Source organism: Cibotium barometz, chromosome 44 (genome assembly GCF_041138505.1).
Source record: "Cibotium barometz isolate CiBa-2024 chromosome 44, ASM4113850v1, whole genome shotgun sequence".
Lineage (NCBI taxonomy): Eukaryota > Viridiplantae > Streptophyta > Polypodiopsida > Cyatheales > Cibotiaceae > Cibotium > Cibotium barometz.
In genome coordinates, this window is record NC_141089.1 from 5,476,508 (window position 1) to 5,548,596 (window position 72,089).

General features: G+C 40.6%; 1 protein-coding gene across 1 annotated transcript; it reads right to left on the reverse strand.

Annotated features, from left to right (window-relative positions):
- Positions 1-27,106: 27,106 nt before the first annotated feature.
- On the reverse strand, positions 27,107-58,632 carry LOC147612890 (uncharacterized). The gene is made up of 7 exons (XM_086782162.1): positions 57,993-58,632; positions 50,928-50,982; positions 50,716-50,790; positions 50,474-50,565; positions 50,194-50,275; positions 27,499-27,582; positions 27,107-27,363 (listed from the first exon to the last, which is right to left on the reverse strand). The coding sequence occupies exons 1-7, from the start codon at positions 58,376-58,378 to the stop codon at positions 27,229-27,231; spliced, it is 909 nt and encodes a 302-aa protein (XP_086638288.1). The 5' UTR covers positions 58,379-58,632; the 3' UTR covers positions 27,107-27,228.
- Between the last annotated feature and the right edge of the window lie 13,457 nt (positions 58,633-72,089).

Sequence of the window (72,089 nt, forward strand, 5' to 3'; positions counted from 1 at the left end):
GCCAACTCTGATAAAACATCTACTCCTTTAACTCCATCCTCACCAACAAAGTTCATTGCCAAAACCTTGCAATCAGCAACTATTCTTGAAAACCTTTCCCATGTGCAACCATCTATCTCCAACAAGGAACTTAAAGGAAAAGCCCCGGAGCCAACACCTCTTGACAAACCTCACCAAGGGAGATGGCGATATGCTCAAAATCCTCATCATCGAATGCCACTCTACAAAGGACTCAAGCTTCATCAATAAACAACACCAATGAGTCTTAAACCCGTAACCTTAGTGCAAACCAATGTGATGGAGGGTCCCAAACCTTCCACTTCAATTAAGAAGAAAAATCCACCAAGGCAACTAAAATCCAAGTATCTTAATGGTATCAAAATGTGGGTGGAGAAGCATCTACTTTTAGCCCAAGGCTACTACGAAGGCACTAATCCGACTTGGGTGCCTCGATCATCAAAGCCTCTTCCTCAACGCAGCACTCAGAGGCCACGAAAAAAGAAAAGTACCCACAATACCATCCACAAAAGCCTATGTAAGTTCCTTAACGAACTCCAATGTATCAACAAGTGTGGGTACCCCAAAAGATTACTGCAAGCACAAGGTTACTACCAAGGAAATACCAAAGCTTGGATTCCCAAGCACATCAAAAAGTCCCCTAAGCTTGCACAAAGAAAGAAACCTCAGCACCAAGTGAATACAACCTCACCACCGACTTTAACCCCAACAACTTCACCTAAAGTTTGACAGGAATGGAAACCCAAGCAACACCAAGCAAGCCATTCAATAAATAAACAAGAGCTTGCGTGTTCATTCAAACCCGATGGCAACCAACCAAAAATTGTACCTACCGCCTAGACAACACTTGTACCAAAAGTTGAAGATTCAATTCCCATGTCTACAACGGAGACTTATGAGCGCATCAAACACAAACTCACAATGCTCTTTTCACTCCTTTGGATGTGAAGCATAAGTGCAGAAGCTCTGCCGTCGCGGCAGACATAAGCATCTATTCTCTAAAATAGGGAATAGACACGAGAACCGTTGATTGCAAGGTGGTAGCCAAAAAAAAAGAGAGAAAAAAAGAGAGAGAAAAGAAAAAAAACACAAACACAAGGGAGTCACACATATGGTCTACCTACAAGTGGTAGACTATCACAAACAACTCCCAAGGATCTTAAATAGCCATTTCATTTTTGTTAAGCTTATAGCTTACTATTCTTTTGGCTGAGTTAATGTAGTAGCTGTTGTACATATCCATACTCATACACTGGAGAACATTTGTACCAACAAAGCCTTACCATCAACAACTTTCTAAGTACATCTCTGGATTGGGGGGCCATGGTGGGCAAAAGCCTGGTCAAAATGGTATAACCCATCACCTAGAACTTTCTTTCAAATTCCAAACCTCTCCAAACAAAAATCTTCACAACACAATGATCTCTAATCCTTAGTGAAAATATCTTAGCCTTGCAAGTCGACATAATTCCTTCAAGTTTCACCAAATAAGTGGCTATTTCAACAAAAAGCAGCAACTTAATAAGAGTTTATTTGACTCAATTCTTGTATTTCATATATATTTGCTTCATTAGAGCACTTATATATACATAAAAGCTTAAAAAGCACATGGGAAGAAGCATGCAGGAATGGGTCCTACTCAACAACATTTGACAAGAATCCTGCCTCAAAAAGGGACTTTATCAAAGGTATATTCAAATGATAAATGTCTCTTTAATGAATTAAATGAGGAATTGAGAAACACAATCTCGTTCTGATGATTATGTCTACGTTCCTCTGGATCCTTCCTTCTCTCCTCCCCCATTATTAACATATCTTAGCTTCTCCACACTAATACAAATCACATGTAACCTTGCTTATGATTGCCAAAACAAAGTGAGCCAAAAAAAACCATACTCATAAAAATACAGTCATTCGTAAAAAGCTCCACCCCCCAAGCCTATTAGGAATTCCCAATAAACTCCTAACCTTTTCATTTACTAACTCACCCTTCTTATTCTTTCTAGAGGAACAATGACCATTGAACGTCACACTCCACATCAAAACCATCTACAAGCTTGTCAACTCTCCCTAGATAAAGGTCTTCAACATGATCAGGAGGATACGATCGACATTAGAAAGGGGGGAATGTTAACCCATTTTTAGGGTTCACAAGAGAGCTACCTCCATTATCTTACATTAAGGAGTCAAGGTAGATACACCAAACGGTCATACATTCAAGATATGAAACAATGGTGTCCAAATCTACAACTTGGACAGGCGTCCATAATGGTCCAATGGAAGATCTATGGTGATTCCCGCTTCAAGAGTGTGTGGTAGCAAGTTAGGATGAAGTCCCAAGTCATGTACTTCATGGATTGTAAGAGTAGTCATTGTAATAGCATTAGACCTTTTATGAGCCTAAAGTGCCCGGCTGGCAACAGTTTAAGTGAGTGTAAACACTTATGGCCATGTATATAAGTGAATATCTCTCATAATGCAAGGATACTCTCCCATTGTTCAATAAAGTCTTGCTCTTGCTAATCTCTCTCCCTAATGCATGCTAGTGAGTGTGTGTGTGAGTGAAGTGAGATGAGAGGAGGAACGAGTACCTGTAGTGCAACGCGACGGTGTGGCAACACTCGTGAGAGGCACGGTGGAATTGCTTCTCAAGGAGTTGTAGAGCTTGGAGACCTCAAGGGTTACAAGCTTGGCCATTGAAAAGATCCTCACAAAATATGCGGTTCACCAAAGTAATCTTTTGTTGGATGTGTTTCAAGAAGGGGGATTATAGTGAGCCATAACACTGTAGAGTTTGAAAGGCATTATATTGATTGAAACAGGTCCCTCAACCATGGTACTAGCTGATAGATGTTTTTTTGTAAGTATTATCTTTCTAAATGCTTGTCACATGCAAATTTATATATTCTCACTCATCAATGCAATCACATGATCATTGTCCTATACATGGATGATCTCATTAACGAGGAACCATGAATGGAGATTCAATGTTGAGTTTAGTGTTAATATGACAAACCTTGGGCTTATACATTTTTGTTTAGGGATAGAGTTCAAGTAAGAGTCAAATCGAATCTTCATCTCGACAAAAGTATTAAAAAAATTTTGAAAACATTTAGCATGGCTGTTGGTGGGGGAATTAACTGCTCATTCTCCCAAGAAACCTGTTCAAAGTCTCTGGTTATGCGCATAACATACACCAAGCAGATATACGAACCCAACATAAAACGGACACAATCCATAGGCTACGGTGATCATCTAATGAAAGGGGGGTACAAAGACACGATGACTTAACAGATAACCCTACTAAACAATATATATGAACGAAAATGAATATACAGAGACATAATCAGGAAGACGTATATATAGAAAGAGAAAATAGAAGATTAGTCTTGCTTTATTTCAAAGAGAAAATATGATACAATCGGTAGCAGCTAGCCTTGCAAAGTTTAGGATCCATCCTTTTATACTACTTGCTTACAGTATCCGTTTGGTACTATGATTCCCGGTTATAAGGTACACCAACTAGGTGTTAAGGAAGTGTTGTTCTTGTAATAAGTACTCTAGCTAACATTCGGTTGGCCTTGACAATTGGTGGTGCTGACATGCGGCTCTATAGCAAGGCGGTTGCTCGGCTACTACTGTTGTTGCGGCTCTAGCTCGACAAGCACAAGATGGCCTACGGCCAACACTTGGCACACTCGATGGGTCTGATTCCCAATCCGACAATTCAAACCTAAAAATTTACAGCCTTTGAGATGCTCCTTAGCATTTTGTCGATGGTAATAACCCAGAGATGGGCATCATGTTAGATGCTCCTTAGGCTCTAGGTGAGTTTTGAGCATAGCTTAGCAGAGGATTTACTGATGACCCCTGCTTCAGAAACTGTAGTGCCCAGACCTATGACCCCAGTGGCAAGAACATCTTGGCCCTTGATGCAGAAGAACAGATCTAGAAGGCAGAAGCTGAAGCATGCCTTCTAGGAGATGAAGCATGCCTTCTGCAAGATGAAGCATGCCTTCTGCGAGATGTCTGGGGATTGATTTTTAGAAGATGAAGCATGCCTTCTGCGAGATGTCTGGGGATTGATTTTCAGAAGCAGACTTCTGAAAGAAAAAATACAAGGTATGATTGGGTTCTTCTAAGCGAGCTTACCTGGAATTCCTTGATGTGAGCAAGGATCTCGTCCTTAATTTTCTTGTCACTCTGCTGCTACTCTTCGTAGGACATCATCATGTTGATTAACTGATACAGCAACAACTAGTCATAGTTCTTCTGGAGAGCCATGGCATAATCCTTCAGTAGAGCCAATAGTTAAAGATTTGCATGTCGATAGTTGCCTCTGGGTTTGGTTCGGCCTCTTGGGATCAGCCAAAACAGACCTTGATGTTGTAGGCATTGTCGTTTCTCCTGCTTCTACTGCTTTTCTAAATTCACTAGTTACTTCATAAGGCAAGATGATACTCTCTTTGGACTGAGGTGAGGATGGATTTGCCCTCTTCTAGTGATATACCCGCTATAGTTGGTAGTAGCACCACCAACAGGGGAGATAAGGGAGCTACCCCCATGATCCTTTAACATGAGCCCAAGTGTCTGGTTAATCCTCTGCAGTACTACCACCACTGCTAGTAGCTTCATAACCATGCTGGCCTCTTGGAGCTGGCCTTTTGCCTCCATAGCTACTGGCTCACCATCTTTTAGACTACTAGCTTCTTTGCCCTCTCCCTCCAAGGTAACCTCCCTTGTAATTAGAGCCATGACTACCAAGTGAGTGGTAGGTTACCATAGGTAGAAGCAAGCCTTTGGAACCCACCCTTCGATCTCCAGTCTTGCGAAGAAGGCAATGCTCTTCCTAGCCCACCTCGTCCTTTCCCTTTGTTGTAAAGGTCTCTATCGCTGCCACTAGATGACAGGTCTTCATTGTAGAAACCCCCGCGGAGGCTTTGGAAGCCACTGTAGGTGACGCTTTCCTCTTCAAGGTAATGGTAACTTTGGCCTTTGTACCCAGAACTAGAACTCAGCGTTGTTGGACTTTTGGAGTGTGTTGTACCTTATGGAGTTGGGGCGTACAGACGGGCGGTACTTTGGTTTCGGCAGTTAGGCTTTCTTGAGTTAGCAGTTGGCCCATCTTCTAATGTGTGTTTCTCTTCTACAAGCCGTTGGTGTTTTGGGTACCCAGCGACGACTCTTACCCATCGGCGATGTTAGTGATGATGCTAGAGAAAGGTGCGAAGGTCACCATGGCTGGGTGTAGAGCAAGTGGTTTGTGAGAGAGAATGTAGACGGTAGTTGTAGGCAAAGGGTTGAGGCTTTGAGCACGAAAAGGTGTTGCATGCAAATAGATAGATACACAAAATTAGCTGGAGTTTGTGGTGATTTAAAAAGAGTTACCGTGCATGATTGGCATTCAGCGTAGTTGAAAATTCTTGATGGGGCTGCATCACATAGCTCGATACTCAAGACAAATCTTTCATGATCGTTCGGAGAGGGGTGATGTCATCAAGGTGATGGATACCTAGGTATAGTGGATTAGTGGAGCTACCGTCGTTCGCGATGAAGGGATTCAGTGGCATTGGTGCATTCTAGGGTCACAGGCGGTAGCCACTTCTGGAATCATTCTCCGTTGAGCATGTCGAGTAGAAAGGTGCCATTGTAGAATTTTTCCACTATCCAGAATGGTCCTGTCCACCAGAGCTTCAGTTTTTCAAGATGTGAACCCATGCGAGACTGAAATAACAAGACCGGATCTTCTTCCTTGAACATACAAAACCTGGAGTGGCAGTCGACCCACTTCTTCCTTTATTTCTGGTGGATGATTGTGTGGTGAAGAAGCTTTTGAAGCGTTCTTCATCTAGCTCGAGGAGCTAGTCTAGGTGGTGCAGGGACTCTTTCGGGCTTAACTTCTCTGCAATGGCAATTCGGAGGCTCTGCACTAAGAATTCCATTGCTAGTTTGAATGGGTTCATTCCGGTCGAGACCTTGTATGCTATGCAGAATGCCCATAATGCTGAATACAGCTTTTCATCCTAGTCAGTGCGATTTTGATTGACCAACTTTGTGAGCATCTACTTGAGGATATCGTTGGTTGACTTTGCTTGACCGTTGGCTTGACCATTGGCTTGACTTTGCTTGACCGTTGGCTTGCGGCAGGATAATACATTGTGGAGCGTTTATGGATGATGAGATGTTGGGTGACCAGTTCCTAGATGATATCATTTACAAAGTGCTTGCCTTGGTCACTAATTAGCTCGATCGGGCATCCAAAATGAGTGATTATCATCTCATAAAGGAATCTGGCAGTTGAATTTGTTGTGTTATCCCAGAGAGAACGGGCTTCTACCCACTTGATGCTATAATCTGTGGCCACCACTAGGATATACTTGTGACCTGTAAAGCGGGCTAGCGGCTTAAACGGGCCTACGAAGTCAAGGCCCCATTTCTAGAATGGTTCCAAGGGAAGGATCGGGTTGTGTAGAATCCTCTCTCTATCCATTAGCTAGCTAAGACGTTGGTATACATCACATTGCTTGGCCCATCTGTAGGCATCACCGAGTATAGTCGACCACCAAAGACCTGCTTGGAGGATTTTCCTTCCGATTACTTCTCCAGTGAAGTGTCCTCCACTAATTCCTTAATGAGATTCTTTGAGGACAGCTTCATGTTCATGTGGTGGAATGCACTGCCAGAGGATCTAATCACTCCCCTTCTTGTATAACTAGTCAGCTATGACTTGGATGTGCCGGTTTGCATACTACAATCCACTTCCGCATATCTCTAGAAAGATTATCCTCCATTAGACCTGTGGCAACAAATATTAGCATTTCATCATACCAGATCTGGGGAGTTGGGATGACTGTGCAGCTACTATGAATAACTCGACATTAGCAGGTCATCTGCTACTCCGCTTGGGGCTTCTCCAGACTCCAGCACCGAGATAGATAATCTGCTACTGTGTGATTTGCGCCCAAGGTGTGCACTATTGTGAACTCAAACTCTTGGAGTATTAGCATCCACCTTGCCAGTTTGCCTGCTAAACACTGCTTATCCACAAATACAGCAAGGCAGAGTGATCCGCATGGAAGGTAAACTTATTACCCCCAGTAAGTAGTGTCAAAACTTGGTGACTGATTAGATCATGCCAAGGGCTTCCCTATGTGTGGTTGAGTAGTTCCACTCAGCATCAGAGAGCCTTCTACTAACATAGTAGACTAGCCGGAACCATTTCTTCTTGACCTCCTGCATCAGAACACTGCTAATTGCCACATCAGAGGCATCCACCACGAAGACGTGAAAGGGCAATTCCCGGCTCGGGGCTTAAACGATAGGTACTTCAGACTACATGAGCTTGGAGATGCTAAAATGCAATGTTGCATTCTCCGATCCAGTCGAAATTGGCCTACCGTAGAGTTACTGAGTCAAAGGCGCTTTGATCTGCGTCATTTGTTGGTTTAAGGGTACTACTACGTGAGCTAGATACTGGAGCATGTGGCTATGCCATCCTACTTGCCCCAAAAACCTTCTGAGCTCTTTCACATTTGTCGGAATTGGAGCTTTCCAGATTACATCTACCTTGGTTGGATCGATTGCAATTCCTTCCTTCGAGACAATGTGGCCCAGAAGCATACCGCTTTGGACAGCAAAGGCACACTTAGCCAGATTCAGGCTTAATCTAGAAACTTGGCACTTGGCCAAGCACAACTAAAGGTGCATCAAATGTTGAGATGATTTCCCGAAAACACTGAAATCATCAATGAATACCCGCATGAAAGTTGTTTTAAAAAATCGACAAAATTTTCATGGACCATGCACTGAAATGTGGCAAGAGCATTCTTGAGGCCAAAGGTCATGATGTTGGATGCAAAGGCTCCCCATTCCTTGATAAAAGCTATTTTTTGCCGATCTTCCGGGGCCATTTGAACATGATTGTATACACTAAGTCCATCCAGGAAGGAGTACATATCATGAGACCGGCCACAACCTTGAGCAAGAAATCTGTGAACAGTAGGGGAAAAGGATCTGAGATGGTTGCGGCATTTAGTTTCAGGTAATCCACACATACCCGCAACTTCTGGTTTTTCTTTGGAACAATCATGATTGGGGACAACCAGGTTTCTTGATCAATTAGATATATGAATCCGAGTTGAAACATTTTGTCTAGTTCCTCTTTCACCCTTTTGGCATAGTTTGGATTCAATCGTTTGGATTCAATCGGTACCTCTGTTTGCCAAATAGGGATAGCATCCTCCTTCAGATTGATCCAATGTTGGTAAAACTTTGAATCAATCTCTTTCATCTCAATGTACCTCCATGCAAACACATCCTTGAAGGATGTGAGAAACACCTGGAATTCTTCCTGGAACTCAACATCCAACCTTGCACTGACCCAAACCATCTTTGGGTCATCATGAGCGTCGAGATTTGTCTCCATCAACTCATCTTCCTTGACCCGCTTGGAGTGATTCAAGTCTCTATCAAAATATTTTTTTGTTGCAATGATCTATTATAGGCTCGAGGTACTACCATCATCAGCCAGAGTCTCATAAAAATCTTCAACTACATCTAGACTTTGCCATATGCTTTGCGGATCAGACTGATCCTTGGTGTCTTCCTCCTTATGTGGAGGGCTTGGTCCATATCTGTCCATTATTTGGACTATGTCAACCTCGAACAGGGTGATAAGGTTTGCATTTTGCTGGAGATACTCTTCCTCCTCATCAAGGTCTAATCCTTCCTCCTCATCAAGGTCTAATCCTTCCAACATGTTGACTCCTCCCTTGGTGACTTTTGGCTTGGATGGTATCTCCACCTTCTGCTGACTAGCGATAGAGATCCTTACATTCTTCTTTCCATGCTGGATGGTATCTCCACCTTCTGTTGACTAGCGATAGAGATCCTTACATTCTTCTTTCCATGCTGGATAGGGATCATATCCGCATCCCAATCCTGTGTGATCCGCACTTCCCGAAGCTAGGGTCTGCAGAAGAAGCATCGACGAGTAAGCACCTTTGATATCCTCCATCCAGAGCACCACTACTACAATCTGGAAACTAAATCCAGATACTTCAAGTGTGAGCTCGTGGATTAATCCAAGTGGCTGCACTCACCACTAATCTGCCATTTTGACAACAAATGGAGCGGGCTCCCATCGCATGTTGCATCCAATAGGATGTTGACTCTGAAACCGCCATCCCCAACAGAACTTTTGCTATATCCACTCTAGCCAACTTGACCTAGATCATTTAGATGGCTTCATCACATAGACAGGGGCTTCCCTTGGTGGGGTGTTTGCCTTCTCAAAATTCAAGGTTTCCAGCGATTGTCGGGGTGGCATCTTCTCTTCCTGAGGTTTCAAGGGACCCATCAGCTACTCCTTGAAACTTGGCATGCACCAATGTGAGGAGTTGTTCCACCGACATGTGAATCGACTGTTGTTTTAGATCTTCCCATAGATCGTACGGATGGTGTTCGGCTTTTGTGAGAGCCTACTAGGGTAATTCACCCCCTTCTGTGCTTTTGCACATCCTTCCAGCCATGGTGTCTCCACACCTTGCATTGGCCATTGCATCACTAGCGAGGACACTTCGTCTTCCTCTTCTGGGTTCATCTTTGGGAAACTAAATTGTGATTTCGCTGATAGATCGGCCTGAACTTTTTCGACTCCTTTTTCGTAGTGCCTCTTTGGGCTTCCACCCAATCAAACACTTTCGTTTGGATTTTGTGTTGTTTCTACCAGATAACCACATTCTACTTCCCCTTCGAGGTCGGTTTCTTTGCTGCCTCTGGAGTCTCGGGTTACATGGATCTAGTCACCGCCATGGCTGATGATTATGCCGCTTGTGTGGTCAGCTGGGCTATTGCTTTCTCATCCAAATCTTAGATTTTGACCGCATTTAGATGCGAAAGCCTAGGCTACCTCTACTTTTGCCCTATGTTTCCTCTGGATTTCACAGTCTGACTTCCAGTGGCGTTGTCCATGTTATGGCAATAAAAGCATGTGAATGCAGTCCCTGGAGCATCGGCCATGTCCTTGGGAGGAAAGTTCTTGAGTGGGCAGAAATGGGATCTTTGGTATGGGTCCAACAGAGCCATTGGTGGCTGGGTGAGTTAAACTGCGACCACAACGGGGCCTTGGATCACCAGTTTGCGAAGGGGCTCTCCTGCCATTGTAGAGACAAGATTTAGTGGTATGGGTAGCCATTCTGCAAATGGCAAACCAAAGTTCATTCAAGCCACACTCTTCGGCTCCGTGTCCATGATTACAACACTGCGCACACAATGTGCCTGCCCGAATGGTTGGAGTGGACTTCACACGGCTGCATCCAACTCTTTAGCTATCTTTACTACACCTTCTTACTCTTCAACTGTTCCTTTTGTGATCTTACTCCTCCACCTCCACTGGCTGTGGAATAATCGAAATCATCCTCCTCGTCCAAAGATCCGGATGAGGACTTCTTGGACTTCCTTTTACTCTTGGACTTGCCTTTGCCTTTGACGGAGCCTACCAGCACATGCTCGGCTCTAAGAACGAAGTCAACAAGATGCTCCATAGTTATGGTAGTTAGGTTGGCACCAGTGAAGCATTTGACTTGCTTACTGAGACCCTTCATGAAATAAGAATTGAGGATTTCTTCCACAAGCCGATTGGCTGCATTCAGCCGGCGGAGAAGCTTCTTAAATTTTGTAGCATAATCCTCCACTAACAGGTTCTTCTAGTTCATCTTGCGCACAGCTTATCCAACACATGCATGGATGTCTTGTCTTCCTTGAACCATTGAAGGAAGGCATCACATATGGCATCATAAGTGGGGAAATGGTTGTACTCATACTGAGCAACCTAGAGAGCAGCACTCTTTTGGAGTGTCGAAACAAACACAGCTTTTTTGAGGTGCTGGTCCACCGAGCCAGGTACATTCACACGCCAAGCACTATCAAACAACAGGATGTGAGCATCCGCATCCTCCAAGGATTTCTGGAAGAACTTGGGATACTTCATGGTGACAGAAGCTGGTTGCTACAGCATGTTGTAGTTGAGGGGATGGGGCTGTGGGGGGTGGTGGTGGTGGTGGTGGTATGAATAGTGGTGGGGGTGGGGTAGTAGGGGTGACTGGTTCTTCTAATTGGGAGTTGGGTTGTTTTGGTTTGGGTGCAGTGAGTTGCTCTTCAGGCCTAGCGAAAAGGAATTCTCGAGCTTAGTCACACACCAAGTAGCACCTATCACGTGGTGCTGACATGAAGGACGGGTTTGAAAACAAGGAGAATAGATTCAAACACAACAACAATCAGGCAACAAGGGAAATGGCACCAACACAAAGCAACAAAAAGCATCGTGGTCACCAAAGTGTTGGTGGAAAAATTGACTACTTATTCCCCTGAGCAACCTACTGAGAGTCTTTGGTTATGCGCGCAGCATACACCGGGCGAATATGAACCCAACACAAAATGGACACATTTCACAAGCTACGGTGAGGATCACCTAATGAAAGTGGGGGTACAAAGACACGATGACTTAACTCATAACCCTACTAAACAATATATATGAATGGAAATGAATGTACAGAGACACAATCAGGAAGACACATATATAGAAAGAGAAAATAAAAGAGAAGTCTTGCTTTATTTCAAAGAGAAAATATGATACAATTGGCAACCAACCTTGCAAAGTTAAGGATCCATCCTTTTATACTATTTACTTGCAGTATCCGTGTTGATACTATGATTCCCGGGTGGTAAGGTGTGCCGATTGGGTGTTAATGAAGTGCTATTCATGTAATAAAGTACTCTAGCTAACATTCGACTGCCCTAACAATTGGTGGTGCTAACATGCGGCTCTATGTGGCAAAGCGGTTGTTGTTGTTTGTGGTTCTGGCCCGTGGCATAGGCCGGCCTATGGCCAACAATGGCTAAGTGAAAGTCAGTGGTTACACCCATAGAGGTTGATGTGGAGCCTTTTAAGAATATGGTGGGGAGTTTGATCTTTTGTTAATATGAAGGAGTATAGGAAGATGGTGGGGAGTTTGATCTTTATGTGCAATACATGATCTGACATCAACTTTGCAATTAGTGTCCTCAAAAATAGGTTCTCGAATCAGTCCCAAGAGAACCATTAAATGTCAAGGATGTGGGTGTTAATCCAATTCTAGGATTAACAAGAGCTAGTGCCATTATCTTACATCAAGGAGTCATGGTAAATACACCAAAGGGTCATACATTCAAGATATAAAGCAATAGTGTCCAAAGCTATAACTTGGACGAGCGCCCGTAATGGTGTGATGGAGTATTTATGATGATTCTTGCTTCAAGAGCATGTGGTATCAAGTTAGGATGAAGTCCTAAGTGATGTACTTCATGGATATATTATGAGAGTAGTCATTGTAATAGCATTAGGCCTCTTATGAGCCTAAAGCGCCCGGTAAGCGAGTGTAAACACTTATGACCATGTATATAAGTGAATTTCTCTCATAATACAACATACTATCCCATTGTGCAATTGAGTCTTGCTCTTGCTAATCCTCTTGCTAATCTCTCTCCCTAATGCATGCTAGTGAGTGTGTGTGTGAAGTGAGGTGAGAAGAGGGACAAGGACCCATAGTGCAACGCAGCAGTGTGACAACGCTTGCAACAGGAGAGACGCAGTGGAATTGCTTCTCAAGGAGTTGTAGAGCTTGGATACCTCAAGGGTTACGAGCTCAGCCATTGGAAAGATCCTCACGACAGTTGCGGTTCACCAGGTAATCTCTTTTTGGATGTGTTTCAAGGAGGGTTAGGGTGAGTCATAACATTTTTGGCGCCGCTACTATTAGGGAGCCATCCCTTGGCTTTTTCCATTGTTTTGTCTCTAATCTATGCATAACCCATTGCCATTATCTTGATTAGTGGTTTCCTATGAAAAAGATATGGATTTGATGATGATTTGTGTGAGATTTGGTGTAGAATAGCTCTCTTTTTTTGTTTTTGAAAATAATGTTTTTTGCTTAACTTTTAGATTAATTTATTATTTTTGTTGTTGTTGTTTTTGTGGTTTTTCATGTTCTTAGGGCTTGCACATAGTTGTATTAGGCTTAGTTTGCATCCATTGCATCAAACAATGCAAGAGAATGCAATTCTTAGTGAATGTTAGCTCTCTTTAGTTTAAGCATAGATCTAAGATCATTAATTTGAGTTTAATTGTGTGTTTTTTATTGAAATTGTTTGGATTAGAGTGTTAGCAAGCATTAGGAGTAGCTTAATCTTTTAAAAAAAATCTTAAAACGATAAAAAAAACCCTTGAATTTGACTAATTTCTCTTAATGGACTGGTTTTTATCATTAAGGGTGATTAATCTTATTCAAGAGGCTAAAAATTTAGAAAATGTGTTAATTAGGGTGTAAATGGATCATATGAGTAGTTGAAATTGGGATTTTTGAGTGTTTGAGAGCATCTAGATGCATCAAAATACCTAATCACATCAATTTTTTTATCAATTGGAGAAATTTGACTCTCTTTGCTTAATTTTATCTTAAAGAGAAAATTATAATTAAGAGTCTAATTAATCTCCTAATTTAGATTAATATACACAATTGTTGATACGCACAAATTAATTTTTCCTTGCTCTATCCAATGATGTGCTCAATTGTGTGAATTAATTAAGGATTCATGGTTAATTAGAGTCCTTGATTGGTGTAAAAGAGAAAAAGATTAGTGAAAGGATTAATCTTGGATTAATACTTAATCACTTTTTTACATAACTCATTAAGGCTAATGAGCATTCAATGAGAATATTCTCATGAGTTGTCAAGTTGTCCGTTTTAGGGGTCATTTATAAAGGGTGTAAGGGGTGTCATTAAAAGGTTGACTTTTTTATTCCACTTACCTTTTATGGGAAAATGCCCATGTCCCTTTCAATTTAAATTCAAAAAATATTCCCCCCAAAAAGGAAAATTCATATTTCCCACTAGACTCCCAAAAAAAAAGTGAAATTTAATTTTCACGTGAAGTCCGGTTCATGGCGTGAAACACCAGTTCATGTAGTAAAATTAAAAAATTAAAATTTAATTTCCACATCACGGCATGAAACACCAGAGTTTCACGCGGTAAAAAAATAAATTTAAAAAATCAAAATTTGATTTCCAGGTGAATTCCAATTCACGACGTGAGATTGTTTCACGGCATGAAACACCAATTTCATGTGGCCAAAAAAAAAAAGACTCTAGAAAACACCCCTGTTTGGAGGCCCATGTCTCCTAAACCATATATCCGATGAAAGCGCTCTAGGGCTCATCGAAAAGCTGACATCAATCTTGTAAGATTCCTCCCTCCAAGTTTTGAGCTGTATAGGTGTAAGAACCTCCCCTTCTAATCTTGTAATTATTCCCCTCTCTGAAATAGAAGAAAGATCCTGTTTTGGCTTGGAGAGAGAAAATGTCTAAAGGGAGGTAGTCCAGAATTGAGATATTTTTGGATATAAAAATCCTCCTAGTGTCTAAAATGGTTTTCCCTCCAACAAAAATTCAAAAAGAACTTTCCAATATGCAATTGAAATTAATTTAAAATGTGTATAAAGGACCTTAGCCTAAGGGTCTAGATTTTCAAAAAAAATTAGATTATGGTCCAATTAAGGTTCCTATGGGAGCCAATAGGATCAATCCAAGTGTGGGGAGGAGATAAATCCAATGAATAAAAGAAAGTACCCAAAAATGAGTAAATGCCCACATAAGATGAAGAGTTGACTAAGTACAAGGTTTATTAGTTAAAAACTATGAGATATTACTAAAAAAATGAGATATTTTGGTATAATGATACATTTTTGACACCTTGGTAAGGAGAAGGGGGGACTTCAAGGAGGTGCCTATTTCACACATGTGGTGGAGTTTTTAACTCAAAAAAGTTGTGATATTTTTCTCTCTCCTCTCTCTTGGAACAAACCAAATCAAAAGGGAGTCAAACTAGGTCCAAATCTTGTCCAAATTCAACCAAACTGAACCTATAAAATTCTAGAACCTAGTTGGACTTGGTTAGAGGCCTCCCTCACCTATAAATAGATCCTTAGTCTTTTGTAAAAAAATCTGTGAACCATACCACACCAGTATTATACTAAAATAATGATATTTTTATGATCCCTTAAAAATCCTCTACTTTCGGAGAGAGTGGAGCCTCTCTCTCTCTCTTCAACCATCCTTGGAGCTTTCCTTTCAACACACAAGCCAATTGATTGGTTGGGGGCTTCTTCTATGATAGAGAAGCAAGCAAAAACAAGAGGTAAAGTGTAATTTTATAGTTTTTCTCTACTATTCTCAATGTTTCTCACTTCTCAACCCCTCTCAAGCTTGAGAAGTTTTTAATTAAGTGGTTATAATGCAAATCAAGCTTTTCTTAAGAGTTGTAATGAATAATAAAGAAAATTTTACATTTATGCTTAATTTAGGATGCTTTTTATGTTTATCTCTCTCTCCCCCAAAGAATGGTCATTCCTATGACCAATTCTCTATTCAATTGATGCTTCTCACGGAGAAATTCTCAATTCACAAATCAAACTCTAGGCTTGTGAAGCCACAGGTTAAGAAAATGGTTTTTTATACTTATATGCTAGTAAATTATGGTAATCTTATGAGTTAAATCCATAAATTGGATTTAAGGTTAAAAGATAGTTATACTATCATAATTACATTACTAAGTGTTATTCTTTTCAAAAATATTAAAAATTATCAGTAATAGCAGCGAAAAATCCTAGGCTAAAAGAATGATTTTCATCACATAAGGGAAAACTAATTTTTAAGGTTTATGCATAATTAAATAATTAAGAGAAGAGTATATTGAGATAATTTTATTTAAATGATAAAAGAGGAATTCCCATGACATTGGAATTCAATCGTTTAAATGGGAAAAGTGGAATTCTTGGTATATTGGAATTAATGGATATTTTATCTAAATTTAAAAGAGAAATTTTAGATAAATTTATTTTATGTATGAGAAATATTTAAATGATAAAAGAGGAATTCCCATGACATTGGAATTCAATCGTTTAAATGGGAAAAGTGGAATTCTTGGTATATTGAAATTAATGGATATTTTATCTAAATTTAAAAGAGAAATTTTAGATAAATTTATTTTATGTATGAGAAATATTTAAATGATAAAAGAGGAATTCCCATGACATTGGAATTCAATCATTTAAATGGGAAAAGTGGAATTCTTGGTATATTGGAATTAATGGATATTTTATCTAAATTTAAAAGAGAAAATTTAGATAAATTTATTTTATGATAAAAAAGAAATTCCCATGACATTGGAATGTAATTAATTAAATGCAAAAAGAGAAATCCCCATGATATTTGAGATCCAAGAAATTAAATGAAAAAAAGAGAAATTTTTAGTATAATTCAATTTATGAATATTTATCAAAAGTGAAAATATGGGTAGAATTGGTTTTAGTAAATCCCATGAATTATTTTATTCAAAAGAGGAATATTGAATATAATTCATTTGAGAAATTGAGAAAGAACATGGAAATAGTCGTTGAGAAAAAGAACCTTTATCTAGGCCAAACAATTAGTAGAACTTTAGAAAAAGTCCCATTATCGTTATCGAAGTAGAAAAAGCTACTAAATGGGAATAAGATGTGAATGGATGTGATAAGATGTGAATGGGATGAGATAGGATGTGAATGGATGTGATAAGATATAAATGGGATGTGATAGGATGTGGATGGATGTGACAAGATGTGAATGGGATGGGATAGCATGTGAATGGATGAGATAAGATATAAATGGGATGCGATAGGATGTGGATGGATGTGATAAGATGTGAGGTAACTCCCAATCTGGTGGTTGGAGAATAGGAGATACTACCAACATCTTCTTCATGATCTAGAATAGGAGATACTACCAACATCTTCTTCATGATCTAGAATGCTTTTTCCTGAGCCTCACTCCATACAAACTCCACATCTTTCTTTGTCAAATGACTCAATGGAGCACTAACATCTGCCAAATACCTCAAATATCAATTATGCCATTTAATGTGACCCATAAACCTTGAAATTGCCTTCAAGTTGTGAGGTGCTACTGCTTTCTAAATTGCACTGATCTTATCAGCATCAATCGACATACCTTCTTCCGAGATGATATGCACCAACAATTTCCCTCTTTGAATGTGAATGGGGTGTGATTGGATGTAAATGGATGTGATAAGATGTGAATCGGATGTGATAAGATGTGAATGGGATGTGATAGGATGTGGTGTGATGTAAATGAATGTGGATGAGATGTGATGTAAATGAATGTGGATGAGATGTGAAGTAAATGGATGTGGATGTGAATGATGAGATGAGAATGAGATGTGAAGTTATGTGAAAGGATGAGATGTAAAGTAAATGTATGTGTGGATGAGATGTGAACTTGCGCCATGGGTCTTTGGATCCTTTCATGTTCAATGACTATATATATATACAATCGCAGGTACCCTGTAATCGTTCCTCATCTCTTGTGGGCCGGATATGGATTGAACATTCCCTTCCCAAAACTAACACCATACGCTTGGCCTAGTGATGTGGATGTGGATGAGATGTGATGTGCTGAAAAGAGATGTGGATGTGAATGTGATGTGGATGTGGATATGCAATGTGATGTAAGGGGATGTGGATGTGAATAAGATGTGGATGTGGATGAGATGTGATGTAATGTAAAGAGATGTGGATGTGAATGTGAGGTGGAGTGGATGAGATGTGATGTGAAGTAAAGAGATGTGGATGCAATGTAATGTGATGTGAATATATGTGGATGTGAAGTGATAGATGTGAATGTATGGGGATAGATGTGGATAGTCGTGCATATGAATTATTGGATGGATGTGGATGGATGTGGATGAATGAGATGGGATGTGTATGAATGAGATATGATGTGGATGTAGTGTAAAGTGGAATGAGATATGATGTGGATAGATGTGGACATGATGTAACGTGAATAGAATGTTACTGATGGAATGGAGATACAATGAATGTGATGAATATGAATGGATGTAATGTGATGTGAATCGGGATAGATGTGAATGAAGGAGATGTGATGTGAATGAATGAGATGTGATGTGAAATGGATGTGATGTGATATGATGTAAATTAGGATAGATGTGAATGGATGATATGTGATGTGAATGGATGTGATGTGATGTGATGTGAATCAGGATAGATATGAATGAATGAGATGTGATGTGAATGGATGAGATGTGATGTGAATGAATGAGATGTGATGTGAATGGATGAGATGTGATGGGATGTGAATCGGGGTAGATGTGAGGTGAAATGGGGTAGATGTGAATGAATGAGATGTGAGGTGAAATGGATATGATGTGATGTGGATCATGGTAGATATGAATGGATGAGATGTGAATGAATGTGATGTGATGAGATGTGGATATGGGTAGATACGAGTGGATGAGATGTGATGAGATGAAAAATAAATGTGATTGGATGAGAATGGATAATAAAGGACGATGGGAATACATATGATTGGACTTGGATTAAGTAATGTGGATTGATGTAGAACAATGTGAAAAGACGAGAGTTCGTTTATAGAAACTGTATTTATGACCTATTTTTAAATGACTGTTTTATGTCAAGAATGCTGGGAAGCATTTTGACTATCTTGTGAATTAGGTCATGGAGACCTAAATGATAAAGTTGCAACAGCTGACGAAGAGTCAACGGAGGACGTCTCACGTAGCACGGTCGGCCGAGGACTTGACCAGCCTCGGTTTGATTTAAATGGTGAGCTTCTACTACGGTGGATGAGGGACTAAGGAAGCGGCCTATGAGTGAAGCGCTAGGTGACCTGCGAAGGATTCTAGAGGGTGCTGACCATACGGTGCTCGGGCTCTGTGTCGCCGAAGATACCCACGCGTGCGTCGAGGAAGATATTGGAACAAGGAGTAAGAGTTGTTTTTTGAATTCGGGCGTGGATCTGGTTGATTGACCTTGCTGGTCCTCAACGGATAAGAAGATACCCACGCGTGCGTCAAGGAAGATATTGGAACAAGGAGTAAGAGTTGTTTTCTGAATTCGGGCGTGGATCTAGTTGATTGACCTTGCTGGTCCTCAACGGATGAGTCCATGGCTCTTTTATATGGATCTATTGGTTGGTCTTGTTGATCTTCAACGGAGAGTCCATCTGGATTTTTATAAGTGAATATATTTTCGGGTACTATGAGCTAGGAACTATTGAAAAGGCCCCTGAGTGGGCAGGTGGTGAGCGTTCTGGTTGCCAATGATGCCATAGGTACACTGATGAAGGAATGATTAGAAACTAGAAATCAACCGGATATTTTGGGGGATTATGATCAATGATACTATGATTTCATTAAAAGAATCAGTGAAAAAGGCATTTTCATATTGGGTGTGTAAGTGGTGTGACAAGCTTGGAGTTTGCATGAAGATCCGGCTAGGGGGCCTGGGAACTCTTTTCCCTCGTACTCAAGATAAAATCTAACCAAATTCCTAGATGGATCCCATCACTACAGTGGTTGGGCGGTTGGCTAACCCATGGGATAGGCTGGACTGATGGATCCCTGAAATGAGACTCAATTCTGTTATGGTACGATAGATGAAGTAAATCCCGGATAGTCCTTGTTCTATGGAAAAGAATCAACGGCTGTGCCTCTCGATGAGGAAAAAAGCGTTGGTCTCTATGATCCAAGTGCAAGTCTTTTCCTTGATCCAGCCATGTGACTTACGGGTTCAATCGGATTAGATTGGTTAGTGATGACCTTGACTACGTTAGAATAAAAATATCTTGGAGGAATCGCCCGTCCTTTCTGGGTGAGGGAAGTGTTTTCGGATTTGGTTTTGGAAGAACCGAGGGATTAGTCTCTTGTCCGGATATCCGTGGGCGAGGCCTCGTGCAAGAAGTGCTACTTTCGCTACTAGCACCCCCGAATTCGTTGCGCGAAGGGGGCAGGGATCTTTCAGCTGTGGTATCAGAGCGAATTGGCTAAAGTGGATCAATCGAGAAGCCAGAAATGTCAAAAATTTATGAAGTAGCAACAGTAAAAGGTTGTAATTGTGTGTTGATATTCATGCAAATTGATATTCAGAATGAAGATTCATAAATTTGTAATTGGGTCTTCAGATGGAAGTACCGCAATTGTGTGGAATCCCTCACTTGCTTGAGGCCTAGACATGATGGTATTTACCTTATAATTCCAAGGACCGTATACCCGTATATACCGAGGGTATAACTGTAGCTCTTTACTGACACTATATACAAGTAAATTTAAGACCTTGAAATTATAAGCAAAAATGTCATCCAGATGATGAATTCGAATGCTGGTTGATATGATTTTAGAATTCTGGTTGAGAATTGATGAGTTGATCTGGATTCTGATTGAAAGATAATGATTCCTGAATTCTAGTTGAAAGAAGATAAGTTTAACAAAGCCACAATGAGGATGAATGGGACGAATCCCAGTGATGATGATAATACTGAAATGATGATTGTGACTTCAGCAAATCACTATGAGATTAGTGGATTGTGCTGACAGATTGCTACTGTTAACACTTGACCCAGTGGATCAAGTTAAGGGATGACAAATAAAAAACCTGCATAATTGAAATTTCCATGGAGAAATGTTCAGATGGAATTTTCGGTCTAATGGACCATTATTGTGTTAAGGATATGAATGATATGTTCTAATTGAATTATTATCTAACAATGACTTCTATATGAAGAGATCTTTATCCCAGGATTCTGTTGGGTTGACCAGACTATAAGGAACCCAAGAATCAGTTGGATCTTAAGGGAAAGAGTTGTCCTTCACTGCGAGAGATGAGTACATCTCGCGTTTTTTAAGTGGGGTAGGATGTAAGATTCCTCCCTCCAGCTTTTGAGGTGTATAGGTGTAAGAACCTCCCCTTTTGATCTTGTAATTATTTCCCTCTCTAAAATAGAATAAAGATCCTGTTTTATCATGTTTTGACTTGGAGAGAGAAAATATATAGAGAGAGGTAGTCCAGAATTGAGATATTTATTGATATAAAAATTCTTCTAGTGTCTAAAATGGTTTCCCCTGAAACAGAAATTCAAAAAGAACTTTCCAATGTGCAATTAGATTTAATTGAAAATGTGTATAAAGGACCTTAGCCTAAGGGTCTAGATTTTCAAAAAAATTTAGATTATGGTCCAATTAAGGTTCCTATGGGCCAATAGGATCAATCTAAGTGTGGGGAGGAGATAAATCCAATGAATAAAAGAAAATACCAAAAAATGAATAAATGCCCACATAAGATGAAGAGTTGACTGAGTACAAGGTTTATTAGTTAAAAACTATGAGATATTATTAAAAAAATGAGATATTTTGCTATAATGACACATTTTTGACACCTTGGTAAGGAGAAGGGGGGACCTCAAGGAGGCGCCTATTTCACACATGTGGTGGAGTTTTTGACTCAAAAAAGTTGTGATATTTTTATCTCTCCTCTCTCTTGGAACAAACCAAATCAAAAGAGAGTCAAACTAGGTCTAAATCTTGTTCAAATTCAGCCAAACTAAACCTGAAAAATTCTAGAACCTTTCCATGCTAGTATTATACTAAAATAATGATATTTTTTATTATCCCTTTAAAATCCTCTACTTTTGGAGAGAGTGGAGCCTCTCTCTCTCTTCAACCATCCTTGGAGCTTTCCTTTCAACACACAAACCAATTCATTGTTTGGGGGCTTCTTCTATGATAGAGAAGCAAGCAAAAACAAGACGTAAAGTGTAATTTTATGGTTTTTCTCTACTATTCTCAATGTTTCTCACTTCTCAATCCCTCTCAAGCTTGAGAAATTTTTAATTAAGTGGTTATAATGCAAATCAAGCTTTTCTTAAGAGTTGTAATGAATAATAAAGAAAAGTTTACATTTATGCTTCATTTAGGATGCTTTTTATGTTTATCTCTCTCTCCTCCAAAGAATGGTCATTCCTATAACCTATTCTCTATTCAATTGATGCTTCTCATGGAGAAATTCTCAATTCACAAATCAAACTCTAGGCTTGTGAAGCTAGGGGTTAAGAAAATGGTTTTTCATACTTATATGCTAGTAAATTATGGTAATCTTATGAGTTAAATCCATAAATTGTATTTAAGGTTAAAAGATAGTTATACTATCATAATTACCTTACTAAGTCTTATTCTTTTCAAAAATATTGAAAATTATCAGTAATAGCAGCAGCGGAGCTATGGCAAAAATTTTAAGAAATCGATACATAATTCAATCTTATGCATAACGTGAAGAGAGCACTTCCTACCATATTCTAGGATTGAATATCCTAGGCTAAAAGAATGATTTTCATCACATTCAATGAAAAACTAATTTTTAAGGATTATGCATAATTAAATAATTAAGAAAAGAGAATATTGAGGTAATTTTATTTAAATGATAAAAGAGGAATTCCCATGACATTGAGATTCAAACATTTAAATGGAAAAAGTGAAATTCTTGGTATATTGGAATTAATGGATATTTTATCTAAATTTAAAAGATGAATTTTAGATAAATTTATTTTATGTATGAGAAATATTTAAATGATAAAAGAAGAATTCCCATGACATTGGAATTCAATCATTTAAATGGGAAAAGTGGAATTCTTGGTATATTGGAATTAATGGATATTTTATCTAAATTTAAAAGAGGAATTTTTGATAAATTTATTTTATGTATGAGAAATATTTAAATGATAAAAGAGGAATTCCCATGACATTGGAATTCAATCGTTTAAATGGGAAAAGTGGAATTCTCGGCATATTGGAATTAATGGATATTTTATCTAAATTTAAAAGAGAAAATTTAGATAAATTTTTTTGATTATAAAAGAGGAATTTCCATGACATTGGAATGTAATTAATTAAATGCAAAAAGAGAAATTCCCATGATATTTGAGATCCAAGAAATTAAATGGAAAAAAGAGAAATTTTTAGTATAATTTAATTTATGAATATTTATCAAAAGTGAAAATATGGGTAGAATTGATTTTTGTAAATCCCATGAATTCTTTTATTCAAAAGAGGAATATTGAATATAATTCATTTGAGAAATTGAGAAATAATATGGAAATAGTTGTCGAGAAAAAGAACCTTTATCTAGGCCAAGCAATTGGCAGAACTTTAGAAAAAGCCCCATTATCGTTATTAAAGTAGAAAAAGCTACTAAATGGAAATAAGATGTGAATAGATGTGATAAGATGTGAATGGGATGGGATAGGATGTGAATGGATGTGATGAGATGTGAATGGATGTGATAAGATGTGAATGGGATGGGATAGGATGTGAATGGATGTGATAAGATGTAAAAGGGATGCGATAGGATGTGGTGGATGGATGTGACAAGATGTGAATGGGATGGGATAGGATGTGAATGGATGTGATAAGATATAAATGGGATGCGATAGGATGTGGATGGATGTGATAAGATGTGAATGGGGTGTGATAGGATGTAAATAGATGTGATAAGATGTGAATGGGATGTGATAGGATGTAAATGGATGTGATAAGATGTGAATGGGATGTGATAGGATGTGAATGGGATGTGATAGGATGTGGTGTGATGTAAATGAATGTGGATGAGATGTGAAGTAAATGGATGTGGATGTGAATGATGAGATGAGAATGAGATGTGAAGTTATGTGAAAGGATGAGATGTAAAGTAAATGTATGTGGATGCGATGTGAAGTTATGGGTGGTGAAAGGATGAGATGTAAAAGTAAATGTATGTGGATGAGATGTAAAGTAAATGGATGTGGACGTGAATGATGAGATGAGAATGAGATGTGAGGTTATGTGAAAGGATGAGATATAAAGTAAATGAATGTGGATGTATATGTGAAAGAATGTGATGTAAATGAATGTGGATGTGAATGATGAGATGAGAATGAGATGTGATGTGCTGAAAAGAGATGTGGATGTGAATGATGAGATGAGAATGAGATGTGATGTGCTGAAAAGAGATGTGGATGTGAATGTGATGTGGATGTGTATGTGAATGAATTTGATGTAAATGGATGTGGATGTGTATGTGAAAGAATGTAATATAAAGGGATGTGGATGTGTATGTGTATGTGAAAGAATGTGATGTAAATGGATGTGGATGTGTATGTAAAAGAATGTAATGTAAAGGGATGTGGATGTGAAAGTGATGTGGATGTGGATGAGATGTGATGTGCTGAAAAGAGATGTGGATGTGAATGTGATGTGGATGTGCATATGTGATGTGATGTAAGGGGATGTGGATGTGGATGTGGATGTGGATGTGGATGTGATGTGATGTAATGTAAAGAGATATGGATGTGAATGTGATGTGGATGTGGATGAGATGTGATGTGAAGTAAAGAGATGTGGATGCAATGTAATGTGATGTGAATATATGTGGATGTTAATTACTCACATGCTCTCATATATCTCCATAACTATGATAGTGCCACCATCTCAAATTCTCAAAGTATAGGGATTTTCCCAAAGTTCGTAATATGGTCTTTAATTGTGATTTTTGTGCTAGTGTGAGTCGCTATACACACATAGTTTTACTTGAGGCAATATTGTCGTGTACATAAGTGTTCTACACTTAACAATAGCCCCAAGATTATGGGAGAAAATAATAGAGAATGTTATACAAGACAAATTGATGTATGCTAACATGAAAGTTAGTGTTCTTAAAGTGTGAGGTTAGTTGTGTCAAGCCGGGATCGGGAAGAAATTGATCACTCCAACTTAGGAGGGTCTTGTATGCATCTAGTGGTATGTGACACTAGGATCTACTACATGTAGGGTTTCTCTTGATACATCTATATTCCTATTTGGTGGATGTCTGAACTAATAGGAAGCAGAAGTTGGTTTGAGAAATCAATTACATCTATATTCCTATTTGGTTTGAATGTCTGGACTAAGAGGAAGCAGATGATAAGAGAGTATTTTCTTGTTGCTTTTGAAACTAAATTTTGAGTAAAGCGGTTATGCTTTGTCAAATGCTAGGTGAATCTTCTTTACTTCACAGAGATAGTTCTAAGGATGTTCACGTGTACACACATATTTAGAGATCTAGATTAAGAGTAAATTTTATTGATATTGATATTAGCAGGCTTCTCAGATAGATTTATTCCTCTGAGAAGATTCAATTTGTATGTCGGAAGAGATTGTTAGCAATGTTTGGTAATTTTTTGAAAGACTGCAAGCTAAGGAGTGATGGATTTGTAAGCATAGTGGGATATATTATGGTGGTATGGTGTAAGGTTCTCCTCTTTCAAAATAGGAAAAACACTTAAGATAGTTTTCTAAGTCTTAGCTTGGAGAAAATTTCCTACTCGTCGACACCTTGACCATGTAAAGATTCAAGGATACGATTTGTAGGTAAGACCTAGTCCTATCCCGCAAGAGAAACGTGGTCTTCTAAAAGTCAAATTATCCATAGGATAATTGATCATAATTTGGACAACTACTAATCTTGATTCCTAGACTTATCTCTTAATAGAACTATTCTTGTCTTCTTATTTCTTTTAGGATTTTTTAAGCTAATATTTTTATTCTAACACTTTCCTAATGTTTCTAGTCTTATTGTCTCACTCTTCTCTAAGTGCACTCTCTTTTCCTTCTTGAAATCTATATTAAAAGAAACACATACATGGCTTGGGAACGACCTTACAATACTTATCTCTTAATAAAACTATTCTTGTCTTCTTATTTCTTTTAAGATTTTTGGAGCTAATATTTTTATTCTAACACTTTCCTAATATTTCTAGCCCTATTGTCTCACTCTTCTCTAAGTGCACTCTCTCTCTTTCTTGAAATCTATAGTAAAAGAGACACATACATGGCTTGGGAAGGACCTTACATATGGACACTAAGACCTATCGCATGAGAGGGTTTATAAGATTCTGTCAAGGCGAATATTTTAGCCTCTAGCGAGATAGTTATCTAGAACTCAAGATGGTTGAATGTCTAGTTCATGGGGTGAATCTACTAGCCTCTAACATGGTAGATGTCTAGTCTTACAACCTATTACTATGGCTGTTATCGGAAGTTGTGTAGCAAGGTATAGACTGGTGGGATTATATTTGTTCAGCTTGTGAGAGTTTTGATGCTGTCAAATTTTTGCTTTGCATCTTGTTACCTTGGCACAATGGTTGTATATGAAACTTGAAGTTTTTGGATACTTCTAGCAAATTTTAACTGAGATAGGTTCCTAGTCATGATGATTGTCCTCAATCTATCAAGCAATAAAGAGGATGCATCAAGTCTTGGTGAAATTTTATATGCATTTGGACACCAAGAGACTATTTGGTTGGTTGTAATCACATACGATTATGTTGAGCATATGACTCAAGGCCACAACTAGGTCATGTTTCCGGATGCCTGAGTTTCCCTGAGAGTTTAGAACTTACAGGTATGACTCTAGGAGCAATCATGATTGGTAAAGGGCTAATGATTTTTTGTATAGTCGTTGCATGGATGTACGTTGACAAATATTGTCTTGGACCCCAGGGTTTTATTAGTAGTGTTTTGGTTTGAACACAAGATTGAAATGTTTTTAAGAGGTGTTCTGTTTTGAACATGGTTCTGACCAATGCATTCTCTGAATTACTCATGATGAGAGTGCTGAGATATAATAGGGAAGATATTTGTTGGTTATCCTTAGTCTGATAGACAAATAGAAGGTGAATCACGTGTTGGAGGATATACTTCGTGCATTTGTCTCCAAGCAATCATTTGTTTGGGAGAGGTACATCCGAATGGCCAAGTTTGAATAATAAACCTGATAACGATAGGACTTCAAGGTATTCAAATTTATACAGTTAGAGATTTCTTGATGAATATGCAAGAGATGCTGGTCACTGTAGGATCCCATCATGGTGCTTAGGATAGACCATAGTTTTACACTAAAAGGAAGTGCATACTGAGGAAATTTTCCGAGAAAATGCTAGCATATTAAGAGTATCCTAAAGTTCAAAGGCATCACGGGAAAGGATGAATCTTAGGTACGAGAACACGAATGCCCATCCCTGATAACGGTAGGACTTCAAGGTATTCAGATTTATGCAGTTAGAGATTTCTTGAACTGTACAAATACACATAGGAAACAAACAAAGAGCCTCAACACTACTATACAAACTTGTCAAGCATTAAGGCATATGATACAAAGTTTACAGATCCTGTACCAGCCACTTGAAGGGCTTTGAATAATTGAACACCAAAACTAGAACAATTTGCAGTAAGATCTGCTCAAAAGCTGTCGGAGGGCTGGAATCGCTTTGGCAGGTAATGGATCCACTCACTGGGCATTCCATTTGAGTTGTGAAGGGTCCTGAATGCTGCATAATTAGAAGGCAAGTCTCTGCCATCTAGTACATTCGGTTCCTGATAGTTTTGTTCAACATAAACAGAAAACATAATTAGAGGACCCTTCTAAATCTCATGCCCAAGAGAAGCTTATCATTGACAGTTATCAGTGACTTCACTTCCCACATCTTCTTCTTCCAATGCAAGACTTACTTTTGGCATTTTAATCAACTGCATATTAGATTCTTCCAAAGTTTTGTTGCTTTTCCTGGCATTGCACTTAGAGCATGCTGTCACCTAATCCATCATACAAATTCTATATTAAAGGGAGATCCTGGATAATATCCTGAAGACATTCAACTCTATTTAAGAAAAATGGTCACTACATTAATAACAACTGCATATAACTGCTAACTTTTGTATGCAAAAGCCACGAAAGAGACAACTATCCTCTACATGGCATTCCTGTTAATGAGAGTACCAAGGTCTCCATCATACATACAGAATGTGCCTTTCGCCCAGGCAGCAATGATCCTAACAGTTTGCAAGCAATAGCTATGTATGAAATTATTTCAAGACATTAAGAAGGCCTTCCTAAGCTTTATCCATGTTCCCCTTGTTTCTGCAATGCCTTTGTTAGTGTGTGTTTCAATATATGTAGCTTCTTCCCCAAAAAAACAACTATAAGGCATGGTTTAAATTTTCCTTTAGCTTTATATCTTTGCCATGAGATAGCCATATAATAAGCTGTAAGCTTCACCAGGAAATCGGCAGAAGATAGCCAGTGTTTAGGAATAGCAGGAATAGCAGCACCTTCCACCAACTTGGGCTTCCTCTATCTAAGCATTGAACTCTTGTAACTTCCACACAATCAGTGTAATTCTTCATGTTGTATACTTGGGCTTGGGTACTCTTGAGACTTGGGAACATCCCCAGCCAGGGACACCATGCGAACTGTAACACACCTTCAACCCTGGGTTCAGGGTCCAAAGCAGGGTGCCTAGGGCCAGGCTTGGCCAGGCAGCGCTGAGGGTCGGTTTGGGCACACCCAGCAATACAGGCCTAGCTATGGAGGAACATGGCTATGGCATGTTTAGCAGAAAGAGAAAGTAAGAGATAAAACAACACGACTGAAAATAGTAGACAAAATGATAGAAATGCTTGCTTGATTTTTCATTGAAGTGAGTGTCTTTAAATAGGCTCATACAAGATGCTAATACAACTTGATTAAAGCTAATAATATCAAATTAGTTGCCCTAGATTCACTCCACCTCCTCCTCGATTGTAGGTATCCCTAAATCAGCTCCCTGATTCTAGCAGAGGTAGATACCTTGTTGACTTTTGCCTAGTGGTTACTTTATGGAGTTTATCTGGTCCCTTTTACAAGAGTGTGTTCACATGCCTTATGTCTTTTGTACTTGGATGTAACATGTGGAAGCTTCAAGGGAGATCACTAACTTCAATGCTCAAAAATCAGCAAACATTTCACGAGACGAGAATAACGCACAAAACTGAAAATAGATGTGCAGAAAATAGATAGAGAGAGAGAGGGAGAAGACGACACGGTATTGGGTCCCGAATACCCTCTATAGGGCCCCCACCACGAATGGTGTATTTGCTTTATTACAATGATGCAAAATCTGAAATAAACGACTGAACTTGAACCTTCTTTTGGCTGAAGACAAAAGCTGTAGAGAGCAATACACAGATGCAAGAGAGAGAAGATAGTGTAACTCTGTTATATATACACCAAGAAATCCCGGATTGCTCAATGACAAGTGTGGGGGGCAAGGGGCCATTTTATATGGCCCCAGGCTGCTGGTCAGCCAGCACTAAAACAGCCAACAGTAGCCCAGATGCCCATGACCAGCACAGAGTGCAGTCGGCCAGCACAAGGGCAGTCCGCCAGGGCTAGACAACAGTCGGGTATGCAACCACCTGTCGGCCAGCAAATGGAAAAGCCGACAGGTAGCAGACAACCTCCCACACGTAGAAAAAAATGGGAAAAAATACAAGAAAGTGAGGAAAAATGGGGAAACACCAAAACTGGGCGGGCACACCCACAACAAAGGCCCTGACATAGTGTACAAACAAGAGATGACTGCTAACACACCCTCTCAGCTCCTGGATGTGGAACCAACCCCAGGGAGCTAGAGTGCCGCCGGAGCATAGCTTGAGGTAGAGACTTCGTGAAGAGGTCCGTCACATTGTCCTCCGTCGAACACTAAAGAAGCAAGATGTCACCAGCCAAGATCTTCTCACGAACAAAGTGATTGTGTCTCTATGTGCTTGGTCCGGGCATGGAAGACTGGTTCCGAGCAATAGCGATACAGCTCTGGTTATCGCATTGGATGACCGTGGGCTCCTTCTCTGGAAACCCAATCTCGCCAAGCAACCTCCGTAGCCACACAACCTCGCAAACAAGGACCATGAAGTTGGCACAAGGAAAAGCACCAATTTTGGTCAAAAAGCAAGGAAAAGCAAAAGTTCAAACTCAGGTGATCACGAGCCAAGGGCACCATTGGCAAGAGGAGACTTAGCTGGACCAAAAAGCTAAAAGTTGCTTTTTCAAAAAGCGGCTCTAGGGCCAAAAAGCAAGGCCCTAAAGCCAAAAAAAGCAAAGCACAAGAACTATTTGAATAATATTTATTGTATTAAGTGAAAAAGGTCAAAAGCAAAGTAAAAAGAGGAAAGCAAAGCATAAGCATAGCTTTTTGACAAAAAGCAAAGCTCCCCTTAGGTATAAAAGAAGCATGGACCCCTCTTGAATCGATGGAGCAAGGGCGTGAAGACCATTGATCAAGTTTGGAGCTTATAATCTTCTCCACCATCATCATCACCATTCGGTTGCTTCCGTACACCAGCCGCCACAACCATACTGCTAGACAGCGCCATCATCTTCACCGCCACCACCAGGCGGCTGCTACTGCTGTACGTCACCTATAACAGCCAGCTGCTGCTGTTTGCCACCTCTGTTGCCTGCGCCACCTTCGCCTTCTCGTTGCTACTGCCTATCAAGCCAGCCAACGCCACCAAGAGCCAGCCATAGTCACCTGGCTGCTGCCCACAGAACCACTGCCATCGCCACCAAGAATAGCGTTGCGCCGCCATCTGCTCTCATGTATCATCTACAGATTACCGGTTGTGGTCTTGATTTGGTATATGCTCCTTTGTGAGGCCTCTTCTTGTGGACTGGTTCTACTCCGGAGTGGGCACTAAGTTTACTACTGGTCATCATATTCTTCGACATCTATACGCATCTCCTGTGCAACTGGTGTACAAACTAGGGATTCCTTGACCTGGACTTGGGTTTTAATTTGGATATTGGATCTGGTACTAGTCCGGTGAGAGATTCTTGTGGGCCATCCCCATGGTGTGCTCTGCATCAGAAATCTCGTGCCTCGACATCGACTCCGACTTAGGTTTTCTACATCAACATATTTGTTTAATTTCGTATTCATTGGTTGTAGTGATCCTAGCTTACGAGCCCGTAGATTGTTCCTGAATAAATTCCTGAAAGGGGGCGAGGCCTATACCCCACTCAATGCATGTGTCCTGTGCGAAATTCTCTACTCTCTATCTTCTCTCTCTATTTCTATCTCTTGGATACGTGGTTGAATCTATCACGGCATGCCCCGCTGGGCTTACTATGTCACCAGCTTGGACATGTCATGTGCATTAAGTCGGCGAAGTACTGAAGGAGCTACTGGAGTCATCAGCTGCATCTGGACTTTTTGGTGTCTTTTCTGCTGGCCGACAGCATTGGAGTCAAGACCACCTTTTGGGCAATGTCTAGGGCTGCCAAAATTATGTATCCTTTTGTACGATATGAATATACTTAAAATATAGCCATCTCTCTCTTTTCTCTCCATCTCTTCTTTCTATTTTGCATCAAGATGTTCCTATGAAAGGTGTTTAGGGCTGAAAGAAGACAGAGAGCTTCTGCGCACGTTACAGGACATTTCCAAGTATGAAAGAGATCTGGTGGAATGGGGAATTGTCCTAGAATACAAAGGATCACACTCCTAAAATCTAGGAGGGTTACTATTTTTGGCCCGACTCCGATGGAAATTCCATTCACATCCTTACATCAGGAATTGAGCAAATACCAAGAGTTCCCAAAGTACCTATGACAAATGGGCTACCGGTTGGGATATTTTTAGAGAAAAAGTTTATGGAAGGACCCATCCCTTAGATTGGGACATGTGGCAAGAAAGTGAATCAAAGTGAGACAAGTACCCTCACGCTTGTCACTTCAGCTCTTGTGTCACTCTCCACTTGTCATCATAGTCTTCTCTTTCCATTTTCACTCATGGGAGCCACAAAACTATAAATTGGAGCCCTCTCTCTTCATTTAGAGAGTCTCTCTTGCTGTAGATTAGCCTCTACTATGATGGTTGCTAGCATTCTTGTCTACAACACTTTATGAAGAGTTCCTACACTCCTTCATTTCCCTTAATAAAAGGTTTCTCTATTTCTTTAGCCTCTTGATGGATGTACCGAGCTGTACCAGCTGATTTATGTACTATACTAGCCCATGTACTTGATATACCGGCTGAATGGAGTGATGTACCGACTGAATGGAGATCTGTATGTACTGTACCATCTCATGTACTTGTTGGTCCGACTGAATGGAGAGCTGTATTTGTTGTTTCAGATTGTGTACCTATTGTACGAGACCATGTTATAGCTTTACCGGCTGAATGGAGAGTTGTACCTACTGTACCAGCTCTATTTCATAAAGCTCCGTGGTTTTTGGGGAAGAATCAGTACCCACACGGAGGTATATGACTTATATTGTTGGCTCGGCATTTCTACAATTTGTGTACCGGCTGAATTTTACGTGTTGGGCTCTGTTATGGCATTTGTATATGGATAATCCGGCATCTCCCATGGGGAGAGTAAGGCCCTCAAAGCTTATACATGATATTTTCTCCTTGGGTAATAAAATACTCCAAAAGGAAGGGGGGGGGGGGGGGGGGGGGGGGGGGGGTTGGCCTATTCCGACCTCTATGCGGTGACAACAGTGTGCACATCTCTCTTTTACAATTTTGTGGATTAAGTGGCATACGTTTAAGGCTATGGCCAATTACAATGTTAAATTGCATTAATGGTCAAGTGTTTTGCAAAACCCCCGAGCCCTGCGGAAGTTACACCATTGGCCTTCATGATGGTGGGCACCCATGGTTGCATGCACTACACAAGTCCCCCAAACCACCACGCCACTAAGCAAAGAGCACAGGTAGACGATTTTCATGATCACAGATGGCACATTGACCCATCTCCTGTCACATGACAAACAACCATCCTGGCGTCTATGCCTCTAGGAGAACCATCCACTAGCCCAATTGTAGTGGGATCCAGGCAAGTGACATTGGAGGGATCCCGCAGCCCCACCAGAGCACCCCAGTTTCCCCTTTTTCAAGTACTCATCCCAGCTAGGCCGGAGTATTCAGCTTCACAGGATTGACAACATGCCTACCGCAACAACTCACTAGTGTATCAACAGCATCACCTCCCCTTTCCATACCGATTTCAAGAGGAGTTGGTACAGCTTCCAAGCGAGGAGGTTACAATCTTCCTTTGGCTCATTGGGGTCATCGAGGCCACCATTACCGCCTCAGCAGAGACTGTCCACTCTATTTGCACAAACCTCATTCACATGCTCTATAGACGCACACAGCATTTGGTGGGTGACTTTTGTTAGAAGTCATCTCCTGTCTATACATATACACCAGGGCCTCTGTTGTGGGTGTGCCCGCCCGTATTAGGTGTTTTCTCATTTTTCCCCACTCTCCATTTTTTTTCCCCATTTCCCCTATTTTTTCATGGTGTGGGTGACTACCCTTTGTTGGCTAGATGATCCAGATGCAGGCCGACTCCTGGCTGCTGGCCAACTGGAGCAGGCCGACTTCACACGTGCGCATCTTGTCCATTTGCTGCTGGCCGACTAGAACAGGTGCTGGTCACAGCAGGCTGCCGGCTGCCTTTTCTACAGGCCGAATGCATCTATGGGGCCATATGAAATGGCCCCATGGCCCCCACTCCATTGTATCTTATTTTTGGGATTTTTCTTGTGTATATAGAGCAGAGTTACACGCCTCTCTCTTTTTTTTTCGTGAAATGGTGTTTTATATTATATGTAAAAATGTACATCAGCCACATGGCTCACACAGAACCTATGGCCCCAAAAAAACCCCCACAAAAGATCCTCTAAAGGATCATGACCATGCAAACCTGTACACTAATAATGTAAGATTCCTCCCCCAACCCCTTTTTTGATGTCTAGTATCTTCCCCCGTAATCAATCCCTCTTCAGAAATATAAAGACCTTGTTTCTAACTGTTTTAACCTAGAGAGAGAAAATATTCTAGAGAGAGAATATTCAGATTATGAATATTTTTGGATAGAAAGATAACTCATCTTATTAAAATAAGTTCCCCTGAAACAGAAATTCAAAAAGAATTTTCCAATGTGCAATTGGAATTAATTGGAAATAGGTATAAAGAACCTTAGTCTAAGGACCTAGATTTTCAGAAATCTTTAGACTATGGTCCAATTAAGGTTTCTATGGGCCAATAGCATCAATCCATGTGTAGAGAGGAGATAAATCCAAATTGCAAAAGAAGATACCCAAAAATGAGTAAATGCTCACATAAGATGAAGAGTTGAAAATGTACAAGGTTTATTAGTAAATAAACTCATATGTAAGGAAGAGGAGTTCTTTAAAGGAGGTGCATATTTCACATAAGATGAAGAGTTGAAAATGTACAAGGTTTATTAGTAAATAAACACATATGTAAGGAAGGGGAGTTCTTTAAAGGAGGTGCATATTTCACATAAGATGAAGAGTTGAAAATGTACAAGGCTTATTAGTAAAAAAAAACTATGACACATATGTAAGGAAGAGGAGTTCTTTAAAGGAGGTGCATATTTCACATAAGATGAAGAGTTGAAAATGTACAAGGTTTATTAGTAAAAAACTATGAGCAATACAATTTTGACACATATGTAAGGAAGGGGAATTCTTTAAAGGAGGTGCATATTTCACATGCTTGAATGAGTTTTAAACTCATAAAAATTGAGATATTTCATCTCTCCTCTCTCCTCATTCAAGTCTAGTTCCAGAAAGTTAGCTTAACTGACCTAAAAATGGTCAAAAAGTGACCAAACTGACTTAGAAAATTCTAGAATCAGTTTGTTTGGTTAGGAGCTCAAATTTTCCTATAAATAGAAGCCTCCCCTTGTTGAAAAAAATATAATGTCTTATGCATTGTTACTCTGCTCTACCTAAGCCAAGAAGAATTGTGAATTCTTTAATAATTCACTAGTTTTTGATACTTCTCTCTTTCTTCAATCCCCATTGGTGGCTCCATCAACATACTAAACCAATTGATTGGTTGGGGGCCTCTACCGTGAATAAAGAATCAAGCAAATCATAAGGTAAGTATATTGAATTTTGATCTTTTCTATAATTTCTCAATGATTCTCTCTTCTCAACCCCTCTCAAGCTTGAGAAGTTTAATTGGTATGGTTTTTTAAATGCTATTGAAGTTAATTGGTGAATAGTAGTGAAGAGTTACATAATTTAATAAATGCTATAGAAGTTAATTTCCATTTATGTTTAAATTCTAATGGTTTTTATGTAATTTCTCTCTCTCACTCAAGAAATGGTCATACTCATGACTCATTCTCAATCCAAATGAAGCTTTTCATAAAGCCTTTCCTTAATCCAAGATTAAGCTATGCTTGAGGCCAAATTAATGGCTTTTTGCTATGCTTTTAGTTTATGCACATTGATGATTCAATCCATTATGGATTGATGACCCAATTAGAGACCATTCTAATTGTTTTCTTAATGATCCAATTAGAGACCATTATGGATTGATGATCCAATTAGAGACCATTCTAATTATGTCTTTAATAATGAGCTTTATCCCTTAGAAAAAAAATTTTTTTTGAGATTTATCAGTCATAGTAGCGAAGCTATGGCAAAATTTTTATAGAAATTACGCATAAAATAAATTCATTCAAAGCATAAAAAGAGGACTTCCTACCATATTCTAGGAACTATCATCCTAGATTAATTAAAAGAATTTTATTATGCATGGAGATGTGGATGTATACATGTAGATGTAGATGTATAGATGTAGATGTGAATAGAGATGTGGATGTATACATGTAGATGTAGATGTATAGATGTAGATGTGGATGTGGAGGTGGGTGGATGCATGAAGATGTAGATGTATAGATGTAGATGAGAATGGAGATGTGGATGTATATATGTAGATGTAGATGTATAGATGTAGATGTGAATAGAGATGTGGATGTATACATGTAGATGTAGATGTATAGATGTAGATGGGAATGGAGATGTGGATGTATACATGTAGATGTAGATGTATAGATGTAGATGTGAATGGAGATGTGGATGTATGCATGTAGATGTAGGTGTATAGACGTAGATGTGGATGTAGAGGTGGATGTATGCATGTAGATGTAGATGTATAGATGTGGATGTGAATGTGGAGTGGATGTATGCATGTAGATGTAGATGTATGGAGGTGAATGTGAATATGGATGTGGATGTATGCATAGGGATGTAGATGTATGCATGTAGATGTGAATGTACGCATATAGTTGTGGATGTATGGATGTGAATATACGATTGTGATGTGAGGGAATCTGAAGTGATGAGATGGAAATGATGTGATGGGATGAGTATACATATAAATGGAATATGGAATAAGTAATGTAGATTGAGGAGGGATAATGTGGAAAAATGAAAGTTAAAATAGAAATTGTATTGTAAACTGTTTGTAAATGCTGTTTGTAAATGCTGTTTGTAAATGATTGTTTTATGTCAAGAATGCTGGGGGGAGCATTTTGACCGTCTTGTGATTAAGGTCGTGATGAGAAAGTTGCAACTGCTGACGGGGAGTCAATGAAGGACGTCTCGCGTAGCAAGGTCGGCCGAGGTCTTGACCAGCCTCGGTGCGATTAAAATGGTGAGCTTCCGGTACGGTGGATGAGGGGCCAAGGAAGCGGCCTATGCGTGAAGCGCTAGGTTACCTGCGAAGGATCCTAGAGGGTGCTGACCATACGGTGCTCGGGCTCTGGGTCGCCTAGGATACCCACGCGTGCGTCGAGGAAGATATTGGAACAGAGTTGGAGTTGTTTTCTGAAATCGAGCATGGATTTGGTTGATTGACCTTGCTGGTCTTCAATGGATGAGTCCATGGCTCCTTATATGGATCTGTTGGTTGATCTTGCTGATCTTCAACGAGAGTCCATCTTGTTAAGTGATTATATTGCCAAGTATTATGGGCTAGGAACTATCGAAACGGCTCCTGTGCGTTCTAGTTGCCAATGATGCCATAGATACTCTGATGAAGGAATGATGGGAAATTAAGAATCAATTGGATAAATTGGAAGATGGTGATCAATGATACTATGGTTTTATTAAAGGATTGTTTTAAACTGGTTGAATCTGGTTGAAAAAGGGTAATTTCATATTGGGTGTGTGAGTGGTGTGACTAGTTTTATTTTGCATGAACATCCGGCTAGGGGGCCTTGGAACTCTTTTCCTTGGTACCCGGGACAAAACCTAACCAAATTTTTAATTGGATCCCATCACTACAGTGGTTGGGCGGTTGGCTAACCCATGGGATTGGATGGGGTTAGGCTGGACTGATGGATCCGTAAACCGAGACTCAAACTTTTGTTTTTACGATAGAAAAAAAAAATAAAATAAATCCCGGACAGTAAATGTTCTATGGATAGGAATCAACGGCTGTGCCTCTTGAATGGGGAAAAAAGCGTTGATCCCAATGATCCAAGTGCAAGTTTCTTCCTTGAACTGACTAAGTATCTTATAGATGTAATCGGATCATCTCGATCAGAAATGATCTTGACTACGTTAGAGTAAAAAGTTATCCTGGTGGAATCGCCCGTGCTTTCCGGTAAAGGAAGTTTTTCCGGGTTCGGTTTTGGAACAACCAACGGATTAGTCTCTTATCCGGATATCCGTGGGCGAGGCCCCGAGTGTGGGACCCCTGTCCCGCGCGAGAAGCGCTACTTCCGCTGCCAATACCCCGAATCCGTTGCTCGGTGGGAACAGGGATCTTATAGTTGGTATCAGAGCATTTGGTTAATAAAGATCAACTGAGAAGACAAATATATCAAAAATTTATCAAGAAACACAAAAAGGTTATAATTGTGTGAGATAATTCATACAATTTGATATTCAAACTGGAATTCGTAATTTGGTAATTGGGTCTTCAGATGGAAGTACCGCAATTATATAGAATCCCTGACTTGCTTGAGGCCTAGACATGATAGTATTTACCTTATAATTCCAAGGGCCGTGACTACCCGTATATACCGAGAGTATACTGCAGCTCTTTATTGACAGTATATACGAGTAAATCTAAGACTTGAAATTATAAGCGTTAATGCTATCTAGATGATGATTTCGAATGTGATTGATATGATTTTTAATTCTGTTTGAGAATTGATGAATTGATTTGGATTCTGATTGAAAATGCTGATTGAAAAATGTTGATTTTAAAAAATTAGTTGAAATATAATGAAACCACAATGAGGGGGAATGGGACGAGTCCCTGTGATGATATTCATAACTAGAATGATGATAAGGAATTCAGCAAATCACTATGAGATTAGTGGGTTGTGCTGTCAGATTGCTACTGTTAATACTTGACCGATAGATCAAGTTAAGGGATGTCAAATTGAGAACTTACTTGACTAAAATTTCCGTGGAGGAATGTTCCGAAGGAAACTTTTCGGTCTAATGAACCATTATCATGTTAAAGATATGAATGATATGACCTGAATGAATTGTTATTTAATGATGAGTTCTATATAAGGGATATTTATCCCAGTGTTCTGTTGGGTTGACCAAAATATAAGGAACCCCAGAATAAAATTGGATCTTAAGAAAAAGAGCTGTCCTCTACCTTGCGAGATGAGGACATCTCGCACTTTTTAAGTGGGGTAGAATGTAAGATTCCTCCCCAGCCTTCGAGGTATACAGGAGTAAGAATCTCCCTTTCTGATCTTATAATTATTCCCTCTCTAAAATAAAAGAAAGTTTCTGTTTAAAAAAAGGAAGACCCTTTTCCTAGAATACTTCTCAGGAGTCCCACCTGTTTTAAGGATTTAGAACAATGAGTTCAGAAGTGAGAATCGATGTTTTGGATACCAAGGTTTTGGTTTTCATTCGAGTACGGCCCAAAAGAAGTTCTTTATCTCTTGGAGAGTATAAGAAGTTATCCCCCAAATATTGTGACCCTTATATCTGAATTCAATGAAAATAGGTAACTTAGCCTACAAGCTTCTTTTATCTCCTCATCTCAAAATTATTAATGCCTTCTATAGAAAAATGTATCAAACACGAATCATGGAAAGACGGAAAAACTTCAGTGGCAAGTTACCGTTGGCTTCTAGGTTACGCTAGCTCCTTCCTTTATATAAGTCGTAACCTTTAACTATCGCTCACAGTAATCTTACTCCCATCAATCTCCTTTCTTTCTTAATCTCCTTCATGGCTTGGCAACAGGAATTAGTTTTATCCCTGATGATTTCTCACCTTCATGACGCAAGAGAGTCTGTGAAGAAAGACTTTATAGAACAGTATGAGCGCTCACTTTTTCCTCACCTAGGAACTTCTGTAGCGCAGACCAAATGGCGGACCTATCAAAACATAACTAGGGTAACACCCTGGGGTCAACAGCACTTTCGTAACAATGTCCGCTTGGCCATGGTTATCGAAGCCTTGGGTTTGGGTCCCCGATACTACTGCGTCATGAGATCAAGGCATCTTGGGTTTTCTGAGCGGGTCTTCTTACTGGCGTGTTTTCTTCCTCATGAGAAGATATGCCTTTACCCCGTTTTTGGCTTGCCTCTCAGAGGTCCTTTTGTTAGATCCCCTCATACCACTGAGATAGGTGCGGCAATAACCAGCAGAATCATTCCCATAGATGAGTTACCCTATACTTGTGCAGCTTGTGAGGACTGCTTTTGTGATCATATGATGGACGGGCTTGTGGAAGTGTAAAGAGTTCTTCTATCTTTACTGTATAAGTTCTGTGAATGAATAAAGTTTAAATCTTGTTCTTATTTTGAATCTTGCTCTCTTTAAGACTTTTCTTGGTGGTTAATCTTGATTAAAAATTTTCTCTAAGTCTCATATTCGTGCATCTTGCGAAATTATCCCAAGTTGCGAGATGAGGACATCTCGCGTTTTTTAAGTGGGGTAGAATGTAAGATTCCTCCCCCAACCCCTTTTTTGATGTCTAGTATCTTCCCCCGTAATCAATCCCTCTTCAGAAATATAAAGACCTTGTTTCTAACTGTTTTAACCTAGAGAGAGAAAATATTCTAGAGAGAGAATATTCAGATTATGAATATTTTTGGATAGAAAGATAACTCATCTTATTAAAATAAGTTCCCCTGAAACAGAAATTCAAAAAGAATTTTCCAATGTGCAATTGGAATTAATTGAAAATAGGTATAAAGAACCTTAGTCTAAGGGCCTAGATTTTCAGAAATCTTTAGACTATGGTCCAATTAAGGTTTCTATGGGCCAATAGCATCAATCCATGTGTAGAGAGGAGATAAATCCAAATTGCAAAAGAAGATACCCAAAAATGAGTAAATGCTCACATAAGATGAAGAGTTGAAAATGTACAAGGTTTATTAGTAAATAAACTCATATGTAAGGAAGAGGAGTTCTTTAAAGGAGGTGCATATTTCACATAAGATGAAGAGTTGAAAATGTACAAGGTTTATTAGTAAATAAACACATATGTAAGGAAGGGGAGTTCTTTAAAGGAGGTGCATATTTCACATAAGATGAAGAGTTGAAAATGTACAAGGCTTATTAGTAAAAAAAAACTATGACACATATGTAAGGAAGAGGAGTTCTTTAAAGGAGGTGCATATTTCACATAAGATGAAGAGTTGAAAATGTACAAGGTTTATTAGTAAAAAAATATGAGCAATACAATTTTGACACATATGTAAGGAAGGGGAATTCTTTAAAGGAGGTGCATATTTCACATGCTTGAATGAGTTTTAAACTCATAAAAATTGAGATATTTCATCTCTCCTCTCTCCTCATTCAAGTCTAGTTCCAGAAAGTTAGCTTAACTGACCTAAAAATGGTTAAAAAGTGACCAAACTGACTTAGAAAATTCTAGAATCAGTTTGTTTGGTTAGGAGCTCAAATTTTCCTATAAATAGAAGCCTCCCCTTGTTGAAAAAAATATAATGTCTTATGCATTGTTACTCTACTCTACCTAAGCCAAGAAGAATTGTAAATTCTTTAATAATTCACTAGTTTTTGATACTTCTCTCTTTCTTCAATCCCCATTGGTGGCTCCATCAACATACTAAACCAATTGATTGGTTGGGGGCCTCTACCGTGAATAAAGAATCAAGCAAATCATAAGGTAAGTATATTGAATTTTGATCTTTTCTATAATTTCTCAATGATTCTCTCTTCTCAACCCCTCTCAAGCTTGAGAAGTTTAATTGGTATGGTTTTTTAAATGCTATTGAAGTTAATTGGTGAATAGTAGTGAAGAGTTACATAATTTAATAAATGCTATAGAAGTTAATTTCCATTTATGTTTAAATTCTAATGGTTTTTATGTAATTTCTCTCTCTCACTCAAGAAATGGTCATACTCATGACCCATTCTCAATCCAAATGAAGCTTTTCATAAAGCCTTTCCTTAATCCAAGATTAAGCTATGCTTGAGGCCAAATTAATGGCTTTTTGCTATGCTTTTAGTTTATGCACATTGATGATTCAATCCATTATGAATTGATGACCCAATTAGAGACCATTCTAATTGTTTTCTTAATGATCCAATTAGAGACCATTATGGATTGATGATCCAATTAGAGACCATTCTAATTATGTCTTTAATAATGAGCTTTATCCCTTAGAAAAAAAAAAATTTTTGAGATTTATCAGTCATAGTAGCGAAGCTATGGCAAAATTTTTATAGAAATTACGCATAAAATAAATTCATTCAAAGCATAAAAAGAGGACTTCCTACCATATTCTAGGAACTATCATCCTAGATTAATTAAAAGAATTTTATTATGCATGGAGATGTGGATGTATACATGTAGATGTAGATGTATAGATGTAGATGTGAATAGAGATGTGGATGTATACATGTAGATGTAGATGTATAGATGTAGATGTGGATGTGGAGGTGGGTGGATGCATGAAGATGTAGATGTATAGATGTAGATGAGAATGGAGATGTGGATGTATATATGTAGATGTAGATGTATAGATGTAGATGTGAATAGAGATGTGGATGTATACATGTAGATGTAGATGTATAGATGTAGATGGGAATGGAGATGTGGATGTATACATGTAGATGTAGATGTATAGATGTAGATGTGAATGGAGATGTGGATGTATGCATGTAGATGTAGGTGTATAGACGTAGATGTGGATGTAGAGGTGGATGTATGCATGTAGATGTAGATGTATAGATGTGGATGTGAATGTGGAGTGGATGTATGCATGTAGATGTAGATGTATGGAGGTGAATGTGAATATGGATGTGGATGTATGCATAGGGATGTAGATGTATGCATGTAGATGTGAATGTACGTATATAGTTGTGGATGTATGGATGTGAATATACGATTGTGATGTGAGGGAATCTGAAGTGATGAGATGGAAATGATGTGATGGGATAAGTATACATATAAATGGAATATGGAATAAGTAATGTAGATTGAGGAGGGATAATGTGGAAAAATGAAAGTTAAAATAGAAATTGTATTGTAAACTGTTTGTAAATGCTGTTTGTAAATGCTGTTTGTAAATGATTGTTTTATGTCAAGAATGCTGGGGGGAGCATTTTGACCGTCTTGTGATTAAGGTCGTGATGAGAAAGTTGCAACTGCTGACGGGGAGTCAATGAAGGACGTCTCGCGTAGCAAGGTCGGCCGAGGTCTTGACCAGCCTCGGTGCGATTAAAATGGTGAGCTTCCGGTACGGTGGATGAGGGGCCAAGGAAGCGGCCTATGCGTGAAGCGCTAGGTTACCTGCGAAGGATCCTAGAGGGTGCTGACCATACGGTGCTCGGGCTCTGGGTCGCCTAGGATACCCACGCGTGCGTCGAGGAAGATATTGGAACAGAGTTGGAGTTGTTTTCTGAAATCGAGCATGGATTTGGTTGATTGACCTTGCTGGTCTTCAATGGATGAGTCCATGGCTCCTTATATGGATCTGTTGGTTGATCTTGCTGATCTTCAACGAGAGTCCATCTTGTTAAGTGATTATATTGCCAAGTATTATGGGCTAGGAACTATCGAAACGGCTCCTGAGCGTTCTAGTTGCCAATGATGCCATAGATACTCTGATGAAGGAATGATGGGAAATTAAGAATCAATTGGATAAATTGGAAGATGGTGATCAATGATACTATGGTTTTATTAAAGGATTGTTTTAAACTGGTTGAATCTGGTTGAAAAAGGGCAATTTCATATTGGGTGTGTGAGTGGTGTGACTAGTTTTATTTTGCATGAACATCCGGCTAGGGGGCCTTGGAACTCTTTTCCTTGGTACCCGGGACAAAACCTAACCAAATTTTTAATTGAATCCCATCACTACAGTGGTTGGGCGGTTGGCTAACCCATGGGATTGGATGGGGTTAGGCTGGACTGATGGATTCGTAAACCGAGACTCAAACTTTTGTTTTTACGATAGAAAAAAAAAATAAAATAAATCCCGGACAGTAAATGTTCTATGGATAGGAATCAACGGCTGTGCCTCTTGAATGGGGAAAAAAGCGTTGATCCCAATGATCCAAGTGCAAGTTTCTTCCTTGAACTGACTAAGTATCTTATAGATGTAATCGGATCATCTCGATCAGAAATGATCTTGACTACGTTAGAGTAAAAAGTTATCCTGGTGGAATCGCCCGTGCTTTCCGATAAAGGAAGTTTTTCCGGGTTCGGTTTTGGAACAACCGACGGATTAGTCTCTTATCCGGATATCCGTGGGCGAGGCCCCGAGTGTGGGACCCCTGTCCCGCGCGAGAAGCGCTACTTCCGCTGCCAGTACCCCGAATCCGTTGCTCGGTGGGAACAGGGATCTTACAAATAAGAAAGCCTCCTAGCCAAATAAGCATCCCAAATAAAAGCATCAAAGATGAGCCAGCCGAGCCGCCGTAGACCATAACGATATAACATCTGCATCCAGTAGCTGAGCTGAGAGAAGAGAAGAAAACTGCCAAAGCAGCAAACCGCGGATACGTAGAATGTGCCCATGTATTCCAGACAAGGAATCAAAGATGAACCCATTCCGTGTAGTCCAAATATGCCAAAGTCCTGTCCATCTAAGGAAATGGAATATCACAAGGTGACTGTCCGAAGTAATGACTTGAGGACAAATCCCAAATATCCACTGATGAGCCGAAACAGTAGACCTCTCTACTGCCTCCCAGACGCGAGAGACAAAAGACCAAATCTGACGAGCCACTGGACAACTCATGAACAGATGCATAACTGTTTCAGTGCATGTCGTGCAGAAGAAGCAAGAGGCCAATGTAATTTTACGACGGCTGAGCTGATTCCATGTAGGTAACCCTCCCACCAACATCCTCCAAATGAAAACCTTACCTTGGTAAGGGAGTTTAGATTGCCAACCATGCATAAGAGTTTTCTGCCACCATGATTTAGACTTGTGCAATCCCCACACCTTATTGGCCTTGGCTGAAACCCAATCTTTCTCTGATACGAGCTTATGATAGACCTTGTTAGCTGAAAGTGATATCAAGTCACCAGATTTACATAGTGCCCAATCAAGCCAAGGCTGATCTGCAAATGGCCGAGGCAATGGAGTAAAAGGCTCAACTGCATGCATGATGTCAACCCATAGTGGCTGAAATGTCCGAGGAACCCTAAAGTGCCGCCGAACACGACGAAACGAATATGGCCTGTCACGACCAGGTATCACAGCATCTCGGATTCTAACCAGGCCTAACCTGACCATGCGGTTGAGTCGTATGCGTGAAGCATCTCTGTATGGCCAAACAATGACACGCGACTCCACAAATGTTTCGAACTGCAAAGAGTTCAAAAGTAGTCTTTCATGACCAAGATCCCACCGAGCCAATAGTAGAACTTCATGCCAAGAAAGGAGAATATGTGATAAGATGTGAGATGAGCGAATACGAACAGGATGAGCCGCATTCACAATGTCCCACCATGAAGCCTGCACACGTGTCCGTCCATGTGACAATCCCTTCAACTCAATCAAGTCACGAGCCATGAATACCCAAGGCTGCTCTTGCAAACACATATCCTGAAAAAGCGCCCACCTACGCGCCACCATATGCAAGCGGACATCCAGTAAAGCAGCCCCACCCATTCTTTTGGGCGTCGTAATGTGATTCCAAGCTATCCATGTTTGACCCATAATATTTCCTTGCCTCTTCCACAGCATAAACCGAATGGGAGCAACCAAACGGAGAAGAGATTTGTGCATCCAAGGTAGCAAAGGCAAAAAATAGGAAATCATGCTAAGCATAATAACCTGAGCTACCTTAACCCTCACGTGCATAGGCCACCCTTGAGCTTTCCAATACACAAATTTATCCGAGATCCGAGCAGAAATCCAAGCAAGAAGCGCTTGGGGGTCCACATCCACACCCACTGGATACCCAAGATGACGAACAATGTCTCCTGTATGCACCACACGGCCTTGCCACCCTAATGCCTCAAGATCAAATTCCGTGCATACAATGAGGGCTGATTTTGTTGAATTTATTTTCAGCCCAGAAGCCAATGCAAAATTATTCCAAGCTTCCATTGCTCGATCTATATTGGCTTTTTTGGCCCTGAGAAACATAGAAGTGTCATCCGCAAGGGCTTGAGCAACCAATTGCTTGCCATGAGGGAGATGCAAACCAACCACTTCACCATGCGATGCCATAGCATCTAGGCGAGATAACATAGGATAAGTGGCAATGGCAAAGAAAAGAGGGCTAAGAGGACAGCCCTGCCGGAGAGAACGGGTGAGAGAAATACCATCCGAAAGTCCTCCATTGAGCATAATCCGCGTGATAGAGCCAGAGCCAAGTAAATGCACCAAATTAGCCATTTTGGGACCAAAGCCCATGGCTGTCATTAACTGAGAAAGGAAAGACCAGCTGACATGATAAAAAGCTTTTTCAAGATCCAACTGCACCATCACAATCTCTTGCTTCTTTGCCTTGGCATAATCCACTCCAATTTGAACATTAAGAATATTATGCAAAATATTCCTGCCATGCACAAATCCATATTGATATGGATGAATAAGAGTAGGAAGCACCTTCTGCAAGCGATTGGCAAAAATCTTTGTAAAGATTTTATACATAATACCCATAAGTGAGATTGGGCGCCATTGAGCCAAAGAAGTAGGCGAAGGGACTTTGGGCAACAAACGAAGTATGCCCAACTTCCAATCGGTAGGCATATATCCCTCATCCCAAACCCTTTGACAAATAAGCGTCAAAGGCTTTGCAAGTTGATCAGCATATTTTCGGAAGAACTCATTTGTCAAACCATCCCAACCAGGGCTCTTTCCCATGGGAAGTTTGGAGAGAACAGCTTCCACTTCCCCTTGAGTAACAGGAGCATCAAGCTGAACCACCACATCAGGGTCAACTTGATATCGTACTTCAACAAACAATGACTCCCTTGCAGCCAGGACAGCCGGCGAGACATCCTCTCGAGGGGCAAGCAAATCTTCATAAAACCTGATGCAATGCTGAATAACCTCAGAAGGTTGAGTAACAAGGTTGCCTTGAGCCTAACAATATTCTCACGTATATGTTTTTGATGCAACTTATCATAGAAGTGATGAGATTGACAGTTAGCATCCCGCAAAGCATCAAGACGTGCAAGTAGTTTAAAGCGAACATATTGTGCTTCCTACACCCTAGATAGCTCCTTTTTCAGCCATTCTATGGCATCCACAACTTCAGCATCCATAGAGTCAGTAAACATGAACGCCTGCAAGCCCTTTAAAAGCGACTCAAGAAGAGCCACATGCTGTTTTTGTATAGAGGCATTAGCAAGACCATAATGCCGCGCCAATTTCCGAGTGTTGGTAAGGAACACTGGCCAAGCATGATCATCAGCCATGGACACTCTTGTGGAGAAATGCCGTATCAACTAACACATATAAACATCAAAAACTTCATGCTCCAAAAAAGTGTGATTTAAGCGCAAAGACAAGCGTCCCAACAAGCCTTTATATGCATCCACAGGATGATAGACCATTTCAAACACAAGCGGCCAATGATCCGACAAAACCTGTTGCTGATCAACTATCATAGTAAGAACCTCTGGCAAAAAGACATCTTGATGTAAAATATACATCCTATCCAATCTAGCATAAGTGCCCCGAAACTGTTGTGAGGCATAAGTGTAACCCCTTTCATCTGGATGCAACCAAGACCACATGTCTTGTTTTAGCGACCTTGCTGCAAAAGCTTCCCACGCCATTCTCTCCGGGCCATCCATTACAGAATGAGGCGACGTGGCTTGCTCCCCGGAGACACACATATTAAAGTCTCCCATCACAAAGCCAGGATGAGAGATTGAAAGAGCACACAAGTCATTCCACGGCAAACGGCGTGCACGAGCATTATTTGGAGCATACACCCCTAACAACCACAAAGGCGTATCATCCCAAACAATCTGTATCACTAGAAATCTTCCATGATCATCTTGAATCACAAGAGAAGGCTGAAACTGCAAACGAACAGCAAACATAACACCTGACTACGAAGCAGGATGTCCGCTGTAGAAAACATGAAACCCCTTATATACATAGGCTTTGCCAGCCGACTTATGCTGCTTATGTTCAACTGCACACAAAACATCCCAACCATGATAAAAAGTTGTACGCCAAAGCCTGAACTGCTTTTGGCGCGAAGAAATACCCTTTACATTCCATTGTACAATTTTCATACGCCTTCCCAGAAAAGGAATCAACAAGGCCGTGTACTAGGCCCAGGACAATCTGCCAAATCACGAACCTTTTGAAGCATTGCATTTTTAGACATGGTATTTGTGATCTCAGACTGCCCTTGGAGTTCCCGAGCACGTGCCAAAGGGTAATGACCATCCCATGGCGAGATGACCTCACCCTTCGAACCAAACATAAGAGGCAATTGTTGTTGTGCTTCTTTTGTTAGGCGACTTCTAATAGGATAGCGTTCTACTCTATCCACCCCAAGAGCCCCTGTACCCTGAGAAAGTTGGCCTCCCGGCCTCTCAATCCTGGTCTGTTGGCTGGACACCTGAACCCAAAGGGCGACGAGCATATGTGTGTAAGGGCCCTTGATGAGTACGCAAAGGCCCCCGCCAAACAGCATCTGAGAAATCCCCCCGCGGGGCAACAAAATCGTGTCTTTTTACCACGTACTTCCACCCATGGCTGCTCAACCTCATTCTGAACATCCACATGTACATCCATGTGTTGGGCATCATGTAAAGGAGCATCATGCTCATCTTCCACGGGCAACTGTCCATCAACGATATCCTTGGTAGTAGCAACTTGTTCTTTCTTAGGACATTCGGAGACAAAGTGGCCCATCTTACCACATTTGAAACAGTGGCCAGCAAATGTATCCCACCTCAATTCATACATTAAAGGTTGCAGCCCAGCCATATTGACACGCAAATGTGTCGGCCTAGGTCTCCCAGTATCCCATAACATGCATAGACGATTTCGGTTTCTAGATGTCATTCAAGGCACCACCAAGACATCACCGATACCTCGCATGAGATCTGGTAAAACACGCCAAAACATTGGTGGGAATTGTTTCACTTCAACCCAAACTGGGCAAGCCTGGCGCAACATATCTTGGTACTCTACCATAGGTTTCCACGGGACCACATGAACCAATAAAGGCAAAGGGAAGTCTTCACAGGAGAAGTCTTCCGAGCAGGAGCCCGACGTGGATCGTGACGCCTTGAAGGCAAAGAGGACCTGTAAAACAATTGTGGCGAGAAAGGCCACTATTGGAGGAAATGTCCTAAGCGGAGCACCGAGCAGGGTGCAGATTCCTCAGCGCTCACCGTGAAGACTTCGGCTTTCGTGCACTTGGAGATTATGGACACCAACGTTTCATCTTCTTCGAGCAGGGAGACGGTTGGACTCACCACTAGGGACACTCGGGAGTGGATTCTTGATAGTGGTGCTTCCAGGCACATGACTCCTTCTCGGGAGTTATTACAGGATCTTTGGAGGCACGCAAGTCACATCCTGATTGGTGACGAGTCCACTATCCCTATTCACAATGAGGGTAGGTTAGAGATCGTTCCCGATGGCAAAGGGGGGAAACATTCCTCCCAGGTTCTTCTTTTTGTCCCATCTCTTGGTTTTCATCTGTTGTCAGTGCATGAGGTTTGCAAGACTAGTGTACGGGTGGAGTTTGAGGAGCGTTTTGTTGCTCTTCGAGACGACAGGCCAGGTTGTATGGGAAGGCGGCGTGGAGGATGGGATTTACAAACTCTCAGCACTCTCTCTTACAGGTTCTCAGTTTGGTGATGTGTGGCAGTTTCGTCATGACCACTTGAATGTGGATACGCTGTAGCAGGCTTTCTGAGACCAGATGGTGGATGGCTTGCCAGATGTTGACAGCAATAGGCAGGAACATTCCAGTTCTTGCGTTTGTCAGTCAGAGGAGCCTTTACAGGTAAACTATGCTCTGATGTCTCATATCAGTAGGGACAAAGAGCCTCTTGCAGTTGAGGAAGCTCTTTCCCAGGGGACTTGTAGGAAAGCCAAGCAAGTGGCAGATGGTGACTTGCAGGTGGAGGAGGATGTTGAGCAGCCTCCAAGCTTTGAGGTTCAGGGTCCAGAGGGGGTGGTTTACAGGCTTCGGAAGGCATTGTATGGTCTTCAGCAAGTTCCAGGACTTAGCATACCAAAGTTACAGTTGATGATCCTGGTGAGCAAGTTGATGCCTCTTTGTTTCGGAAGCGGTTTGGCACTAAAGGCCTACAAGGCCCGAACAACACCCCCCCCCCTCCCTTCTTCCGCCCACACGATGTAGCCTCCCAAGAATAGTCAGGCAAGGAGAGAGTCCCATCCCCTCTTTTTTGCAAAGAACGCGGAACAATAGAGCACCACATGCAGAGTGAAAGGCCAACAACCACACCCCCCACCTGAAGATCCCGTGAAACCACACTAAAGGTGCGGGATCAGGGGAGACCAATGGGCATTTAGCCCTATATAGAGGGGTCAAGTTGACCCCAACCCACTATGTGGGATAATACACTACCACATGGCAGCGTGAGGAGCAGGAGGGCAAGAAACATGTACTCTTAGAGGTTTTTAGTCCACCTGAGTGTGGACATTTTTCTTTATCTAAAGAAAACCTTGAAGAACATTGTTGTTTAAAGGGGCTATGTGCACAATCTAGAGATAATTATCACTGTAGGCCTACCTAGCCCCACCCATCTAACAGAATTGCACCAGTAATGGTATGAGATACCAACTGCAAGGCATATGAATCGACATGTTAAAGAGTGTAGCTAGCTCACATATGAGCTCTGATGATCAAGGCAACTTGCAAAGTTGCAAGGCCTTCACGCTCACGTACTCCATTTCTTGAAAAGTATGTTCGTCAATCAACTCTTACTTACAATACGGCTCAAGAGAGGATCACTCACTTGTCTGCTGGTGTAAACCAACTGGTAATGGTACGAGTTTCAAAGCATGTGTATGATTTTCTTTACTAAGCCACGGTGCAATGAAAGAAGATATCATTCATCAAGTCTATTCAAATGTGACTCTAGGACTGGTATGTGCATCAGCTATTATCACCAGAAAAATAATACTACTTACAAGATTCTGCCAAGTCCATCCTCCTCCCTGAGAAAGAGGGATTACATGATCCACTGTCAAGTTCTCACTTGTGCTACAGTATCTGCAGTACGAGGAATCTTGTAACAAGTGCACTGAAGTTGCAATATTCAAACAAATATAAAGCAGAGAGGCTAAATTCAAATTAAAACCATTTTTAAAAATGTTATGAGCATAGTAGTAATGACTGAATAAAAGTGTTATTAGACAACAAAAAAAGTCATTAGAAAGCTCTAAGCTAGGACAAGATCTACCAACTTACTGGCATCTGAATTTATCTCGTAAAAAAATGTTTCTCCGGTTCAACGACAACTTCACCTTAGCTTGTTTGGGGGTGTGAACATAGTCTGTGATCTGAGATGCACAAAAAAAGATAGTGATCTCCTCACAACCTTTTAACACCCAAAAAACAAGCACATTAGAGTCTAGTTGACCTTCAAAAGTGCACCAAAAAATTGCAGTCATTGTAGGAAAGTATTTTGAAGTGCAGGATTAAAGACTCACACGTAACACAGCTGGTATGGCAAAGGGTCTACTAGGGGAGTTGATGACCTGATCGTAATACTCGAGCACATCTGCCTGCATTGACAGTCAAGAGTAAATATGTAGGCAATAAGCTAAGCTATTACAAGCCAGGCTAACCTCAGCAAAGAGCACACCTCCAAGGTACAACATTGATTTCCAGGCAAAAAGCATACCGCTAGCATACAACTAACCTTTTCAAGAATTTCCAGACAAAGAGCACGCCTCCAGCATACAACATTAATTGGCCTGTTCTTCATGTTAATCACAAAACAAAAACCGGGAGTTAATACTCATAAGGTTAGCACCAGAGTAAACGATGACAACCTGCAACTTTCAATAACCCCAAAATGCTGCACTTTTGAACCACAATAAAGTGTTCTTTTTCTCCTTGAATTTGAACTGGAAAGTAACATGTGTGCAGAAGCGTGCTTGATTAATGCTAATTAAACACATTAGATGTTAATTAATGGTAATCACATCTTGTTGCAAATACACAAGAAAAGGCAAGCTTTGACCTAATCTACTCTATATTGCCAAAAGATGATTGCATACAAATGCTGAAACTCAGATCTAAACCATGATCAGACTACATCTGGAAAATGTTGACTACAAGGCCAACGGTAGGACATTTGCCTCTTCTGGCAAGGATGTAAACAAGGGCACTACATACATGAATGCAAGAAGAGGCTTGCAAAACAGAAGGAGAAGAAAGACTCTGACATGTCTCTGGTGGCTGATGCATCAGACTCTTGACATGTCTGTGGTGGCTGATGCATCAGTACCAAGTGCTGACAAAAAGGATTCAGCTAATTATGCTCAAGATGAATGGGCATTCTCGGTACAATGCAGCTATGATTCCTCTTTGCATATGTATGCATGGTAGCTACAGATGCTGATGTATGGTACTTTAATAGTGGTGCTAGCAAGCACAACACATCACAACGTCATCTATTCTCTTCCTTGGACGATGCTCCCAAGGGGGGACACAATTACATGTGTAAACAACTCCAATTATGCTATCAAAGGAGTTGGAAAGATTGTGCTCACTGCTTCAAATGGTGGGACGATCACTCTCTCATGTATTGTATGTACTAGGTATCAAGAAGAATCTCCTGTTAGTTTCGGCCATTGCTAGGTCCAGCCTAGTGATCCGTTTTATGGATGAAAAATGCACTATACATGATTGCAGTGATAGGGATATTATTATTGCATTCCGTACTTTATGTCATGGTCTCTACAGACTTGATGCATATGAGAGAGTTGCATATGTTTAGCACATCCAGTGTGACAGATACAAAGCTTTGACATGCTCAGTTTGGTCACCTGAACTTTGTTAGACGGCTATGCCTGCAAAGGCATAATATGGTCTCCGCATTGCGGACACTTGATGCACCTGTTAAACATATATGTGAGAGTTGCATTTTAGGCAAAATGCATCGGCCACCATTTCCCAAGGCTGGTTCAATGAGGGCTGTCCGTAAATTACAGCTCATACATAGTGATGTATGTGGTCCGATGAGGACACCATCCATTGGAGGTTATCTCTACTTCATTACGTTCGTTGATGATCTTTCCAGAATCAGCTGGCTTACGCTATGAAGCGAAAGTCATAGGTATTTATGTGCTTTAAGCACTTTCAACTCATGGCTGAAAATGTATCTGGATGTAAGATTCAGACATTATGTACACATAGAAGGGGGGGAGTACATGTCTAAAGAGTTTAATGCATATTTATCAAAAAGAGGCATTCAACATTATTGTACCGTGCCATATACACCTTAGCAAAATGGTGTATCTAAGATAAAAAAAATAGGTCTCTCATGGAGATGGCACGATGTATGGTCAAAGGCCAAACCTTGCCTCACAAGTTTTGGATGGAAGCTGTCATGTGTGCAGCCTATGTTCTTAATAGAAGTCCGACAAAGGCTTTGCAGAACATCACTCCTTATGAAGCTTGGCATGATAGGGTGCCATCAGTGGCGCATATGCGTGTATTTGGATGCATGGCTTATGATCTTGTGCTTGAGCAGCATCACACGAAGCTTGATGATAAGGCAGTGAAATGCATTTTTGTGGGCTACAATTCAAAGAGCAAAGGATACAGTCTCTACCATCCTACCTCACAGCGGATTATGGTTAGCAAAGATGTGGTTTTTTGTGGAGAATTCTTCTCAGCCCTTGCTTCAGTGCAAAAAACAGCCACATGTAGGCTCACAAGATCTCTTTGATACTCTTCTTCCTTTGCATGGTACATATTTACTTGGTGTTGGGCATTTGGATACTCAGCCTATGGCTAGAAATCAGCCCATACAAGCTGAAAATCAGCAGCCAAACATGCCTGATGTTGAGTCCATTGGTCAGGCAGATGTTGCTGCTGCATACGTAGAGGAAAGGACAGCCATGCACGAAGCTAAAGCCGTACCTCGTTGGCTGTTGCAAACCTTACGGGATAGTCATGTTGAGGCTCCTTTGCCAGGCGCATGCTAGTTCTCACCACGCATCTAGGCACTTAGTTGATCATGCTCATATGAGCATGGATCTGGCCCTTTCTCTTGGTCTAGCAAGAAGTAGGATACCTTTGCAGGTTCTTCAGCCGAGACTGAGTACATCAAAATTGCTTTCTTGAATAGTGACTTGCACGAGGAGGTATATTTGTATCAGCCTCATGGTTTTGCACAAAAGGGGTAGAAAAGCAAAGTATGCAAGCTAAAGAAAGCCTTATATAGCCATAAGCAAGCTCCTAGGGCTTGGTATGAAAAGATTCATGCATACTTGGTTGCACATGGGTTTTTTTTTTCCGGGAAAAAAATCCTTCAATAAGTTGCTGAGAAAAACAGCCAAAATGGCTAAGTACAAACTCGCCCTCCAATAGGAAATGAGACTCAAGATTTATAAAGAGGGGGGGTGCTCTCCTTCGTATGGCCGCTCAAGGAGGAGAAGGCTATCTCATACAATGGGGGGAGGTGCCAAGTGGGCTCGCCACCACTATCTAGAAGAAAGGGACCGTGCTGCCCAGCCATCCTGAAGCTGCCCCCACTAACCACGGAGGGTGTAACATGCAGCGGAAGTATTCATAATTAAGGATCCTGTCACACAAGTCTCACACCGCCTTCTATATCTTGAGTTTCGCAAGTTCAGCAATCCACTTTTATGACTTCAAACTTTAAGAGATTTAGAGAGAGATAGAGAGAGATAGAAATTGTACACCGTATGGGGTCACGAATTACCCAGTGACGGATCCCTATCCCGTTACCGGGATAGTATTTTCTTTTATTACTTTGAAGAGAATGACTTTGGATTGACGATAAGACAAACGCAAGATCTAGGAGGACCAAGAGTCGGGTTGAACTGTACATGGCTGTAGAAGCACCAATAATGACCGATCTGGAGCCTATGCACTCTTCCCAATGGAATGAGGGAAGGCTACAAATCTGAGGCTAAGATATGGACTGTTTGGGACTGTTCTAGGCTATGTATGAATGCTGAAAATGAATGAATGTATGCGGGTTACCTTCACCGGAGTGCGGGAGTAAAAGGATGAAGATATGAATGCTGAAAACTCGATCTATGCAGAAAACGCAAGGTCTTCTGATGGGCTGAATGCTGTGAACTGTTGCATTTTGTTGATGGAGGCTGAGTGCTCATGCGTTGATGCTCCTAGATGTTGTAGGGTGAAATGCTGGCTAAAAACACTGATGGTTGAAGTGCTCTATATGCTGAATGGTCAATCGTTGATGCTCCTTAGGCTGAAGGCTCGAACGCTTGATGCTTGATGGCTGAATTATGAGATGACGGACGGAACGGCGCAAAAGCAAACCTTTTTATATGCTCCCAAGTGCTGGTCGGTTGGTTGTGAAGCTGGCCGACTGTAGCTTGTTTTGCTACACGACTTGTTCATGATAAATAATGGTATTAAATGCTGAAATAATGCTAGAAAATATGAAAAAAATGGCAGATAAATGCTAATAAATACCCTAAAAATACTAGATGATATTTCAAGGCTTCTGCAATGGTCTATGTGATCTACGTGCATATGGGATGAATGATATGCAATATGCAGAATGCTTTCTAATGCAAACCCTAAGGTTTCTAGGGACCCTACATGCATGAATGATTCTCTGCAAGTGGGTTAAGGGACTTCGGCTGATTGACTAACTTACTATGGTTGAGGAATGACTTGCGTAGCTCGTGCCTGACATATCCTAGACTGAGGATTACAATGGCGTCACGGCATACGACAAATATCATCCTAAAGGGTGCTAATACTGTACAATGTTGCACTGATGATGATTGGTCTATGTGATCTACGTGCATATGGGATGAATGATATGCAATATGCAAAATGCTTTCTAATGCAAACCCTAAGGTTTCTAGGCACTCTACATGCATGAATGATTCTCTCCAAGTGGGTTAAGGGACTTCGATTGATTGACTAACTTACTATGGTTGAGGAATGACCTATGTAGCTCATGCCTAACATATCCTGGACTGAGGATTACAATGGGGTCACGGCATACGACAAATATCATCCTAAAGCGTGCTAATATTGTACAATGTTGCACTGATGATGATGAGCCATCTTGTCACCATGCACTACAGTGCAAAGTGCATGTGACATTCCCCCCTACTTAGCTTGGCGGCAGATTCATGGCTTCCAAGTAGTCCGCCAACAACTGGGGGGTACTCTTGAAAGAACTCCTCGTGTAAGCCAAGCAGGCGTGCAGTGACAGACTCAACCACGTGTCTAAGAGAGAAAAATATAGAGAGAGAAAAGGAAATGGAGATCTTGCACAGTACACCACATTGAGTGGAAAATAGGCCCCGCCTCCTTTTAGGAATTTATTCAGGAACAATCCACGAGTACACTGGCCAGGATCAATACAATCAATGAATACAAAACAAACAAATATGCCGATGTAGGATATCCAAGTCAATGTCGATGTTGACGCACAAGATCTCTGATGCTGAGCACACCACGAGGATGACCCACAAGTATCTCTCACCGGGCTAGTACCAAATCCAATATCCAAATCCAATGGATCCCAAGTCCAGTGAATCCAAATCCAAATCCAAATCCAAGTCCAAGTCCAAGTCCAAGTCCAAAATCCAAGCTCCATGTCGAAGCTCTGTGTTCCATGTTCATGTCCAAGCTTCATGCCCAAGCTCTATGTCCAAGTTCTTCATGTCTATGCTCAAGTTCAAGCTTCCATGTCCAAGCTTCATGTTCCATGTCCAATCTCTAAATCCACTGGCTCATCCCATGAATAATCTCCACAATTCCTATAGCCTTGTCCATGATGAAAATCCTAGAGAAGCTTTCTGGTAAGAAAACTGATATAAAACCTTTTTTAATGGTTTTCGGGCCATAAAAAACCTCCAAAAGCGGATGAAGCCAGATTGCAATAATTCTTGGAGTTGTCGGTCCAACTCCGATTCCATTGCCTTTGAAAAGCGATATGGAAATTTACTCGGGGGTTCCGAGCCTAGGAGGAGATCGATCTTGTGGTCCTCCGGTCGGGCCGGGGGAGCTGGGGAGGGAGATTGTCTCGAAGAAAAATCTTATCGAACTTTTCATGGAGAGCCAAATACTTCTCAGAAGCATTAGCCACCGTCTGGGCAATCTGGATATGGCTAATGATTGCTCCAACTAAAGCATTGGGATTTGAAGAACTAGAGGCAGCCACTGGGGTCTGTGTGGGAGCGCGGCTCACCATTGATGCCATGGAGGTTGAGGTGGCAGTCTTTGGAGCGGTAGTCTTCTTAGGACACTCCCGAGAAGTGTGTCCTTTTGTATGACAAAAGAAACACCTACCCTTCTTCTTGTACTGAGCAATCTCCTCAACACTCAACTTGCCACCGGTCTTGCATGCCTCCGCTTTCTGGTCTGGAGTAAGCTTGGGCGCATTGGTCGAGTTCTTGGAGCCAGAGGCTCTCGTGCTCTGTCCTGGGGAAGACCCTGTCTGGTTCTGGCCTTTTTCCCCCAAGGTGGTAGCCTTGGGAGTAGCTGGCAGGAAAGTCATGGGCTTTCCACCATTCTGCTTCATTTCAGCACTCTGCACAAGAGAGAGTGCGTCTTCGAAGGTGGCTGGCCTAAACATACGCACCTCCCACTGGATTTGCGTGTCAAGACCATACAGGAATTGCCCTTTCTTGTCTGTATCAAATAAGCCTAATTGCAAACATAAGTTTGAAATTTTGTTGGCAAACTCAAGGACTGGTTGCACATCAGAACGCACTCCCCTAAACTTGTCTTCGAGTCGCTCAAGGTAATGGGGCGGTAGAAACCACTGCTTAAGGTCGCAGACAAACTCATCCCAAACATAAGCTGCCATACCTAATCTGGTGTGGACATGAGCTCACTGGGTCCACCAAGGAATGGCCTCACCTTCCAAGTACCAACTGGCTAAGATCACCCTGTCAGTATCATTCTTTCTAACTGCGGCAAAGTAAGCTTCAAATTGATGCAACCATGAATAAAGAGTTGTGGGATCGAGTTTACCATTATACTTACTGAAATTCATTTTCTCAAGAAAATGATTTGAGGAAGCCGCTTGTGTCAGTCCTCTGTCCAAAGCCGCAAGGTATCGCTCATGTTCCACGCATCGCATGGCTTCGTCTTCACGTTGTCGAATCTCCAATGCACGCATCTGCAACTCAAGCATCGAACTCGGCTGCGGTCGTGACCCTTCGAGAGGGTCCCTGTGTAGAGGATCTGGAATCTGGGAAGAAACGGAAGGAGAGGGAGGAGGAGACGGAAAACACAGAGCTGGAGAACGGATGCGCTCTTCCAGAGCCAGTATCTGCGCCTTCTGCTCTTCCAACTTGGTACTCTAGTTTGCGATTGCTCGCATCATTTGTTGGAACATCTCTTTAACACTCACGATGAAGACAAAGATATTGCTTCTAAAATTCAACTCAACATTTTTTTTTAAAAAGTAAGCTTATTTCATTTCCACAAGATACTAGGCCTTGAGCAGCATTAACACTCTAGTCCACCTCAAAAATAATGCCCCAGGTTGGCCTATGAGATGCAGCAGCACATCCCCAACATGCATTTAAAAACAGAGCTCTTGCTAGGATTAACAAATCATGACAGTTGTAATCCTTTTTTACTATTGTCCTACAATCTTTGCAGCAAAGTCCATAATGTATGGTGCTAAAACAAGCCTCATCACTGTCCACATGGATAACTGAAATTAGTGACTTTAGTATGACCCACACATCACATGATCAGGGCAAGATTGGTCAAGCTGTACCTGTACGACACATCAAGTACAAGGCCTCTGCACTGGGTGAGCTCCTTGTCGTACTCGTCGTCGCTCTCCCATTCTCCATGAAAGGACACTGTGGCCACGACATTGATGCTTGATAAGGCAGCCAACCTTCTAGAGACCAGGTGCCCTGAACAGGCCTCCGTGATCCTGTGAAAACAGCTGATCTGAACAGCTCTGAAACTGCAACCCGAAGCTTCTGGTTCACCAAATGCACATGTTGTTGAGGAGCCACACACATAGACTAACCCTGGCTTCTCTCTCGCACCATGACAAAGTGGAGGCAGATGAAATCGGGTGAAGCTTCTTTGCCGCTGTAGAGGTTCTCCGAGGAGGCCATCGCTACTCCCAAGCAGCCATCGAGTCCTCATGATGGCAAGGTAGGAGCTACAGGGACTGAGAGGCAAGAAGTAGTTAGATTCTGCAAATGTGCGTGTGTTGTCGACAAATTGGACTGGCAGTCGCACTCAAGCGGCTCTCTCAGAAGAGAGGACTTAGGTCCTGGAGGCTGGGACTCGGAAGGCCTGACAAGAGAGAAGGGGGGGTGACTCAGGCAGAGGTGAGCCGGCAGGCCAGGCAGAATGATGCTTAGAATCTGGCAGTGTCCAATTCGGCACCTTGCTCGTGAGAAGAGCTCTTACAACTACTGTGTTTTATTGTGGACCCACGACGTTACTCTCTCCTGAAGGGAGGATAGAGGAGTCACGACTATGAATCGTTTTTATTGGCCTGTGTCCCCCCCTATAGCTACTAGTCTCCTATGTGGCTCTCACGTCTCAATTTTTATTTAAAAAAACCTTGTCTTCCAATTTGTTGTATCCATGAAAAAAAACAATAGTTAATTAATGCAAAATAATTGAGGGCATGTACATATTTACAACGCAAAAATTTATGTGCAATTATTTCTTCTAGAGAGTCTTCATACCTCTATTTGTAAGAGAGATTTGATGGCTATGGCAAACGAGGGAGAGCGAAAAAAAAAATCAAAAAAATCTATGGAACCAATTTCTGGCAAGGGTATGGTAGCTCTCAAAAAAGAGGAAGAGAGAGCGAGAGAAGGGAAGGCACCCGGGGGGGTGGGGGGAGGGGGGATGCAGAGAGAGAGAGAGAGAGAGAGAGAGAGAGAGAGAGAGAGAGGAAATTGTGAGGGAGGGAGAGGAAGGGAGAGAACCTTAAAGAGCCTAGGGGGAGACCTGCGAAGCAGGGGGGGAGGGGGGGTGGGATGCTAAGCTAAGCAAAAAGAAGAAGAGACTATTGCAGGGGAAGGCTCCTCTTAAGGTTAACCAGTTTATGTTTTCTTGGAGCATATTGTTTTCCAAAAATCTATGGAACCAGACTTTCTTGGAGCATATTGTTTTCCATCAGTTTATGTTGCAAGTGTTACAAAACTTTCAAGGCCATGTAATATCTGTTGGGGTGTCAACTTTGGGAGTGTTGTATGTTCAATATTCAAAATCTTGCTCACCAGTATGGGATTCGTAATGCATCATATTTTAGGGAGAAGTTGCGGAACCTAGAATCGTTGTTGGTTGATTTGAACCAGGTGGTTCAAGAGGACGGTTCTTGCCCTGACATTGAGATAGCTATTGATTGGTTATCCCATCAGATTGCAGCATTGCATGAGAATCAATATGTGAGATATAAGCTTATGGCTCAAATGGATGCCCTAATGGATTCTGATTGTTAGTCACATACGTTCTTTGCTCGTTTGCAACAAAACCATGCACATGAGAATATTGTCAGGATGCAAGATAGGCAAGGAGTATTGATTACTGATCCTACTTGTGTTCTAGATGTGTGTATGGACTTTTATCGCCATTTGCTGGGTTTACAGAAGGTCATATCTCCTGAAGTCATTACAACTAGAGTCTTTGTTTCACTTCGTCACTCATCACCAGATATCAGATGTTTCTACAAATGAATTGGAAAGAGATATATGCGGATGAGGTGGAAGATGTGTTAAAGCATTTGCCTAAAGGGAAAAGTCCAGGATGGGATAGACTCCCCAATAAGCTTTTCACGAAGTATGTTGATGAGTTGAAGGTCCCTCTCGCTTCTATTTTTTCAAGAGGTGTGGAATACAGGTATCATGCCTACGAGTTGGAAGATTGGGCTTGTATGTTTATTGCCTAAAGTTCCATCCCCAGTTAATCTATATCAATGGAGACCAATCACATTGATGGGGACCACGTATAAGATATTTGCAAAGGTCTTGGCCAACAGGTTACATCGATTTCTTCCTACTTTAATTCATCCAAGGCAATATGGATTTATTAAAGGTCGGAATATTTTGCATAATATAGTGAATGTACAAATTGGAATTGATTATGCAAGGGTATTGAGGCAAGAGGTGGTTATGATTCAACTGGATATTGAGAAGGCTTATGATCACATTTCTTCTTCACAGCTTATGTAGGCTATGGGATTTGTACTATTAGCCAACATGCAGTGGCTAGGCTTATGATTAATGTGAGGTGACTAAGCCCATTCATTTGACGAGATCGGTCAGGCAAGGATCCCCACTTAGCCCTCTCTTGTTTGCAATTGTTACACATCCAATGTTATCTCGACTGGATAAGCTAGTGGAGGACAGTGAAGTTGTAGGGCTTACTCTTCCAAAGCAGAGAGCAGATGGTCAGGCAAGGATCCCCACTTAGCCCTCTCTTGTTTGCTATTGTTACACATCCAATGTTATCTCGACTAGATAAGCTAGTGGAGGACAGTGAAGTTGTAGGGCTTACTCTTCCAAAGCAGAGAGCAGATGGTCGGCTAGGCATTGGCAGATGATTCTTTCATGTTCCTTAAGGCTCAAAGAGATAATGTTTAGAAGGCTATGGGTGTTTGGGATACTTTTGGTCTTGCTTCAGGGTTATACATTAATATGCAAAAATCTGCTCCGATAAGCTATACCGAGAGTGATTTGCTTGGTTTGGGATGGAATGGATAGGTCATACAAAGGGGATGCATCACACGCCATTTGGGTTATCTAATTGGAGTTGATGTTGATTCACAAGCTTTGTTGGCATGGATTTTTGCAAGGATAAATGATAAGTTTGTGTATTGGAAATCTCAGGGTTGGCCTATGCATGTTCGGCTCAAAGTGGCACAATCCATTATGATTAACGTGATATCTTTTTTCTTGCCTTTATTGCCATGGATGGGCAAAGCTTTGCATAAGAAACAACAGCCAATTAGATTTATGCTATGGAAAAGAGCAGGAAATAAGCCAGGGTAGACATGGATTTCTTGTTTTGGAAACATGTTACTACTCCGAAGAGAAGTGGAGAGGCAGCCCTATCAGATGTCAGATTACATATGGTCGCTAGGAGATGGCCTTTATTGCAAGAGTGTATCTCAAGAGCCATGGGTGGTAATGGCTAAGGCCCTCATAGAGGAGGTCGCACTTGTGCATGGTAATACCAGGATTGATGGTACATGGTGGGATGTAGTGAATGGTTCCCAACAGGTTCGAGTGGTGGTTTCACCTCTCCTTTCTCATTTGATGATCTCATGGAAGGAGGTGTTGGCACACACTAAATGGAAGCCTTCAGACTAGTAGTTGCAGTTGAATTCCATGGCAGGTGACGTGTTGGCTACTTCACGACTTCTAGAGTGGCCTAACAAACTTGTTGAGCAACCAAAATTCGATAGAATGGCTCGATTGGGACTAGTGAGAATTATAGATGCTTTGCTGCCATGTAGAGGCCACTTATTATGTTTTAGGAATATCCATCAATATTTTCGGGTTCTACTTGGATATATATAGTTATGGGAGAAGGTGAGGGCAGGACTTACACCGTTTGGTGATATTCCTCAGTTGGAGGATCATCAACCTTGGTTAGATTGGGCATTTCGAAAGCCTCATAACATTATCCAACGTACATTAAATCAAGTATACCATATAATGGTGGAAGATAAGCATTGGATCACTGAGAAGGCTAATAGGGTATGGAACATCAGGAAAAGTAGCGCCTGGTGGAAGGAAGTAATCTTACAGGGTTGGTGGTCTAAGATTCCATATTAAGGGAAGGTGTTCCTATGACGCATGCTAGTTGGAGGCCTACCATTGGGGGACTAGCGGAAGCGACGGATTGCTTCTGGTAATTGTGTGTTTTGTATTACATGCTTGGAAACATGTCGTATCTTTTCATTTCATGTCCGGTGGCAAAGAAAGTGTGGGATTTCCTTTCTCACGTGTCGATTCTGTTGACAGATAGGCTTGTGAAGGTTAAAGATTGGATTTTAGGCAAGATTTCAAATGGGCCAGATAACCCATTTCTTTCATTTTTTCAAGTGGATAGGTTTGTGGTATATCTAGTTAACTAGGAGTGCCTTCATATTTGATGCAAAAGTTGGTATTACTACTCACATAGGTCGTATAAAAGGGCTACTATTATGGCATGTCTCTTCCTTGTTGCGATTAGCTCATTTGGTGGAGAATGACACGACTATATATTGGATGAGGATACTCCGAGCTACACCTCTGGTTCGGAGTAATTAGTGAGGGAAAGCTAGTACATCACCTGGTGACCATGTGGCCATTTGTAAAGTGATTTTTGGTAATATATCTTCTATTACGAAAAGAGAGAGAGAGAGAGAGAGAGAGTTGTGGAGGGAGGGAGAGGAAGGGAGAGAATGGGGGGATGTTGCATAAAAAAGGGAGGGATGTGGAGCTATAAAAAAAAGAAGAGACATGAGAGAGAGAGGGGGGTGATGTTATTAGCACAGCTATTTTTTATTCACACACTATCATTTCTTGATTCACAAGCTTTATTTGTTGGTTGTTGCACTGAGGTGGTGTAGTTTTACTGGCTATTGCACTGAGGTGGTGTAGTTTTACTGGCTATTGCAATGAGGTGATGCAATTTTTCAAAGAATATTTGGTAGAAATTAATGGATTAAACCATTTAAAACAGTGTACCCAAACGATGATCACTCAACAAGACACAACCATTTGATTAGTGTGTTCATAAAGTGGAACCTTAGACAAGAGGAGATATTTAAATAAGGCCCAACAAAAGCATTTTATTGGCCCCATCATAAGAATTTATAGAGTGCTCAAACCTTAAGGCATTGCAACCCCTAACCTAGAGATTCAAACTTCCTCATTGCTCTATACTAATTATTTTGGATAGTGTTGCTGCCCACTTCATCACAAATTTGATAATAACACCTCTTAGTGCTCAACTAATTGTTTTGGATAGCATGGTTGCCCCCACTGCATCACAAATTTGATAATAACACCTCTGAGTGCTCCACTCATTTGTTGTATTATTCCCAGTACAAATGATATAGCATCACATTATGGATGAAAATTAGAAGGGTTGGCATCTTGAATCGCTCTTGCATCATGGATACCATCTGCTTGGTCACCTTTAGTGACTGCATCTTTTGACTCCTCTTTCTCCTCATGAACTTGTGTACAGTTTGCTAGACCTTATTGTAGAGAAAGAGGCTTCAAATTATGCTAGAGTTAATAATTTATCACTGAAAATCATTCCGAGGATGTATCTTACATACAATTGTCCTAAAGTATTGTTCTTATTGTAGAAAATGTTTGTAAGCTTTAGTTTAATTTAATGATAGTGATTAATGTCAAAAGAATGTTTGCATGAAAAAAAGATTTAAATAAGGAAAAATGTCAACTAATATCTGTTGAAATATACAAGTGAATAGGGTGTGTGTGGGAACAAGCTCTTGGATAGAGGCTGTAAAAGAGAAGATGTAATTGTGAAAGAACCTGTGAAAAGGTGAGAAGAATCTACTGGGAGAGAATAATGGGTAGCATGAGGGAATTTAGGAGTGTGGAGTTATTCTGGGAGATAATCAGGGAAAAGAGAAGAGGTGGAGAGAATCAGGCAAAAGGTGGAGATATTCTGGAAGTGAATCATGGAGAAATCAATGGGATTTGATGCTTGATGTAAACTCTATAAATTGAGGCATAGCCCTAATGAAAATTTGCTGGTTTTTGAGTATCCATGCCTACATTAATCTATTTGCTAATTATTCTAATTACATCTTAATCATTTGCTAATCACTTTGTTAATGATGTTGATTCTAGTGTATGATCCACCATAGCTCATCATTATGCTCAAATTTCAACATGGTATCAGAGCCATGCCTAGAATCAATTAGGTTTATGAGCCTATTAGTTAATTAATGAGGATTAGTAGATAATTAGCAAAATTCAATTTTTTAGTAAGTTTTCACTTCTCCCCTTCACCCCCAGCCAGTGGAGGACTCCATTCTCCTTGCACACATAACATTAGGCTAAGCCCTTTTAGGTACTTATAGTAGACTCATAAGGCTACACTCAACTCAATTCTTGTGGGCCAATTCAGCGCAGAACTGCAGATTTTCGCAGAATGAAGGGCGCCATTTTTCTGAGGAATTTTTGCCATTGCTACTTCATGAGGTCAAATCCTTCTAATTCCTCCTAGCCCAAGGGGTAATCAAGCATGCTCTACAAGCTGGTGAAGACAGAATTCAATTTCATCAAGTCTACATTGAGATCAAAGCTCTTCATCAAATCTGCAGGTGACTTTGGTAAAATAGAGATTAAGCTTTCATTATTTGGTCAAATCTTGTGTTTCTTGGCTTAATCCTCTACTAGACTCATTGCTATTGATGCCTTTGAAAGCATTTGAGCTCATTTGAAGTGGAAGGCACCAGATCTAGGCTCCCCGCATACTCTGTTTTCTACACACAAAACAGAGCATTAATTTGCTAATCAGTGATTAATCAGTGCTAATCACTATATTTTGGTGCAATTGAGGGTTCAAATTAACCATTAGGTATTTGATACAGATCCCTATAACTTTAGATTGCAAATCGGAGTTGGTTTGATACTCCAACCATCCCGTACAAATTGGTTACCCTTGATTTAATGTAATTTCTGGTAAAATTGTGCTGATAAAATTGTGAAAATCAACATTTTGCATTTAACCCTTGGTTAATGCCTGTAAATCTCACTCAAATTCAAGATTATTCACAGCTAGAGTTGCATTTGGAATGTGCATGAAAATGAATGCTATACGCATTATGTATTGGGCACATTACATCAGTGTAAAAATGGGAACAGACACTGCCCTTGTCCAGAATAAGGCAAGAGGTAAGACCTCCCACATAATTTTGGGTTTGCATTGCATAATGACAAAATATAAACGTCAAAAACCCAAAGGAACTGTCAGCAAAACATTGAAACATGTTGCTCACATGGAGCAAAATGACCTGACGGACGAGCTCATGGCCCCAGCCATGAAAGAAGAAGAATATCTCTTCCCAAGAAGAGGATCCACACCAAGAAGAAGATCTGAAGGAAGACATGGACACGAGAAGAGAAGCTGCCACGAGAATAGAAGCTGCCCCAAGAAGACTGAAAGACGAGACGGACGCGTGGAGAGAAGCTGCCACGACAAGAAGACTAAAGAAAAGAGAAGATGTGAGGCTCCAAAGAGTGAGAAGCCATGTGAAAATCTCTGAGAGAAAGAGAGAGAGAGACCCCACAACCCAATGTAACCTGCCCCAATAAAGTAAAACCACCTCTGAGCCACCGATGATGTAGGCCACGTGGTAGATGTATGTGTGAGCACTTTAGTCAAGGTTGCGGGCACTTATAGTAGCCTTGGACACATTGAGAGAGAGAGAGTGTCAAGGACTATGGAGTTTAGGGACTTGAGGCACTGGTCGCGGATTTTCAAGTAGGAAAGAAACTTGATACAGGGTCCAGGTGTGCTGAGATAACTTGAGGGGAGGAGTAGACACTGGTCGCAGACTACCAAGTAAAGGGAGGCAAACTTGGTATAGGGTCTAGGTGTTTTAAGGAGTATTCACTTGAGGGGAGGTGTTGAAATATACAAGTGAATAGGGTGTGTGTGGGAACAAGCTCTTGGATAGAGGCTGTAAAAGAGAAGATGTAATTGTGAAAGAACCTGTGAAAAGGTGAGAAGAATCTACTGGGAGAGAATAATGGGTAGCATGAGGGAATTTAGGAGTGTGGAGTTATTCTGGGAGATAATCAGGGAAAAGAGAAGAGGTGGAGAGAATCAGGCAAAAGGTGGAGATATTCTGGGAGTGAATCATGGAGAAATCAATGGGATTTGATGCTTGATGTAAACTCTATAAATTGAGGCATAGCCCTAATGAAAATTTGCTGGTTTTTGAGTATCCATGCCTACATTAATCTATTTGCTAATTATTCACTAATTACGTCTTAATCATTTGCTAATCACTTTGTTAATGATGTTGATTCTAGTGTATGATCCACCATAGCTCATCATTATGCTCAAATTTCAACAGTATCAACTATTATCAACATGAAAAGAAGATGTAAATCAGGAAAAATGTCAACTACTATCAACATGAAAAAAGCTAAGTCCACTCTTTCTATTTTGTGTGGGAAAGGAAGTATTGAAAAAAAGACCATATGAAGTTTATAATAGAGATGTGGCATAATTCTCTCCTTAATTTTATAATTATAAGGGAAAATTCCTTAAAAACACTCTCAGTGTTGAAAGTGTTGCATAAACATAGTGTTCAAAGTGTAGAGAATGGGCTCTTTTTTACAATTTTCAAATACATCTTGTGCAAGCATACCGCATTTAGCATGCATAACGTGCTACCAATAACAAGGTCTCTTTTCAAACCCTTTCTTTCAATATCAGCATGCATTTCTTGGCCCTTGTATATTAACCAAAGTGTTACCACCAATAACAAGGTCTCTTTTCAAACCCTTTCTTTCAATATCAACATGTATTTCTTTGGCCCTTGTACATGTCTCCTATGCTACCATAAGTTTTCATGATCCAAATAAGCATGACAATATTGAGGGAAATGCCCTTATGTTTGAAACGCTTGAGGGCCTAAATCTTAAGGCATTGTGGCCCCCATGACACTAGAGGGCTTGAACCTTAACGCATTGCAACCCCTAAGCTAGAGATACAAACTTCCTCCTTGCCCTATACTAATTGTATTGGATATTGTGGCTGCCCACTTCATCACAAATTTGATAATAACACCTCTTATTTATCCACTAATTATTTTGGATAGCATGATGTGCCCACTTCATCACAACTTTGACAATAACAGCTCTTAGTGCTCCACTCATTGTTGTATTATTCCCACTACAAATGGTTTAGCATCACATTATGGATGAAAATTAGAAGGGTTGGCATCTTGACTTGCTCTTGTATCATGGATACTAACTACTTGGTTGCATCCTCTGGCTCCTCTTTCTCTTCATGAACTTGTTTACAGTTGGTAGACCTTAATGTAGAGAAAGAGGCTTCACATAATGCTACGTTTCTTAAAGAGAACTAATAATTTATCAATAAACATCGTTTTGAGGATGTACCTTACAAACAGCTATCACCACAAAGTATTGTTCCTATTGAAGAATTGTTTGTAAGCTTTAATTTAATGAAAGTCATTACTGTCAAAATAATGCTTGCATGAAAAGAAGATGCACATTAGGAAAAATATCAATTACTATCAATATGAAAAAAGCTATGTGCACTTTTTCTATTTCATGTGGAAAAAAAATTATCGAAAAAAAGATCATACAAAGTGTATAATAGAGAGGTGGCATACTTCTCTCCTTAAATTTATAATTATAAGGGAAAGTGCCTTAAAAACACTCTCAAGGTTGAAAGTGTAGAGAATGGGTTCTTCTTTATAGTGTTGCATAAATATAGTGTTGAAATTGTAGAGAATGGGTTCTTTTTTATAGAGTTGAAAGTGTAGAGAATGGGATCGTTTTTACAGTGTTGAAAGTGTAGAGAATGGGCTCTTTTTTACAGTTTTTAAATACATCTTGTGCTTTCACACACATGCCACATTTTGGCATGTATATCAACCAAAGTGCTACCAATAACAAGGTCTCTTTTTAAACCCTTTCTTGGCCCTTTGTATCAACCAAAGTGCTACCAATAACAAGGTCTCTTTTCAAACCCTTTCTTTCATAAGTTTTCATGATCAAAATAAGCATAACAATATTGAGGGAAACACCTATATGTTTGGAATGCTTGAGGGCTAAATTTGAAGGCATTGTGGCCCCTAAACAGGGCCTAAACCTTAAGGCATTGTAGTCTCTGAACTAGAGATACAAACTTCCTCGTTGCCCTATACTAATTGTTTTGGATAGTGTGGTTGCCCACTTCATCACAAATTTGATGATAGCACCTCTTAGTGCTCCACTATTTGTTTTGGATAGTGTGGTTTCCCACTTCATCACAAATTTGATAATAACACCTCTTAGTGCTCCACGTATTTATTATATTATTCCCACTTCATCACAAATTTGATAATAACACCTCTTAGTGCTCCACTTATTTATTATATTATTCCCACTACAAATATATAGCATCACATTATGGGTGAAAATTAGAAGGGTTGGCATCTTGAATTGCTCTTGCATCATGGATACTAGCTCCATCCTGTGTCTCCTCTTTCTCCTCGTGAACTTGTTTATGGTTGTGAGACCTTAATGTAGAGAAAGAGGCTTCAAATTATGTTGCATTTCTTAAAGACTTAATAATTTATAAATGGACATAGTTCTGAGGATGAACCTTACAAATAATTATCTTGCAAAGTATTGTTCATGTTGAAGAAAATATTTATGAGCTTTAATTTAATGATAGTGATTACTGTCAAAAGAATGTTTGCATGAAAAAAGAAGAAGATATGCATTAGGAAAAATATGTAAACTAATATCAACTACTATCAACATTATACCCTTCCCTCTCATTTTCATCCTGTGTGCATTCTGAACATGACTACACAAACAAGTGCAAGGGCCTATGGCCAAACATTATGCATTTCTTAAGCCCTTGCCTAAGGATGAGTCATTGGTGCACTCACCAAGGGTAGTGCACTTGCCAAGGGTAAGTCTTACACCATCGTATATCGAATAGATTGTGCAAGTTAAATACATTAATTGGGAATATCTACAAAATCTTATCACCACATGACCTCGAAGCGAAAGTAATACCTTAAAGAAAAATAAATACCTTGACCATCATGGGTGCCACATGCCCTTGAAGAGAAAGTAATACCTTGAAGTAAAAGAAATACCTTGATCATGGGTGCTCTTTCAATGGTTATTATGGATGCCATAGTCTTGCTTCTTGTTTCTTTTGGTGTTGGTGTCTCTAATGTGACTTTTTATAGCTCAACTTGTTTTTGAGCAATCACTGGCAAGGTGTTACAATGGTATATTTAGTCAGTTGGTTAGCGAGAATACTAAAGCTTATTAGTGATGGAGGGAAATAAGTGAAGAGGGGTGTGGAGGAGCATAGACCCACCATCAAAATCGTTGTGAAATCTTGTTTCTCACTTGATAACATTGAAGCAATGGTTGAGTGGGAGGATGTAGCTTGATTCCCTTTGATCAGGTGCCATTGGATTGTGATGTTACCTTAGGATAGACCTATTCATGCTTGCTCCCTATTCCCATTAGCTTTTTGATGTTTTTATATATAGACTTACATAAAAGTTCCCTTGTAACTTATGTGGACAAGCTGGTACATAATAAAGAATATAGCCTTTGATGACTCTTTTGTGTAGCTCTATTACTAAAATGAAGCTAACCTTGGAAGGGGTTTAAGAGGGTATGCCAACTTACAATAAGGGTATAGACTGAATGAGGGGGAATTGATGGCTTTGGTGCCAATTTCTTCACATGTGGAAAACCAATGAAGATAATCCATGTAGTGGACCTCACTGGGCTATATTCTTGTAAAAGTTTGATTGTGGGGGTAAAGTCTTAATGTGGGGGCATTGATGGCCTTGGTGCCAATTTCTTCACATGTGGAAGTCGATGAAGATAATCATGTAGGGGGTAATTCTTATGAAGGTTTGATTGCCAAGGGGCCCATGTTGTGTTGGAAAAGCGTTTGGTGTCAATGCTCCACCCTCGTGTTGTTGTTACGGGTAATGGATGTGCTCTATTTTGTAAGGCCCCTCTATAGCTCCTAGTTTAGACATTGGATGATGGCCAAATGTGGCTAGATGATTAGATGACTTATGTAGATGATTAGATGATTAGATGACTTATGTAGACTTGGCACTCTATCAAGCAGGATGCATGCTTGTGTGAGATATGTGATCGTAAATAGTGAGTGCTGACAACAAACCGAGGACACACTATTCTTGAGTTGCGAGGACCGTTTGGGGGTCCATATGGTCTCTGGATGATATGGTCAGTTGGTTATTTTGGACCAAGTCGGATGATATGGCTGGTTGGTCATTTTGGACCAAGTGGCCATGACCCATGTCCATGTTGACCCTAAGTATATATAGACTAGTTTGATAGCCTTTATTTAGCATCGAGCTCATTATGATCAAGCAATTCTGTAAGCAAGGCATCCTTCCATCTTGAACCTGTCCAAATTGCCATCAAAGGTGGCCATCAATTTGTAATTAAAGTTTGCAAGAAGTAATATTGTTTTCTCTCCATTTCTTTCTTCAATTTAATGCTTTGTGTTATGAAGATATTGCTTCTGTTATTGTGTTTACTTATATGCTATCCAAGTACTCTTGTAAGCAATACATACTCCCATCTAAAGTCTATCTAGATTGCCATCAAAGCTCCTTATACCCATATAACATGGGTGGCTATCTAATCAAAGTTTACAAGTAGTAATATTGTTTACTCTCCATTTCTTTCTTCAATTTAATGATTTGTGTTATGAAGATATTGCTTCTGCTATTGTGTTTACTTATATGGTGTTAGAGCTCAGGCTCTAGGCAAAGCTTGTTTTGGAAGTTTGCTATTTGAAGACATATTTGGAGAGATGAGAGATGACCCAAGGCATATCAAACAACGAGCGGGCAAGAACGAGAGATGAGAGATGACCCAAGGCATACCAAACAACGAGCGGGCAAGAACAAGCGAGACAAAGTCTGAGCAAACCCCATCATTTCAAATAGAATGTACGTTACATTTGGCCCATCAAGCAAGCATCCAAAAATATCATATCTTTGGGTTTATTGTCATCCTTGACCTATGTAAGCTAGAAATATATCTCAGTAGCATGTCAAAAATGGAGTGATACACCATCAAACAAGCAAACCTACATCCAACACTACAATAGAACTCTCACTTGTCTTCATATTCCTCCCGAGTTCTCATAGAAGCAATTTTTTACAGCTCTATATTAGCCAGAGGTTCATTGCAAAAAAACAAAATCACTGCTATGGAACACCTCAAAACAAGGTACATTTGAACTCAATACGCTCTATGCATAAATAGTCTATGAGGATTTCAAAGGACCAAATCTCTGATAAACAACCAAAACCCAAAACTTACTTCCATCCAACACCACAAAGTTGTGGTGTTGGACTCATTCGTCCTAATTATCCTTCGCCACAGAGAATTATGAAGCCAAATCCAACATCTGTTAGTGGGACTGGGGAAAGCGTCTATCGCTTCCCCTCCTTAGATCCTCGTTCTATTTATTTATTTTTCTTCATTATGTGCGAGATACTAATCTGCAAGCCCACTTCATGTAGTCGCAGCTCCTTGCCACATTTTCACTCCTCTTGCTTGTCCGGTCTTATTACGTATCACTCCCACTATCCTACGCATCCTCTTCCACCACCACCTATCTCTTCTGGTTATTGCCATCTACCATCCCCTCTTCTACCATGAGCTGGTGCCGAACCGCTGTCAATCTGCCTACTTGTTGTTGCTGCAAAAGTTCTTTTAAAAAAATGCATGAGATCAGACTATGATTTTAACAATACAATATCCAATTTATCCAACATCATATAGAGGCAAGGGCACTACCGCTCAGATGAAAAAACCCCATTGGCAAGGTAATTTTGAACCCATGGAAGTAATTCATATCTTTTTTTGAGTTCAATATTGCTCCTTAATAACATAAAAGTACAAGCCTTAAGACTTTTAATAGCATAAACTCTCTACCATTGTATCATTTTAAAGGTTTTGGCAAGTCACCTTCTTGACACCTCACTTTACTCTAGCCTTGTAGAAGCTCAGAGATGCAAACTCAACACAGTGACTAAAGAAAGCTATCCATGAGATAGCCTTCAATCTCATGCAACTATGAAAGCTACAAGAGG

Excerpts from the sequence above, each read along its gene's own strand:
- LOC147612890 (XM_086782162.1), bottom strand. The coding sequence starts at position 58,378 with ATGAGGACTCGATGGCTGCTTGGGAGTAGCGATGGCCTCCTCGGAGAA. Across the intron at positions 27,583-50,193 it reads GATGGACTTGGCAGAATCTT|GTGACAGCATGCTCTAAGTG; the intron begins GTAAGTAGTATT and ends ATGATGGATTAG. Across the intron at positions 27,364-27,498 it reads AGTTGATTAAAATGCCAAAA|GAACCGAATGTACTAGATGG; the intron begins GTAAGTCTTGCA and ends CAAAACTATCAG.